The following is a 71772-nucleotide window of genomic DNA, read 5'->3' on the forward strand; positions in this document are numbered from 1 at the left end:
AAAAGAAATTGAAAGAGAGAAAGAGAGAAAGAGAGAGAAAGAAAGAGAGAGAGAAAGAGAGAGAGAGAGAGAGAGAGAGAGAGAGAGAGAAAGAAAGAAAGAAAGAAAGAAAGAAAGAAAGAAGAAAGAAAGAAAGAAAGAAGAAGAAAGAAAAAGAAAGAAAGAAAGAAAGAAAGAAAGAAAGGAAGGAAGGAAGAGGAAGGAAGGAAGGAAGGAAGGAAGGAAGGAAGGAAGGAAGGAAGGAAAGTAAAAAGTAAGAAAGAAAGAACGTAAGAAAGAAAGGAGTAACAGGAGCAAGACAGTAAATCTCCAGGGCAGTTATGCAATTGCCTTCAATAATATGAAAGGTCCGAATGTTGTAGTTACAATTTAACAGCCCAACAGCAAACTGCTAAACTTCCCCATTAATGACGCAGGCCCTCTTGACAAGTACAGGTCTGTTGGGGGCAAGATGAAGAGGCAGAGCACTTTTAATTCACCAGTGGACTATTTTCCAAAAAGCATTAGAAAAGGTACCATCAGAGACAGAAGAGTCCTCCTGCAAATGCAGGATGAAGACATAGGTGTTCTCTGCCGCTTTGGGGATAAAATGTATGAGCTCAACTGGTACTTGTAGTCTCTACAAAAGAGAGAAGACTCATAGCTAAGATCAGGCCTGGCAAGGGTTCCTTCTATACAAAAAAAAAAAAATAATAATCTTGCATGTGCCAAAAGAATGGGCAGGGAAATAGCATCTCGAGTAGCTCAGCTGATGGCCTGCCAAAGTGGGCAATATTTCATGTTCTGTAAAAAAGCTTTGATACCAAGCGCTGGCCAGATACCAGATTCCCACCATGAGTGTAGTTAATCAGTCCTAGCAAACCCACATGAGACTGCCTGGCCTTACTCCAGCCATGCTCACCTCCTTTCCGAGCCCTTAAGAGCCTGTCCCATATGTTCTTTACAACGATCCTGGCTTACAGGCCTGGAATACTGCACATTGTGAAATCAGAGTTAGTTTGGGAACAAGAATTAAGCTACGCCAGTATGCATCTTTGTCCGAGTTTCCTTCTCCACTTCTCCACACCGTTCATGCATACCCGGCATTTTGCAAACACATACAGATTGTACCTGCTGCTTCTACCCACTCAGATTACAGGCTTTCCCTTCTGCTGGAACATTGCCATCTAAGAACTAAGCTACTCCAAGAAGCCCTCTCCTGTGCCTTTTCAAGTCTTTACACTAATGGATTCCTACCTCCATTGCACACAATTTACCTGTGTCTCTAGAGAGCAGCTACTGCAGCACAACCTGGAGATATACCCACCCTAAAATGTTCACATTTGGATTTAGTCAGAGTTGCTCTATGTAATCTGCGATCAACTCACTCCCGAGGTGCTAAACGGTAATACATCATGGCTGGCTTAGGAGTGCAAAGAAAAATATGCAAGAGCTGCCATATTGCCAAGGGTAAGACACAGAAAACCGCTTGAGAAAAGACCTCTTTCCAACGTTTTCCTGAGATGTGCAGTATTCTAAATTTTCCTGATCAGAACTCTGGCAGACAATGGGTAAGTTGTTGTCTCACTTTGGAGTTTCCTAGTCGTTCCACAGAATTCTAGTTTTCCCCCAGGAGACTCCAGTTTTGAGAAAACCAAACCTGTCAGAAACATTTTTGAAAATGTGCCTGACCTCTCAAGAGAAGGTTTGACCCTTGGAAAGAATCATAGCATGTGTGGGGATTTCATTGCTCTTTTGCACGAAAAAGCAAGTTGAAAATATATTGGCTAGAGTAAATCTCTTATTTTATAACTGTTAAAAACCAGACTGTTTAAAAAAATGTTAAATAAAATTTTCTCTGCTTCTTCACAGCATCCACTGTTCAAAATATTGTTACACAGCAACTTGGAAATCCTTATCATCACCATGAGAGGTATCCATATCTCTCACTGCAGCCTGTAGCAATTCAGTTATGCTTTCCTTGTGCTAGCTGAATAATACATATAATTTTACAACGGCTTAACTCTGACAGTTTTTAAGCATTTTTTAAGGATTTTTTTTTCAGCTGATCAGTTCTTCAAACTGGCTGACTGTTCAGTTGAGCAGGCTTTCATGCCAGTACAAGCAGATAGAGAACTTAAATGCTAAAGTGGGGAGATAGTGGGACCTTCCCTTCGAGAATCTATTTAGGCACACAAAAGTTCAAGGTAACCAGAAAACCACAGTTTATCTGTGGAGACCAATACCTAGGAAAGAAAACACTTTGTTGTTACATAACCTTGAAAATCAGACAGTGCCCCTGGGGTTTCTAAATGTAAGCTAAGTTCTTCAGAAAACCACTTCCCTTTTCCTTCCCGTTCCCATCCCTCTAATAAGCATAAAAACATAACAAAGCAAAATATTTTCAACTTGAGTCCTTGACAGATAAATGATGTTACAAGACAAAACTGAATAACACAAATGAGAGCTTTGCATTCACGGTGACTGTGATTCTTGTTTGTGGCTTCATCATGTGGCTGGCATCTGGATGCCAGTGTATCTGGGGACTTTAAAGATAAATGCTTAATCACAGCAAAGAAGCAAAAGTTGCAGCAAGGAAGAGCTGCTAAAAGAGAAAGCTTAGTGGAAGAGATTTTCAGGAGTTAGCATAATTTGGAAAACAAACTCCTAGGCCTCCTGAAAAATATGTATATGTAAGTAGACAATCAATCTGCACTAATGTCTGACAGAGAGTTCCAGGATAAGGCAGCTGGTATTTGCCTGCCTTAGGGAAATAAATTTTACTGGAAATCTTCCTTTGTCCCTTGGCTAATTGCACACTGTGACTCTTTCCTGTATCGTGTTAACATGACTTTGCAATCTGATTCTCCCAAACTCTTATGCAAAAATTTGAATACATGATTACAAGCTTCCTTATTCAGAAGAGCATCTGAGCAGATGTTGTTGGCAGTGGGGCCTGTCTATGTTCCCAGTGAAGAGCTCATGAAGTGCTTTGCTGGATATGGAGAGATTAATGGACTGAGCCTCTAAAGTTGAATACTGATGAGCAATTCTCTGTATTTAAAAAAAAATCCTTCTTTGAAACAAGTATGTGTTCTCTCTCCTAGATTTCACTTACATTCTCTCAGCTTTCGCTTGGGGTCACATCCAGTTTTTGGGTGCAGGAGAAAGTGATCATACATATTGGTGTCTGTCATTGACCTCTTCCCCTTAAATCTCAGCCTAACTTCTCCTGGAATATCAGTACATTTCAGTCCTCCCAGAAAGCTTTATCTGTCATGAAATCCCAGAGCAACTCTCTACAGATCGTTTACTTCTCAGAGATGACAGCTCCCAGTCCATCTACCAACACAAGGTTACAGTATGTTTCTTATTAGAAGAAATACACACAGAAAACATTAGAAATGGCAAAAAGCATTAGCTTCTGGAATGATGTAGACAATACCTGCCAATGCATCTACATATCTTCCTTCACTCTTCATTGCAGATACACTCGTTCTGTATAAGGCCTACACAAGGTTATGTTTTATCACATGGGTATAAACCATGTGGGCTCTGCAGTTTTTGTGGAGATGATTTCCCAGGCTTCACAGTGTAACCATTTTATTTAATATACATGATCTAGACTCTCCATAGAATCACTGAGTTGGAGGGGACCCACAATGATCATCTAGTCCAACTCCTGGTTTCCCAAAGGACCACCAAAACAAAATATCAGACTGCATGTCTGAGAGCATTGTCCAAATGTTTCTTGAATTCCAGCAGGCTCAGTGCTATGGCCATTTCCCTGGGGAGCCTGTCCCAGTGCCCGACCACCCTCTGGGTGCAGAACCTTTCCCTAACACCCAGCCTGACCCTCCCCTGTCCCAGCTCCATGCCATCCCCTCAGGTCCTGTTGCTGTCCCCAGAGAGCAGAGCTCAGCGCCTGCCCCTCCGCTCCCCTCGTGAGGGAGCTGCAGGCCGCCATGAGGCCTCCCCTCAGCCTCCTCTGCTTGGGGCTGAACTAGCTCTTCAGAGCTAGTGAAGAATACCAGGCTTTCATGCACCTTAAAATGTTTCCAGACCCTTCCAGCAGACAGCTTCAGTCACATCCTTTAAGTATGACTTGGCTAATCTGAATTGCTGGTGACACAGAACTCCCCAGATCAATGAAAGTGTCTACCAGCACAATATAGATATCAGTAACTTACTGAGTCCATAGGGCTTTCCCTGAACCAGCCTGAAGACTAGCTCAGCAGTTCAGGGAAAGTTGAGATTCACCAAGAGATTTTTTAACATTATTATAATTAAAATAAATAAATAAATAAACTTGTCCTGAAATTGCCCTCACCATTTCAAATGCTTCTGACTCCATTCAACTGAGTTTTCCTGGTCTGCACTTGTGTACACAAGGGCAGACATAATAACTTTTTCTGTATCTTTAATTGTCAGAATTCCTTTAGGTGTTCTGTAATTTTGTTACCAGAAGCCAACATGCTCTCAATACTTCCAGACAAATGTTGAGAGCAACAATTTCCATACAGTTAAAGGAAATGCAGGTTTTCTACCCAGTGGTCGTGTCCCTTTCTCGAAGAAAACAATCAAAAAATTGTAATATAAGCCACATAATAATAGTCATACTGAATCACACCAAAGGCACATTTAGTCTTAAATCTCAGCAACACCCAGAAACAGATACCTGAGAATGCATGTAAGGTCAAGACAGACCCACAGTGTTACAGAATATTGTCGCAGACATTAACGGTTTTATGGCTCTGGAAACTTCATAAGCCACAAGCAATTTTCTCCATATTAGCCACCCTCCAGATATTTTTTTTCTGTGAATTTGTTCTGTCTCTGTTTGAATCCATGAAAAGTCAGCCCCATAACATTTTGGTGCTAGGAAGCCCACAGCTAAGTTCATATTATGTTAACAGCCTTGTCCTGTCCTTTGTTTTGAACACACTACCTTTTTGTGTCATTTGGAATCCCCCGTTTCTTTTGCTATATGAAACAGTGACTTCCTTATTTACCTTCTCCATTCTCCTCAGGACAGACCTCTCTCCTATTTGCCTCAGTCATCTCTATTTCAGCCTAGAGCATCCTCATCTCTTTAGGTATTTCTGCATTGCTCCGCAACCTCAACATCTATGGATTATGTAGATACAAAGAAACAGAGACCTCTGGTACCAGCTGGAGGTGCTAAAAACTACTGTAGCACAAGTATTAACAGAAAAGCGCAAAACCATTTTTGTATTTCAGCCAGGCTTGTTTTCATAGAAATATGTGAGCACGGCTGCAAATCAGAAAAGCCACTATTGTTTTGCCTCTTTATTCAAAAATTCTGGTCATGTGGCAAAAAAAACCTATCCTTGTGCAGCTGAACATCAGTACAACTCACTATCTGAAGCTTTAACTGTCCCACTCTTCCTTCTGGAAAACCATGACTGTGACATTTGAAACACCTTGGAACAAGCCAAAAAAAAAAAGTCATTAATCAGAAAATCCTCTCAATAACTGGACTGACAGCTACTATGAGAAATGTCAGCCTTGACTGATACAGACACAGAGAAGAAGCTTGTAATGGAAAAGCTACCTCACCTGTAACTAGAACACCATGAATTAGAGACGGTAATTGCACCTACAAGCAGAGAGTAATGTCATCATTATTCTTACTGGTTGTCACTTTAAATCTTGGTATTAGATGATGGCTCTAAGGCGTTCACTGATAAAAAAAATCTGGCTTCTGTCTATGTGAAGACACTATTCCCTGTTTATTTGAAATGGAGGCTCCAAATAGACTCCTCTGTTGACTAATACCTGGACTGCACCTTAAGTGCAAGAAATTGGCTTGCTTTGAATAGGGTCAGTCTTACTCTGAAGGCAACAAGAATTTCTGTGCACTGTGAATTTTCGAGCTTTAAACAGATGATGACCTTCATTTTCCAGTTAGATTTTTATCTACTGAGAATGGGCCGTGTTGACTTGAAGAAAAGAAAATCCGCTACCCACTCATACCAATTTTCTCCATACAAGAGCAGCACTGGAAATTGCTCAGATTATTTAGATGATGAAAGGGAAAGTGAAGAATTGTTTCAATCAGCGTGTGTTGGCACTTCCAGGTTTTCTGGTATGTGAGAGCTCCCCATTCTGTTGCATCTGACCTGCTCCAGTCCCCCTAAACTGCAAAAAATATCACATCCAAGTTGCAACTTCTTAAAGGGAAGAAGATAGGCACTGGAACGGGAATGATATGACATAGAGTCAATGCTGTGGCATGAAAGAACATCGTGTTTCTAATAGTGATTTTCTCATTTCATTATCAGACGCAGATGTGATACAGGAACTCACGGTGTCTGTTTACACTAGAATTCATATCTCACAATCATACATTTCCTCTTGCCTTGAACTCCACACTCTGATTTGTTGCAGCAAAAACTTCACTGTTGGTAGCTAACACCAGAAAATGTCTACTTTTGACATACACACAGGGCAAACAGTAAGACCTCCAGAATCAGCATCCCTTGCTTCCCCAGAAAATGCTATAAACTATTGATAATAACCAAAAATTTGACATCAGAAGTCACACAAATGTTGGTCCCTCATACAACGTTGGACTTGGAGCTGACGTCATCCTCACTGTGAAACAAACATTTCTAAACTGTCTGTGCATGTCTCTAAAATTAGTGTAGTTTTTCTTTGGTGGAGGCCTTCTTTACACTGGGTCTGGACAACCCGTTCAAATACAATTGTTATTCTTGAGAAGAATCAACAAGCACAGACAGTGACAGGATACATCTGGATTTGTCTGCAAAAAGCTATAATGTAAGTTAACAGTGGAATCTGACCAGGACAGCTGAGAGGTAATAGAGGGTACACTGCATGTGGTCAGGACGCAGATATCACTTAGTAAATGTTTGCTGTGATGCTTTAATAAAACCCTTAGTTGTCCAATGGGTATCAACTCTTTATCTCTTCCCTTCTCACCATCTCTTGTTCAGCCTGGCCCAAATGACTTCGAATCTGGGTTGCTGTCAGTGCTTTCATTTTTGTTTGCTTGGTTGGTTTTGGGTTTTTTTCCTAAGCCTTTTTCTGCCTTGCAGGTTGGAGCACCTTGGAAATAGACATTATCTCTTACCAAGTGGGGTATGCCTGTGATCTGCCTTAGACATCCAATGTCAGTGATCTGAATCACAGTGTTTTCCCTGGAAGCTCTAGGTATAGAGGAGGTAGCGTGCACCAAACTTCTTTCTCTGAAACACCTACAGGAAATTCACAGCATGAATTTTCTTTCCACAATGATGGGGAACATTTTCACACTCTCTAGCCTTATCATATTGCTGATAATAAATTACTGTAATACTGTCTTTCACACTCATCAGATAGTGTAAGTCCTCTTTCCTGCCAGGCAGTCATGCCCATTTTCACCTAATGGACTATTTCTTGTCAATCTACACCCTTAAGTACAGCCGAGGTTTTCCTATCTCCTAAACTAAGCCACACAGGACCTGTCTGCAAATTGAGTGTTGCCTTTTTGAACAGTGGAGCAGCTGAAATCCAGGCAGGTCTGTACATAAAGAACTAAGAAGGTACTACTAAAGCTGGTGAGGGGATTTAAAAGCCGTCAGTGTCACAGTTACCAAAGAATGATTTCCTTTACTATCCAACTGTATCACATGAAAGATGGACAATCAAAACTGCATTTGTCAAACCTCCTAGGTTTTTTATTTTAATGCTTTTCCTTGCAGAATTAAAAGGGAGAGAGGGAGAGAGAGAGAGACCTAATGTGACAAAATGTAATTAATCACAAGTACTAGTTCAAAGTCCAGAGAGATACATTTAAAAATACCAAAGAAGAACAGAGAATTCTGACTAGCATTAAATTCAATTTCATTAAAATCAAAGCACAACAGAGCTGTTTTACACTGTGCAAGAGACATCATTTCCAAGAATGACCCTGTGCTAGCCAACAACCAACCCAGTTAATGGTTTTTTGCAGGAAGAAAGAGAAAATGTCATTGGCCAAGCAGAGTAGTTAAAGCAATATTACAGGGGACAGTGACAGGACTGGCAACGTTATGGTACTTTAGCCTGTTCTCAATTTTGACTTGTCTCCGACACCTTGCAAATGAGTGGCTTAAATCCACAACACATTTTGAAACTGATAACTTGAGAAGATATGTTTGAGATTGCAATAATTTGTTTACTAGGCTTTGAAATAAAGCACACTGAGAGATGATAGAGAGTTGTAAATTGGGATTGAGGAAAGCTACTTGATCTAAGAGCGGGTATAATTCCTCTTTTTAAGCAACAAGTTGGGCTGGTGTGTAGTCCTAGAAAACAGACAAAAAGATGTTAAGAAATTAAAATTTTGATTGTGTTTCATTGTATTTGAACAGTCTCTAAATTGCATCAGATTATCTAAATTAAGTCTCCAATTGCACAGTATTTCTTACACTCTAGGATAATTTGTCATATTATAAGAAGGTGGGAGCTGGAGAAACCAATTCCCTTAGGTTCCTTTGGAAGCCAGGACTGTCAAACCTAAACACTGAAGAAAGTCCTTGGTATCTGCATAATTAAAAGGATCATCTCTCTCGTTTCTGTGTGCCTTGGAATTGAACACTGCATAAATGTGAACTAGCAAAATAAATTAATTTCCCAGATTAAAAGACATTCTTCAAATACCTTACTGGAAGTGCCTTTTGCAACCAAAGTATAAAGATGATTTGAATCAGAGAATGAGACAGAGCTGGGAGGTCCAGTCCCTAAAAATACAGCCTATAAAATAAGAAACTAAGGGAAATGCCTAATACAAACCTGTCTCAGTATCCTAATAAAATAGTGCACCTGGAGACAAATTGTTCATGAGGGTTTTGGGCATGATATGAGAAAATTGGAACAGAGACTCACCCCATGAGTTAAATGTAGCCATGGACAGATGGACTGTCCTAGTTCAACATCAGAGTGTTTCTCCTCTGTAACCTCTTGGTGCCTGTTTTTCTCACCTAGAAATGTCCCTCCTTGGGTGAGAAGCCAGGAGGTAGAGGAGATGCCTGTTATAATGACTATCTTTACATTGTCCTGCTTTGCTGCTGAAACTGAAAACAACTGAGGAGTTTCTGCTGTGATGCCATCTTTCAGCAAGTGCTATGGGAAACCTGATCATAGACACCACAGAGACCTGAAGAAGAGAGTTTCTTTTCCAGAATTCCTGAAAAGACATACATGTTACTGTCACCAAGATGTCTACTCTTCTATTTAGCTTTCCCTTCAGGCTTCCATCTCTTTATGAGTTGTGAGCCTTTTAAAGACCCTTCAGAGTCTGCTTTTGCGCCAATGTTCAACTCATGGAGTACCTTTGAAACCCTAGCAGCCTCTCAGAGTCTTGCAGAATTCAGTGAAGCAGGGTTAATAAGGGTTATTAAAACTGGGTCTAATGATGAGAACATTTATCCCCTCTGCAATAATTAACATATATATAACCACCACATTGTTCTTCTCAGCTCTCCCAAGCTGTCCCTTCTGCTGAAATGCCTCCCCAGCTAAGCTGCAGGGATACCACAACAGTGTCTGTCATGCTAGTCACTGCTGTCTCCTTGTGTGTGGTCTTCTATCCCCGTCTGTCTGTCTACTTGTGTCTAGCAGTCTAATTTGATGTCCTCTGGAGATAGGGACAGTCTTTATGTTGTATTCTGGACTTACCGTAGAAAACCACATAGTAGTACATGGGCAAGGTTCTTTAACACAACATCAGGAACTGTATAACAACAGCTCTTAATTTCAAATGCTGTTAGTGGTAGGTCTGATTCCCTTCAGTCCCGAGATCCTGTGTACCAGAAGGGATCTGGAGAAAGGGACCTCAAATTTGCACACACACAGAGGATCCTATATACTGATGACATGTTGAGGGGAGCTAGATAAAGCCCCTATAAAAGTGCTGTGGATCTCTTTCCTTTCTCAAACTTCCATAATCCAGTGCAGCCTCTGGATGTTTGTTGCTAATCCAGCCCTCCCTTTCTCCCTTCCTCCCCTGTGAGTTTGGCGTTTGCTCAACCATGGTGCCCAAAGGCTGCCAGAGCACTTGTCTGCTTCCAGCCAAAGTGTGGGCAGCAGCCACAGCTTGCCAGGGGCAGCACGCCCTGTTTTCTCATCCCTCACCCTACAGCGGAGCACACAGCCAACTGTTTGCAAGGAGAGACATGGCAGCAGGTGAAGAAGTGAGCTGTGGTCCATTCCTGTGCAGGATAAATGTGGCAGAGAAAAGGATATTCTGCAGGCCATGACTTTTCATTGTTTTTTAAGCACAAATCTCCAAGACCAGGCACCCCATGGAAGTTTCATGTGACCAGTAATAAGGAGGACAGGTCTGTGGTTTCAAAGTGTTTGCCAACATGGATGAGGACTCGGTGGAGGCAAAACAAGCCCCTCATGATGGCCAAGTCTTCCTGTTCTTGGGAATCACAATGTAAACTTCACCCAGGCTCCCCTGGGATTTTTAAAAATGCCCTCTTAACTGGCCTTTCCGCTTCTGGAGACAAAAGGGCATGGAGGAGTCTAAATCAGATGCATGTGACACATTGGAACAATTTAAACAGTCACTTGGGAAGCAACTGAGACATACTGGTTAGATTTTTCTAACTTGGACAAAACAACCACCAGCCTAACATTGATATTTGACAGGCTGTGAAAAAGAATCATACTCTCTGAAGTTCTGGGAAAAGTTGGAGCTAGTTAATATGTGCTCACAAGTGTCTCGATTTGCAGGTTGATTTGTGATCGTTTGCCTTTTTTTTTTTTTCTGTAACTGATTCTGTTTGTTGCATGGATGAAGAGAGTGGCATGCCCTGCTTGCTCTGCAGAATCAGACATTGTCTTACTTCTGTGGCAAGAGATGCCCATATCAAGGTATCTAGTGAGCCTGCCTTATGCAGCACTGTTGTCTTCGGAAAAGTTCCTTGCATCTATTGCAGTTACAGTTTTAACAACAGGTTCTGACTTCTTTCCAGAAATGTAATTGAGTTCCCACTCTTGATTAAGACTTCTGAAGCTCTGGCAGAGCCATTTTTTAATGTCAAAAAAGTATAAGAACTGTATCAATTACCAAAAATTGAAGGACAAAATAGGCACACAAGTTCACTTGAAGAAAATACTTCTGGCTATGCAAAGGCTGTATTTAAAAGATCAAAGATTTAAATTTAACAAATAGTTTTCAGAAGTTGTTTAGGAATAACTGAGCAGTTGCATGAAAGAAATCATACTATTCCTTGAAATAGAGAGAAATGATAAATATGTATTTTTCCACATTTATCTTATTGATCAAGCAACAGTTATTTTCTGGCCTCATTGATATTGTTTATTTCTCATAATTAAACAGATATTTTCTTAGCACTATCAGGACAGTGTTGCAGTAGCAAAGAGTTTCTTAGTGACATCCTCATATGGTGTTTACTGAGAATGTTTTTATTATCAGAGTGATTTATTTGATGCGTACAGGGACAGTATGATATATTCAGCATCAGAAACACATGTAGGAAGGAGCTTTTGGGCTTTTTTCATATAGTCTTTTACAGACCTGGCTTTAGTTTTAGATTATCTTGGCCTACTGTCTTGGCCTGTAGAGCTGGTGACACATGAGTTGTTAAACCAGTATCAGATGCCCTTCTGCATGTTGCAATGTAGTTGTTAGGGATGGAGTACTGCTTAAAAAAAAAAAAAAAAAAGTAGATAAAGTAGGGATACCTGCTTTTCTGCAACTTTGTTGTGTTCTTTGCATTATTCATTACTCTTCCATAGGGGTAGTAAACACCCAAATCTCCTTCCCAGGGATCTAATTATGGTGTGGTAGTTAATGTATGTGCTAAATCTGTGCTGACCAGAACCATGACACCAGGTTCCAAACATGTTATACAGGGTTAACAGCATTCTATGGAGGAGCAGATAAGACAATCCTTTTTCCTGGGTGATAAAAAACAAATTTTTCCCATTGAAGCTAGAATAACTGTAGGAGTCTGCTCAATGTTATTATTTAGGATGCACTTTTCAGAAAAAAAAAAAAAAAAGATTTCTGGTTGTTTGCTCTTTTTTGGTTGGTTGGTTGGTTGTTGTTGTTTTGTGGGTGGTTATTTTTTGGTTGGGTTTGTTTTTTGTTGTGGTTTTTTTTTTTTTGGTCCTGTTTTTAATTTACATGACCTCAACTTTTTTTTCTGAGAGACACATAGGAAAGCCTCTTCCCACGAAGCAGCATGATGGAATGAGTATTAAAAATCACATCTCACAGCTGAAAATGTGAGGGCACAGACCTTCAAGTGATTTGCTCTGGGTCACAGAGACAGTCTAAGGAAACAGAAGCCAAGTCTCCTAAAGCATTGAGCTGGTTGCTACCCTGCTTTCTGAACCCTTTTTTCATTGTTCACCTCATAGTCCGCTTTCTGAGGTGGACTGTTTCTGTAAATTGCATCAGAAAACCAGACTAGATGGGGCAAGATCCGCACTACCCTAACATCTTGCCTTAACACACAGATTACTTATCACAGCTTAACTCTCCAAGCCATAACACATAAGAGACATAAGGTCTGCACTAACCTTTTGAGGCCTTTATGTTTAACAAAGCAGCTAGCATGCAGACAGACTGTTGTGGTTTTCATATTGATTACTGTTTTACTTGCCTTGAAAAGGTATCTAAATGCTCTTTCATAAACACTTAGAAAGGTCATTTGGATCATGAGGATGTCTGCAGCTTTTGTCCACTGACTGTCTTAACCTCTTCAAGCCATTTTCTTCCATAAATTGTTGCATATATAAAAACCTGGGAGGATAGTAGTTGATATATCCTCCCATGTTGATATACATACGTGTGTGTGTGTCTGTGTGTATATGCATATCAGACAGATATATCATAGTTTGTTATTATAAGACACTCCTGAAAATTTTCATTAAATTTCTTGTAGAGTGTCACATTTATGATTTATTCAACACCTTCTGAGCATGCATTAAAAATTGTCAGAATGTGATCTGCATCCCGCTGCAGTTAAGTTCTTTGACTTTAGACCTTTACCCTGAGCAAGTTTATGTACTTAGGTTGCATCTGAGCCAATTTGCCCAAAATCTCTGACTGTGGGTATCTCTGTGCTACTCTTCCATGGGGATTTAGCCTGGATACAGAGGGCTGTTTGCCTTTACTAGTGTAGGCATTTGCTTCGTGTGACTCTCTCTCCTTATGTGTAAAATGACAGCAGCAATTCTACACCCCTGTTTTTTGAGGAAATCTCATTCCCACAGGATGAAAAACACCAGATGAATGCAAGGGGACATTGTGCTTAAACCCAGCAATAAAGAAGGCCAAAGCATGGCGTGGAAATTTCAGATGACAGTTCAGTGGGAGCTATATGCCCGTCTCCTCTGGACTCTTTTGAAGAGCCCAGCCTAAAGAGTTATATGTAAAGCAGTTTGTTCTAACATAAAATCCTTCTGAGAATCTCGTCTTTCCAGCTAAGCATTTACTATCCTCTTTCCCAGTGCAAGTGAACTAGTCCTTTCTGCCTGCGTAAGTGTTTACTTTGGATGTTATACAACTTAACCCTGTGGCTTTTCCCATTGAGATTTCTGAACAGTTATTGCTGAGACAAGAAAAGTTAATTCTTCACAGCTGGTGCATTAGGCTATGTGCCTTCACAGTGTTCCTGTTGTGATCAGAGTCCCAGGTTAAAGAAGCAAACAAAGTTGAGTCTAATACACACAGTCTTGAAGCCTTTCCATAATGCTGCATACTTCTTCAAAAAGAAAAGACTGCATTAATCAGAAAATATGGAAGAAAAAAAAAAAGAAAAAAAAAGCACTTACAAAACTGAGTTCCTCTAGAGAAATATTGGGGGACACAATGAATTCATATGAATAAAATCTGTTCATACTAGTTACCTTCTCTGTGAACTTGACTGCAGCCTAATCCTTTTGCTGTGCCTTGATTTCCTTTTCTCTTTCTTGCATTGGTGGTGGGCCCTGCAGGAGAGGGATACATAGCTTCTCATGATCACAGTGAGTTTTCTCTGAGTAGTTGCAATAATAGTAAGTAACTTCTTTTCTAGTGGATGCATTGTGTTAAACTGTTTGGATTAAGCTAAAAGTTCTGGGTTTATCTCTTTTGCCATTGATATTCCTTGGAAAGTCCTATTGTTGTTTTTTTATGGTTTTTATTTTTTATGTTTTGTTTTTCCAAGTTGCAGACTTTGTTTGCTTCTTTGACTTGTATATGTGCTGTGGATTTCATTAGCGGATTTATCCCACTGTCAGTCTACACCTTCAAAGAGAACAGAGCCCTGGCTGTAACAGAGCATGGAAGATGTGTAGATTGTTATTTTATTCCTCTAGAGGGAACTCTTACTGTGTTTTAAATCTCTCCATGCATTTCTCTATAAATGCTACAGACATGCCAAGATGAGGGAAGAGCTACAAATTATTTTGCCAGAATGAAATCTGGAAGAATCCCACTTGCTGGAAGCTAGCAGTAGTTGTCTTCAGGTGGCAATGACTTCCAGTTTTGTCAGAGCCCCTCTCTTAAGTGGAGCCTGGTCTGGCGTTTCCACCTCTAAGAAATGTGCAAGACACAGTGGTTAAGCAGACCCAGAGATCTAGATTTGGACCTGATGCTGCCTGTTCTACACCAGGTCTCCAAGCCGGCAGCTGAAGCTTGAATTCTTCTGCTTGTATATTGGCATCAGAACATTGGCGTCGAGAGAAAACTTTGTCCTGAGGGTTTAATGCAAGAGATTGCCTTGGGGGTGGGAGGGGTGGGCTGGGGAGTAGTGAGGAGAATAGCAACCATGCTGCAAAATTTCTAACCCACACTGCCCCTCCATTAAGTCACCTCGTTAGCTGCAAAAGCCAAGAGCCCTTTTCCCTGCAGATCCCCCATTAATTCCCATAAACCTGCCTGCGATGGGAACTGTTACTTAACTCAGAAGTGTCACATTCAGGTCTAATGTTTTAGGGTCTATGGGTGGCAAATAGGGAGGACTGGAATTTGCCATGGGAGGGCCAACTTCTGCAATTCAAAGGAATGTGGAGAGGAACTGTCGTGGATATCACGGGGCCTCTGGTTTGGGCTGCGCTGGTCACAGAGGGTGGGCGTACTTCTGTCACAGGACCTCAGGGGAACGAACGCTTCCCTCAGGGGAAGGGCAGGCTCCTTCCCACTCCCCTCTCCAGTTCTGTTATGAAGACCAATGCCAATCTGCCAGCTCCTCCGATTGCCCTTATATGGAAAAGCAATAAATCACCACTTCTGCTCATGCTGCTTTGGTGCAGTGCCAGCCTTCCTACACACCACAGATGTCTTTACAGGGAACATGCCATGGCAGGGTGCAGATGCAAAACCAGTGGTGCAACCTTTGACTAGCTCGCTACTGGGAGAAGGGGCAAACACTAGTGTTGAAGAACTCTGGCTTGAGTCAACATCCTAATAAAGAGCAGGCCAAATGTGATAATAAATACGGAGAAAAAGTGGATAGCTAAGTCTGTTGATATTGTGCACCTTGTCCGCATTTCACAGAACTCTCCAGTCCACCAGTTTGGCCATCTGGTGTGAACTGCTTCCAGAATCCTTCAAGATGCAATGGACATTCCTGCTTATAACCAAAGTTATGAAGAGTCTGGAGGCACCCTGCTCAGCTGGATAGGTCAGGTGTTGCAGAAGGCCTACGTGTGCAGGAACCAGAAAGAAGAGCCACAGCTTTTCCTTCTGAAAGCTTTTAGAGCTGAGCACAGATTTGTTATAGGCAGGGATTTCTGGTTTACTAGCTGTACCCTGTGAGGGAAAAGCATCAAAACAAATCACCAGAAAAGAAAAATAGGACAGATCTAAGAGATATTACCCATGTTGCTTGTTCGTAGACAGCTGTATGGGAGGACTGCCTCATTTTGGGGCTGCCAGAGAGCCTAAGTGTGTCATGGATTCAATTGTAACAACAAAAGTAATCACAGAAATTAGCCTGACTCCAGAACCCCTTCAAATGGATACCATGAGTGACCAAGCAGCAAGTATGGACTATACTAAGTTGTGTTCATACCTTGCCTAAAAATCCAATCTCCTTTTCAAAGAAAAAGAAAAAGAAAAAGAAAAAGAAAAAGAAAAAGAAAAAGAAAAAGAAAAAGAAAAAGAAAAAGAAAAAGAAAAAGAAAAAGAAAAAGAAAAAGAAAAAGAAAAAGAAAAAGAAAAAGAAAAAGAAAAAGAAAAAGAAAAAGAAAAAGAAAAAGAAAAAGAAAAAGAAAAAAAAAGAAAAAGAAAAAGAAAAAGAAAAAGAAAAAGAAAAAGAAAAAGAAAAAGAAAAAGAAAAAGAAAAAAAAAAGAAAAAGAAAAAGGAAAAGGAAAAGAAAAAGGAAAAGAAAAAGGAAAAGAAAAAGGAAAAGAAAAAGAAAAAAAAGAAAAAGAAAAGAAAAGAAAAAGAAGAAGAAGAAAAAAGAAGGAAGGAAGGAAGGAAGGAAGGAAGGAAGGAAGGAAGGAAGGAAGGAAGGAAGGAAGGAAGGAAGGAAGGAAGGAAGGAAGGAAGGAAGGAAGGAAGGAAGGAAGGAAGGAAAGAAAAAGAAAGAAAGAAAGAAAGAAAGAAAGAAAGAAAGAAAGAAAGAAAGAAAGAAAGAAAGAAAGAAAGAAAGAAAGAAAGAGAAAGAAAGAAAGAAAGAAAGAGAGAGAGAGAGAGAAAGAAAGAAAGAAAGAAAGAAAGAAAGAAAGAAAGAAAGAAAGAGAAAGAAAGAAAGATAGAAAGAAAGAAAGAAAGAAAGAAAGAAAGAAAGAAAGAAAGAAAGAAAGAAAGAAAGAAAGAAAGAAAGAAAGAAAGAAAGGAAGGAAGGAAGGAAGGAAGGAAGGAAGGAAGGAAGGAAGGAGGAAGGAAGGAAGGAAGGAAGGAAGGAAGGAAGGAAGGAAGGAAGGAAGGAAGGAAGGAAGGAAGGAAGGAAGGAAGGAAGGAAGGAAGGAAGGAAGGAAGGAAGGAAGGAAGGAAGGAAGGAAGGAAGGAAGGAAGGAAGGAAGGAAGGAAGGAAGGAAGGAAAGAAAGAGAAAGAAAGAGCCCACCTTCAGCCCTTTTCTAGGTATAATGGGCAGAAAAATCCTTACACGCTTATAGTTGTGCTTAATAAACTCTTTAAGGCAACCCTAAGAACCAAGACATTTAAATAAACCTTGTTGAAGGGTACTTTTATCACTGTAATTTGGAAGAAGAATAACTGTTAAACAGGACTATCGGCTAAAATATATATGAGGACAGATGGACCAGGTTATAGTTTGTCCAGCTGGAAATCCTCCTCTGACAGTGGCAGATACCTGCAGAACAGTGCAGCCATAGACATATTTCTACAAGATGCTTTCCCAGCCTTCGGTGTTTTGATGCCATGAGATTTCCAGCACCACATGCACTGTTGTAGTGCATGACAGCCCTGAATGGACTTTTCTTCTGTGAACATGACTAATCACTTCTGAACCACATGACATTTCTGCATCTTAAATTCCTGTGTCAAAGCATCCCACCTTTACACTGTGTTATGTGAAATACATCCTTTATTCCATCGTGAGATTTTGGATGCATCAGAGACATATTACTGTCACCACCTGGAGATGTAAGGAGGAAAAGTTGCCCCAAGTGTCCTCAGTAAACCAAAGAACATGTGAGGCTGCTGTTTAAGGTTTGGTGGCTCAGGAAGAAGGGATTTTGTGTATTGTTAGCCATCAAGAAAGATGAGAATAATAAATTTCCCTTTCTTGAGCAGGCCTTGAAAGATTTTTCATGCAAGAAGAGCATCTCACAAAGCAGCATCATGTCTGGGAAAGTCAGTCCGTGCAAATGCAGTAAGTACACAGAGTGCCTCCAGAGCTTTTTCTGGCCCTCAAAGGGCTGCTGTGGCTGTGTAGGGTAAATGGAGTCCATCCTGAGCTGAATGATGCCTGTGGCCACCCTGCCTTGAGGCCTGAGGTCTCACTAATAATAATACAGACCAACAAACTGAACGTTATTGGCCTGTAGCAGTGGGGCCAGGCCTTGGAAGCTAGGGGAAGAAGTCCCACTGTCTAACACTGAAAAAGCTGAAGGACCTGCCTCAACATTAAACCTACGTGTGCCCAGCACACAGACACCTCCTTGCAATGATGGAGTGACGAGGGATCAGGATGTTGGTTGAACCAGGATGTTGCTACATTTCCTCTTCTTTCCGAGAACTCAACTTTCTCTTGAAAGTGGTCCTGAACTAACTAACTTTTTTTCTTTCTTTCTTTCTTTCTTTCTTTCTTTCTTTCTTTCTTTCTTTCTTTCTTTCTTTTTCTTTCTTTTTCTTTCTTTCTCTCTTCCTTTCTTTCTTTCTTTCTTTCTTTCTTTCTTTCTTTCTTTCTTTCTTTCTTTCTTTCTTTCTTTCTTTCTTTCTTTCTTTCTTTCTTTCTTTCTTTCTTTCTTTCTCTTTCTTTCTTTCTTTCTTTCTTCCTTTTTCTCCCTTCCTTCCTTCCTTCCTTCCTTCCTTCCTTCCTTCCTTCCTTCCTTCCTTCCTTCCTTCCTTCCTTCCTTCCTTCCTTCCTTCCTTTTTCTTTCTTTCTTTCTTTCTTTCTTTCTTTCTTTCTTTCTTTCTTTCTTTTTTTCTTTCTTTCTTTCTTTCTTTCTTTCTTTCTTTCTTTCTTTCTTTCTTTCTTTCTTTCTTTCTTTCTTTCTTTCTTTCTTTCTTTCTTTCTTTCTTTCTTTCTTTCTTTCTTTCTTTCTTTCTTTCTTTCTTTCTTTCTTTCTTTCTTTCTTTCTTCTTTCTTTCTTTCCTTCTTCTTTCTTTCTTTCTCTTTCTTTCTTTCTTTCTTTCTTTCTTTCTTTCTTTCTTTCTTTCTTTCTTTCTTTTTCTCTCTCTCTCTCTCTTTCTCTCTTTCTTTATCTCTTTTTTCTTCCTTTTTTTCTTTGTTTTGCCATAATTCTCTTTTGCAGCGATCCTGAGTTTTAACATTCCTGGATCTATGGATACTGCAAAAATCTTTTATACTCTTAATTAGGTTCAAAGTGCCTGGCTGGAAAGAGACTGATGAAAGAATTTTTACGATCCCAGGGAAACTTGCTTTCAATTGCTGAACCCATGCTGATCTATAGTCTCTGCAGGTGAGTCACTTAATTTATCCCGCTATCTCTGTTCTGTATTTTTTAAATAGACTCTAATGAGAATAAAACTCATTAATGATTGTTGGATAGGCAGGCAGTAGGAAGGTGTGAGCCCACAAAAGCCTAGATAACAGAGTGAAAGGAAGAAAAATAGAAAGGAAATATATGCTGGTTCAAACCCATGCTCACTAGCCATGCCTTGGGAAAAAAAAAAAAAAAAAAACAGTGTTGGAACTCTAAGTACAAGATTGCTCTTCAGACTGCCTGCTCTATGTGTCCTTAGCTAAAACAATCCGCTCAGACAAGTTATTTCTAAAGCCAAGTGTCCCAAACAGCCAGGCATCTTCCCTCGGCACCAAACCTTGTGTGCCCCCCTGTACAAGCAGCAGTCACATGCAAATAGCCATCCACCCGCTTCAGCAGGAATTTGTCCGAAAGTAACCTTTCTCCTCTGAGGCAGTGGCATTGTTTAATTCCCTTCTCATGTTAGTCTCATGGTGGGCTGCTTTACCGTGGCTGTCAGGCAGAAGCTATCCAAGTGAAAAGTGAGGCAGGAAAAGGAGCTCAGAGGAGTCAGTATGCAAATACGGATATAATCCTTGTGTAAATACATACATATATAAGTACATGTAGTGATTTTAGAGAGAGATGATGCTGTAGACCGCAGATCTTAAAGAGTTCAAGCCTTGCTTTCCCCTGAAGGCAAAGGAAGTATTAATTTCCATGGTGAAGTTGACTGGCATGGGCTCTTTGTCGTGTATTTGTACATATTCTTCTTTACCCCTCTCTGTTTTCCCCCATGTGCCTCATTCTGGAAAAGCTTCTGCAGAAACTGTATGGTCAGCGTAAAGATGTAAGGGGTCACATTGTGACTCACGAGCCACAAAGGGGAGAGGTCAGAAAAGGGTCTGGAGAGAGCTGTGCCCTTGCACATTCATCTGGAGGGTGGGGGCGGGGGACAAATTATATTTGGGAAGGCAAATAACGTGACAAGGATGCAGTGAGTAACTTCTCACTGCCCACTCATGCCATTTGCATGCCATTTCTTCCTAGTCTATATTGTTTTCAGATTGTTTCCTCTTCTACAGCAACCAGTTCCCCTTTCTGCCTGCTGGTGCTACCTGCTCCATGCCCACCCACACCAGAAGGAGAATGGCACATCCACAGAGGCTGTGGCTCTCTTAGGCTGCATTGGGGTATAGCTCATCAGTGCCACTGCTGAAACGAGCAACAAGCACTGTAGCTCCTTGTAGGGCTCTCAGGCAGCTCTCCGTCCGTCACTTGAGATTCCCCCACTTCTAACTGAGTCTTCTGCTCCTCTTGCCGACTTATCTCCCTACCGAGGGGCCCCTGAAGGAGACAAATGAGTCTCCCAGGAACTGATAACGTGTGAGAGCCATTTTCAACTTGTGGCCAGAAGGAGGCATGAAGCCTACCCACAGCTCTGTGAAAATATTCCTGGCCCAGGGCCTCTTTTCTTCCTGTGAAAAGTGTAAGCATGAGCTATCTTTTAGGGAGAAAGGCTCAAGGGCCTGTCTCTCCAGAAGATGCAGAGGCTCCTGACCCTCTCCATCTGACTGAGCCTTTTACCAGGATAGCAGAGCAGCTCTGCCAGAACTGGAGAAGCAATCCACCAGCTTCTCTGTACACAGCATGAAGAGCTTGTACACTGCTGCTCCATGTTTTCTTTGGCAGAGCTGGCAGGAAAATGAACAGTGTGTGTGCGTGTATGTACCGTATAGTTTTATAGTACATTAAGCATAGAAGTGGTGGACAAGTCTAACAAAGGAGTCTGGCAATCCATTCTTCTCACATCAGCAGGACCTCAAACATCCACAGGGAGGGTACAGTGCCAGACAGCTGGCCTTCCTGCAAGGGTGCCCTGTACACGCATCCCTCACAGCATACTTGGTAGTGTTGAAAAAGGGCATTCTCACCTCCATCTTTATTCTGAGGCATTTTTCAGTCAAAGATGAAGAACCTCTGAGCCTATGAACACTGCCTGTCACTTGTAATTTGTGAGCACAAAAGAGAGGAAAGGATGAGAGTTCTGAGCTTACTGTTATGTCACCTACACCCGTGAGGAAAAGGGGTCGTTCTCACGCTTCCTGGAGAGAGAAGAGGAAGATCTGGGACCACTGACAATCCAAGACATGCCTGGTAAGGGATGCCGTGGGAAGTTGAGGAGATCAGACAGAGCTGTGCTCTGACTGAGTAAGGAGGACCCAGCTAGCTCGCTGCCACAGTTTCACAGGGGTGGGAGGTTGAGCATGCATGGTATCCCAGCACTGCATGGCAGTGACTAGCTTATCTTCAGCGTTCAGTCTTCAGAGTACTGAGTTACTAGGAAAGTTTTTTTCCCCCTCTCCCTCTCTCCCCCTCACTGGTTTTTAACTTTAACAAATGTGAAAGGTACTGATAAATACTGCAAGTGAGTGATACAGTATTTACTCACACGTGCTCCCCCGGTTTGTGGAATTATTTGTCTCAGCATTGTTAAAGAGCAAGCATCTTTTGTATATTACATTGCTTTTCACACAGCAATGACTGAAGTCCAAATATTGACCAGTCCTTTGCATCAAATATTGACTCCTCCTTTGCACCAACCCCTGCAGCTTCCAGCTTCTTGGGGTCTTATGCTGGGACCTTTCTGTCCTTCCGAAAGTTTTCTCAGAATTTCTCCCAAATGATCCTTTTTCCTCTTACCAGCTATTTTCCACATGACGTCTGTAACAGTCTGTATGTGCAACATCTTTGTTGCAAAGGCACTTCTTTCCCTTCCTTTCATACAGAGGCAGCTGATGGCAATTTCAGGAGTCCCCACCTTCATGGGATACTTCTCCAAGTCACTGTACAACACCTTTTGTTCCTGGCTTGTCCAAGGTTACCTGGCTTTTTTGCTTAACAGTTTAGTAGGCATTCTTCAGCACTGCTATGAGATGGCATTTTAGCTTTGTAGGCCCTGAAAGTAACTTTTATTTCTCCTCTCAGAGAGGTAGGAGGGACACAGCTATGTTTTGTGTCAGCCTGCTTGTACGAAAGAGCTGTGATCCTGGCTACACCCATTTATAACACTTCACATCTCTGTTCATGGTACCCATGATTTTGAGAAGTTTTTTTGTTTGTTTTGTTTTGTTTTATAATGGGAGAATATGATGCAGAATCAAATGTTGTCCACTATGAAAATATGTTAATAAAGGCAACAGAAATATCCAACATAAAGTGCCCCATGATGTGTTTTCCTGTAACAGCCCTTAACCAAAAGGTCTGTTTTACTGGTCCTGAATCCAGCCTATCTCTAAGCTTTGCATCCACTAACTCTTTTCTGGCTCAGCTCCTGTCACATTTCAGATCACTTTCCTCAAGTCTGTGTGACACTTCCAAAGTTGCACTCCTTGAAATCTACATCTTAAGTGCTAACAACAGTGATTTAGGTGTTTCCACACATAAAGAAGGTCACTTGCCCACAGATAGGAATACATTTATCAGGTGATAGGAGTTAGGGCTTTTACGATCTCTGCTTTGATGTGAAGGTCCTTCACTGCTTTGATGTAATGACTGAGATTTTGTTAGGCTCAAATGCACCATAGACCAAGCTTGGCCTCTAGGGAGCAGGCTGTTAATTCTCTTCTCCTGCAATCAAACTGTTTTTCATGTAGTTATGGAGCTTCCTCAAACCCCTGTTCCAAATCTTCAAGCATCTCTTCCATAAACAGCTGAATTCCACTCACCATCAGTTTATGTAATATTAGAAAGCCTGGTCTGGCACTGTGCTAGGGGAGACCTGAACTGGCAGTGTAACTCTGCAAACAGCCTTTCCTCCAGCCCACTATAGACTGTGCTATTTAAATCAATGATGAAAATGTTTCTCTAATAGGAAAGGCAAAAGAATGTTGCAGAGACCTTCTTGGAGAAGTAGCTTATCATGGCTTACCTCCTGGCTGGCTGGAAGTAGGTAGTCTAGGTAATCTTGCAAACAGTAACGCACAAATTCACCAGGCTCCTAAGAGGTCAGTACAGGGGGCACAGGGGCTTTGGTGTTGGGGCAGGATGCTGAATTCTTTGAATTTGGTCAAACGAGAAGTGAAAAGGAGAAATGGAGAAAAAGATTCAGCCGCAAGCTAGTGTAAGTTTGGGGAGAGGGTCAAAAAGACTTAGTCATAAGTGCATAAAGTTGCCCTAGCAGGGAAAGGAAATAGGAGACCTCTTCTGTGGTTATGTAATTGGTACTTTCCAGGGCTATTTGGCAACTTGATTGTACTTTGGAAGAAAGTGCTTCTACATAACTGCAGTTATTGTTACTCCTAAGATACCCAAGGAAAAGTCCTGAAGGCAATGGGCCTGTTATATCAACAGTTAACAAGGTGTCACCATGGCGATCCTGCCAGAGAATGGCTGAAAGCAAACAAAACCATGGCCCTTGGCCAGTCACTCAGAAGAGTAACTGAAATGCCTCAGAGAGGGTTACTTAAGTAGGAACGCTGACAAAGTGCCCCAAATAAACTTTGTGTAGAAGGGTCTGGCCCTCATTTGATGCCTCTCCACGCATATTCAAAATGATGCTTTCAAATGCAGAAAAAGACAAAAACAACTTTAAATGCAATTGGTTGCTTAAGCATCCATTAAAAAACATCCAGACACAAAAATACCACTGTTTTTTCACTCCAGATTTAAATCGACACGCATTTATTAGGGGAGTGAAGTTACTGTCAAAAGAATGTTCCTCAGCATTTCCCTGATTTCTCCCCAGGGTTTCTAAATTCACTGATGCTAAAGTAAAAACAAAGAACTACAGCAAGGCACATGAACAAAACTCTATAAAGAAAAGGAGGGGTGGGGGGAGCAAGCATCTTCCAGGTCTTAAATCAGCTATTGTGTGTATTTGCTTAGGGGTGATTTCCTCCATCATTGTTCTGTGCGCCACGTGTGAAGAGAAGACTTCTGCAGAAAGCGGTGTTTCTGTTGCACTGAGCCTGGTCTATGTATCCTGTTTAAGGCCTGGGAAATAAAATCAGAGAGATTAAGATCTATTTTTTACCTTTGTACTGAAAACCCTTCGAAGCAAAGGGCAAAATTTTGCCAAGATAAACAAGAAAATTTGGCTTAATTTTGTGTCTGAGTTATAAATACTTTAAAAAGGGGAAAAAATTAGTCATATATAAATAATAGTTCAATTACATTCAAGAATATGTGGGTGGGTGTTCTGGGTGGAATGATTTGCTAAGGCAGAGCTCTTCTTTACTTTTCCTCTTCCTCTTAATTTATTCCTCTTGCTTAGTAACTAACCAGCTGAATATGTGCTTCTACTTTCCAACCTTTATTTATATCTTGCTCTTTGTTCTGTAATCTGGACAATTTTTTCTGTTATGGATCTTGATACATCATTATCACTTCTCTTTAGGATATGTTTTTATGGACTAAACATTTTTCATAGATATCAACACAGTGTAAAGCACGTAAGTGTATACGTAACCTCAGGTGCACAATTCCATTTTCTTGTCAGGATAAAGTGTATTTAAAATCAAGGGTATGCTTAACAGCTTTACTTTGTTAGTCTTGGCATGGCTGATTTCACTACATTACAGTACTGCACTGCACGATGTGCTGCAACAGCAAAGACTCCTTATTCCCTCTTGCCTCTTGTTAGACATTTCTGCTCTTTTATTTTTTTTCTCTGTTGCTTTTATTTTTCTTTTCTTTTCTGTTTTCTTCTATTTCTCTCAAAATTGACACTGACATGGAAGATAATACTCCAAAATTTAGACTTCAGTCAAGCCACCTGGCAGTTGAATCTCCCTGCTACAGATCAGGAAACCACCTGCTCTAGCTATATCTTTTTACAGCTTTGCAGCAGTGAGGAATCTAAAAATCACAGTGGACTAACTTCAGAGAAAGACTCTGGAAGGGGCATACCCTGAGACACGGGGGTAATGTGCCGCACAGAGCAGTGAGCTGGAGTGACATGACAGCATCCCTGAGATGGCTTCTGTTGCTCATGGGAACATCTGGCCTGCCAGCAAGAAGGTCAAGGCAAACATTACGGTTTGCTAGGGATCTTCTAAGTCTCATATTGTCCTATAAAAGCCCCTAGATGTTAAATGGGCTATTACGTACTAGATTTTTCTCTTTTTTTTTTTTTCATTTTCTTTTTCAATTGGATGCTTCTTACATCATTGCAATTATACTGTTTTTTTCCATCATCCCATAGATAAGCAAGTCTGTACTGAGTCTGACTTCCCAGAGATACTGGGAATATTTGTGGGAAGTCATCCAGAGCAGAGCATGGCCTGACGCTGTAGGTACTCAGTTTGGCAACTATCATGAGAGGACCAAAGGTGGGAAAGCTTGAGCTGTTACTTCATTTTAAAACTGGTGTGTCATGCCAGGCATTAGACAAGCACTCAAGAGCCCACAGTGTCAGGAAAAAAAAAACAAAAAAAAAAAAAACAGACTTTTTCCAGCCTCTGAGGGTTTGGATTTGTCCTCACACTGTGAGCACGGAGTCTGCCTTTTCATCAGAAGCCCAAACCTTGTAGTTCTCTCCTCACATCCAGTGACAGCCATGGAAGAGGGTTTAATCCTAGTAATTAAGGGAGCCTTGTGGCAGCAGTCCCTCAGGCTGCAGGAGGAAACCCCCAAAAGCTCCCAAATGCAACATGCTATGGGAAGGAAGCAAGAGCCACACCAAAGCCTGAGGACCTGCCAGTAGTGACAAGGAAACCTTTCTTTTGAAGACTTTTTTTTTTTTTTAATGCTTCCTTTGAAAAAAGTTGTGGTTATTCTTAGCATTTTTTCAACCTGTTCTAGCACGGAAATCTGTTCTTACTGCTCCTAATTTCCATGTAGCGCTTCTGCATATGAAGAAGGCTGGCACAGGCAGTACTCTCTGTTAGGGAGTGTCCTTGTTTCACTATTTAGAAGATTCCAGGTTTAAAGCTAATTGCGGGTAAAAAAAGCCTTTGGTAGGTGGAGCAATGTGAGACATGTCCTCACTTCCTGGCGCTTTTGAGGACAGACACATGGCCAGCCAGGCTGTCTCACTACTCTCCAAGTGCTTCGACGTGGTGGGGTGATGAAGAGTAACAGAGACTCTCCAGAGTCATTGGTGAGAACCAAGTCTAACGATATCAGGCTACTTCCCACGGGAAGGCCCTACAATGAAGAACGTGGTGTTTATCTGACATGAATGGCTGGGAGATTACATCACTGGACATACACAGCACCCACATGCTCGCACCTGCTACACCCAAAGTGCGGCCCTGCTTAGCATCTGCTTTTCTGATGTGGATGCATTGTTCTGGTGGAGCTAGCTTCAAATGATTTGGGGAAGCATCCTGAGCATTGCTGAGCAGAGATAGCACCACACACGGATGTAAAGGCATTGTTGAGTCAAGCCCTACGTGGGATGTTCTGCCAAATGGTTCCCTTCCCTTCCTCTTCTCATTTCCTTGTTCTCCTTCAGTCACTGGAGAATGCTAATCCCTTTATTTGTGTAAAGTGTAAACTGGTGACTTTCCAGAGCCACTATAAATGACATCTGGCTAGAAGACTTTTCTAGAAAGGATCAGCAAGAGAAGCAGGCAATTTATTTCCTGAAAGATGACTTGGTGGCAGTTCTATTGGTCCCCTTGGACGTGTGGATTACAACCTTGCTGTGTTTAGACTGACAGAGTATGGATTGCCCTGCATTGCCTGCTGCCTTACAGTTAACAAAAAGGAAAATACTGTAGCCTCTTTAATTCTTCCCTTTTATTGAAAATTTGTTTTCGGTGTCTGTTTCTAACCCGCTCTAGAAGCAACACATTTGCAATGTTTTGCTCATCCAAAGCAGCAAGCTTCTGACATTTTGTTCACAACACAGAAAAAAACAGACACACAACCATCTGAAGAGAGAAAAGCATTTTCCATAGTTAGTCACTACAGTTTGTGATGGGAAAAAAAAAAAAAAAAAGATTACATGTAGATCTGTAAAGCAGTTGGATTTATATACGTCTTCATGACTTCAAGGCTCATGGAAATCCTGGACCAACCACCCACTTTATAGATGTGGAAAGAGGAATAGTTTTCTCACTGCTCAATCAGTTGAGTGTTCTTTCATCTTTTATAGAGAAACTCTTCTTGGACTTGATAGGATAAGCTGTTATTCAGGAAGCCTTCACCCCCTGTAATCTATTTTTTAAAGTGTGTGCCCCCTGAGGTGAAACCTGGTGTGAAGTTTCAGACATCTCTGAATAAGGAGGTGCCTCAGCAGGGGAGACACAGCAGCTATCTACCAAGCTGTTAATTGAGTATGGAGACACCTACAGACAGCGCAATCATTTCTGGGTTCCAAAAACTCATCAAAACGAAATATGCAGGAGTAAAATATAGGCAGCAAGTACTTGAGTCAGGGCTTCCTTGCCTTGCAGGTGCATTGGCTGAAATCCTTTTGTTCAGTCTTTCCAGCCAAGAACAACTCTTTGTGCCTGTTCGAAGCATTTACAGGTGAGATGCATTGGGTAGCCACGGGGATCCTATCCTTCCCCCATTACCCCCTCCAGAGGCCACACTGGCTGCCACAGGCGGGAATTACGCCAAGGATCATCACCTTTCCTGATGCCACTGGGCACTGCAGAGCAAAATGCAGGAGTTAAGGGGCCAGAGATGACTGCAGGCTTCCAGGGGGGTCCTGGGTTCTTGTACCTCCACCAAAAGCTATTTCCCTGCTTTACCTCTTAACCTGTTTAGTGTAGTGAGGTTCTTGTGGCTTTAAAACAATAATGTAACGTCATTACTGCAAATGATGCAGTACGTTCTATACATATAAAAATAAGCAGGATGCTTTCAGATGTGGTCATAGGCCTTGTCTTATGAGAGTCCTTCCCATCCCTCAACCCAGCCTCTGACACATGGAAAGCAGCAGTGTCCTTAAAGCACCTGCTGCTGGCATTTCTGTTCATTCCCTTACTGCAGTTTGGATTCCTCCCCACCTCTTCCCTCTCTCATTCACTTCCCGAGGGTATTTCTGATCACCCACTTCTTTCATCCCTCTTCCTCCATTTGTCCTCTGTATTTGTGCCCCATCCTTTTTCCATGTCATACTTTCTCTCTGATTGCACCAGGAGGAGCAAAGCTCTGCTCCTGCCATAGAGCCATCCTAAACCAAGTCAGAGCTGCTCTAAATACTGTCCCTCACACACGTTGCTACAACTTAATTCTAGTGCTCCTCTTCAAACAGCCTTGGTACGGCCTTGCTGTGAATCACAGGGCAAGTCTGGCTGCTGGAGCCCACACAGGTCAAATGCCTGAGCTCAGCTGCGCACGAGTATGGGCCAAAGTGATTTTTCACTGTTACTCCCTTTAGAAAGTGGTGGTAAGGGTTAGGGATCAGTGTTTGCCTCCTGTAACCAAGTGGTCAGAAGTATAATTTGCAGAGAAAGTTTCTATTTTGGTAGAGGAAAGTGCACAAGCACAGTTCTGCTGGGAGGAAAATACAAAGAAAAAAAAAAAGGAAAGGAGACTTTCAAAGGATGGGCTGTTGTAAAAGGGCATGAAACTTAGAAACCACGAACAGCAGACTAGCTGCTTCACTTTTCACTTGTGATCGAGATACTCGCAGGCACATAGAGATTTAGTATCTGGATTTGTGATTTTCACATTTCCCAAAACATCATAAAATGAAAAAAAAAATTACAACTTGCGTTTAAAATAATAAAAAAATCTTACCCCATCTTCTCATCTCAGAATCCAAGTAAAAGGCTGTGGACTTCACATAAGACATATACAGCAGATTGTTTCATCAAAATGAAACTAGTGACTTTGGCATCAGTTTGAGAGTTTTATTAAAACCATAGGTTTCCATTCTGTACAAAACTGAGGAGTTTTTTTTTTAAAAAAAAAAACTTATTAACCACACTGGAAATAATGCAGTGTAAGTGGTTTGTTGATAAAAATCTCTCTGTAAAGCTATATACAGGATTAATACCACACAACTGTATAAATGTAAAGACTCTCAGCAACTTTAGCAATATATACAAACTACCTTTAAACACATAAATATGGTATTTACAGCTAATAAATAACATTCAAAGCTAAATCATGTGTCCCCACGTAAAAGAACCCTCACTATTTTGTATCCAAGTTCCGTATGTGTTTGAGTTAGATATTGGATTAAAAGCACACCTGTTTACACACATTATATTTCCAGAGAACTTTAACTCTAAAGAGAAAATTGCAACAAAATGTGAAGTCTATAGGGAATATAGAATCGTATTTATTTTTAGAGGTCTCATATGCTGTGGCTCAATACTCAGCCCCACCCTCAATGACTCATCCTATCTGTAGTGAGGAAACCAAATGTAAGCAATTTTGGAGTTATTAATATTCCAACATATTGCACTGTTCAAGACTTTTATCCCCATATATACTAGCAGCGATGGCTAGAAAAAAAAACAACTGTGCACATAAATGTATTTATGTTGGTTTTGCTTCAAAGATAGGATGGTCTTGGAGAATCACCACCTCCACACTTTGTCTTGCACATGTGGGAAAAGACTATGAAAACCAGCATCAATACATCAACATTACACTTCTCCAAATGTCTACCTTCAAACCCTTCTACCTCCCCGGTATTTTGTTTATCCTCTAGAAAGCTAAATGAAGGCTATTGAATTTTCCCAAGCACTAGAAAAATTACACATTACTTCAAGAAAGGGAAAGCAGAAAGCCTTCAATATATCTGTTTTTGGCAACTCACAGCACGTCTAATTCAAGTGTTTCTCAGACCATTCATTTTTGTGCATCAAAAAATCAGGCTCTTTTTAAATGTCACAGATCTTGCTCCCTGCTGAATTCCACCTCAAGGCGGAAAACCAAGCAACTCCTAGTATCTGGCATCACATCACAGCCAAGCAACAAATGAAGGCTGGTCACTGGAAGTCACAATTCCAGTACAGGGAAGCAGGGGTATGCTGGTCACCTGTGGATTTAGTTGCACTGCAAACCAGATATAGCTGTCACACAGCTGCATGAATGGCATTTAGTGTCAAACAGCACTGAAACTCTTAGTTTTAGCATCAGGGATGCAAGCAAGTGGTTAAAAAAAAAGTCCATTCCCTGCAGTTTCTGGTAGCTCAACTCCATTGCCGTTCCTTACTCAGCACAGTGTTGGAGGTTTGATGGCTCCATTTTCAGGGGAATGAAAGCACAAATGAAAAGCTGAATGTCTGCATAGGACACTGGTATTGCTGTCTTCTCCTACAACTGCTATTTATTACAGGTTACGCTGCATAGAAGTATATAGTTTAACAGACCATAAGTACTGCTAAGCAGCACTGGCATTTACCCCCAGTAAAGCACATTCATAACCACAAACTAAAAAATTCATCCCCATATTGAGTCAGTCCCTGACATCTTTTGGATACAGCTTTACACACAGCAAAAGTATTTTTTCACATGAGAAGCCTACCTATTTGCTAAACACACACCTGAAGACAATGAACTCTAGCCACTGAACTGTCTGAAAATTCAGATAGCCAAGCAAGGAGGAAATAAAAGTCCAGTTCCAGAAGACTCCAGAAAGAAACCAGGTACAGGTCTCTGCTTCTTTTCAATAAATACTACAAAACTGCTATAGAGGAACTGATGTCAAGAAACTTTGTCACAAGGCACCATGATTAAGCAAAAATCACTTATTCCTTCCTAACACTCAAGCCTTTGGCAATTTGTTGCGGGGATTTCTTTGTTTTAAACAACTATTCGATAATGTATCTTTATGGTTAGTATTTTGTATGCTGAGACTTCCTTACAAGAAGCCTCCTAAGTAGCTAGGAATAGCAGGCAAAAAGGCCAGTGGCGGATAAATATTTCTATATATTTGGTTCTGAACATCCAGTTCATTGGGATGAACAGACTCTCCTCCTCCCCAGTGTGGAAAAAAAATCTTAATTCTTGTCACTTTTAAGCAGATTCCTGTGCAGAATTTTCTTTAGAGGCTTTCTTGGCTCTGTGGGAAGAAAAAAAACAATACAGACAAGGTGAAGAGAAAGACATAAGACACTTGTTCAATTTTTGTCTTGTTTTGAGACTTAAGATCCAAAAACAATACTCAACAGGAAAATAAGTTATGTGGTTGGGCCGTTCCTGGCCGCCACTGAATTTTACAGGTGTGTCAGACAAACACACATGCACACACACACACAGAGCTCCCAAGGCCTCGCCAGGTCATTGCCCTGGAGTGAAGGTCAGCACATGTGCCTTTTTATGCAGAAAAAAAGATCTAAGTCTACAAGTATCCCCATGAGACCTTTCACTGATAGCAACTGCACTAAAATAAATATAACCGCTTCTCCAGCTCAAACTTTAGTGGATAAAGTCCAAGTAAAATTGTCCTCACATTTAAAGTTTACTCTGGGTCAGAAAAGTTACTAATCAGGAAAAAAATATGCATTAAACACGCAGATGTAATCTTGCTATAAATTTGAGGTGCGAATCTCAGGAAGTCACTAATCCAGAGGAAAGTAGTGTGCCAGTGAGAGTACCTCCATGTGCCTGCCCTGTTTCTGTCTATACCAGCCTCCAGACCCACGTCTAGCCTAAGGAAGGGCTCTGGACTGACTCAGCATGGGTGCTTGGATGTCCTTGCATTAAGGGTGAACATAGAACTCCTTCAGACAGAAGAAAGCTTTCCTCTGTGTTAGTGCCCTCTAAAACCAGAGGGTTTGTTAGTAAACCCTCTTTAACAGTAAGATTTATACTTCACCACCACCACAGTGTGAGAGGGACTTGCACTTGCTTTGCAGGTGTGGTAACAACCACATGAGGAGATGGTTAGCAGAGAACAGTCTGGGGCTTTTAAGCTACAAAAGCTCCTACAAGCAAACCTCAAATTAGACTGAGTTGCGATGTTTCTGCATTGTTTAGAATATTAGTGCAGAATCAATCAAATCTCGAAGTTTTATGAAACCCATTCATGTTTCCACAACCTTAAGACAATGGTGCGTGCTCTTACCCTCCCCTTTTCCTGTTGACAGGCTGCTCCAGGCATTTCACAAATATTGCTGCCTCTTCTCCTTTACCAAGACGTGAGGTGCCATCTCGAGAACAGAACACCACCCTGTGAAATAGATGTTGGACATTTAGATGACTGAGCCAGACATCTTCTTTTAACTGCAGGAACAGGATGCTGGGAAGCAGTGTTCACACTGCCACGTGGGGCACTACTGCTTTACCAGCCTGGGAAAATCACTGGCAGAAAATTATTTTAAAAAATATAAAGAAAAAATTCCGTAAGAAAAGAATCACCGTGTAAGAAAAACTGGTAAATGCAGGATGTATGGACCTCAAACTTTTGTTAGCCCTTTGCATAAAACCTTGTTGTGGCTGAGAGAGCAGAGGCTCTACCTCGAAGTCTCTTGGTTCTGTATTTACACTAGTCGTGTGACTTTTCCTTTAGGTTAATGATCTTGGAAGAAAGCCTTGCTCCCTTGAATATTTGCAAACAGAGTAGGTTGCCAATTCCAGCAAACCTGAGTGGTTGCTTTTCTACTTATCAGTACTTTCCCAACCCCTATATTTGTTCAGCTCTGATAACTGTTTTTTTGATAAAGTGACTGCCTTGTTTATTTAAAGGAGGAACATACTATTCACAACACTGTACACAGGACATGCACATTCTCTGTTCCAGACCCATTTTCTGCTAACAGATCTCACGTCTAATGAATCTAAATACTTCAAAAGATTCAGGGGAAAGCAGTACTGCTCAGATTAACTGCTGTTTTAGCATTCATGTATTAGCAACATCTGCAGCATTCATGTGTTTCATTTCCCACCCACCATTAAGATACGTCCTACTCTTCAGAAAATCCAGCTTAACGAAGCAATCATTTCCAGTGTGAATGCATTTTTTGGAAATGTTTCTGAAAAGTTTACTTTTAAGCAGGCTCTTTGCATGAAAACCTGTGCATGTGTCCAGCAAGAGAAAGGAGAAATTGCAAATACAATCAGAGCTTCTCGTTGAGATCCTCTCTTGCATATTATAACCAACCTGAGGCAAATGAGACAGTGGGATGCAAATGAATTCTGTGGGAGTGAAATTACAGATTGCAGATCCCAGTGGAGGCAAACAGCTGAACATGGCTGAAATAAATGCAGGTTTGGTGCTACTGGAGCCCTGACTATCAGTGTTGCACTCATTTACAACTGCTTTCCATGTTTTGTCCCGCCCCGTGAGATACCATGATTAGAGTAACACTGGCAATTAAAACTAAGATACTTTATGACAATGAAAACAAGTTACTTTTTCTGAGTTTCGCCTGACTTCACTCTGACTCTCTGGATGTTGAATGTAAAAGGAGTCCACCAGTCTGACCAGCTGAAGAAGCTGTCTTTTTCCCACTGCAGCTTTAGCATAAGCAGGTCACCAATGTCCACTTCTGTGTAAATCAGGAAAGAGAAGGTCTTGTTTGAGGAGACTTCAGGCCTGTGGGGAGTCAGGAAAGAAAAAAAAAAAGCTGTTGGGAAGGTCTTAAGAGCCAAAAAGACTAATCAGTAGTCCTAAGTGAACTCTGGAAAGATTAGAAGGATAGGGGCTTTCTAACCTAAAGGATAGAAAACTAGAGAAAGAAGGGGAAACAGTGTCAAGATTTTATGTACTTCAAAGAGGGAGAAAGCAAACTGTCCTCCATAGATCTGATGGATGGAACAAGGAGTGAAAAAAATAAAATAATAATAATAATAAAAGCCTTCTGTAGCAAGCTAGTAAAAAGCCTGGGACAGATGGGTGTCTTCTCCATTGCTGGTGGCTCTCAGGGAGGTGTTAGACAAGCACCAGCCAGGAACAGTTTGCATACAGCGTTTCCTTGGAGTAGGAAACACACCTTGGTGCCTTCCAGCCTCATTCCCTTCCAGCCCATGTTCAGGGTGTGTAAGAAGAGATTTATGCTCCTTTCCAGAGCTTTGGAAACATGTCTCCCTCAGCTTCTATGCAGAGGCCTTCAGCCCAATCTGGCAGTTTACGCCAGGTCACATTCAGGTTTGCCATGTTCAGCTGGAACATGGCAAAAAGGGGTTTTGGGGAGTAATGATGACACATTCACAACACAAAAATTCTTCTTAGACGGGGCCATAGGTCAGACTATTTCTATGTTTCAGATCTAATATAAAGAATGTCTCCTATAGATCTTAGATCATTAGCTTTAGCAATGGATGAATGATGCATTCTCTTGATCAAGGACAAGAACTAATTCTGGGACCCTGTAACAGATTTCTGTAGCTGGAGTTAGAACCCCAAGTTTTTCAGATCGGCTCTTTAACAGATTTATGCTAGACTCAACAGTGCATTTCAATTCTTTCTGTAGCTACTCACAATGTGAAAGCAATGTTCTCACTCTCATCTAAAGTGCCATACAGAGAGATCAGGAATGGCTGGTTTGTCTTGGTCATATTTGCCTTTCCAAAGAAATGGATCTTGACCTGGTAATGGAAGACTAGAAGAACACAAAAGAAAAGGCCATTATTAAAAACCTCTCAAGCTCCAAAGAGACTGCTGACGACAAACGCTCAAAAAAAACCCTGCACAAATCCTAGGTTGGAATACAAGAGCATCACTAAATACAGGAGCTATGTGGGTATCCAGGGAACTATTTTTGTGAGGAGGTAACAATTAGGATGCAAGGGTATCACAACCTTAAAAAAAAAAAGCTTTTCAGTCCTTTCTGACAACATAATAACCACAGAATCTGTAGTATTGCCTTCAAATCTGTTTTAAGAGTGCAAGACTTGCAGCCCTTGACATGAAACAAGAATTGTGCCTTCCTCATAGAGGACTGTTTATTTCAGTCCCCTGACACCAGAGATTAAGTGCCAAATGCCAACAAAACACTGTTCTTGCATCTGTTCTAACACTGCAGGAACGTGCCCTCTGATTGCTAGTCCAACACACAATGCACACAGCAATCAATATATCATGTGGCACAGTCAAAACTAGGGAGGAAAAAAAAAATTAAATCCAACTTTGCAGTTATTTTCTTAGCTGAAAGCCATCCAGTTCTTTCTGGCATTGTCCTTTTCAGACCTACCGCTGTGGCAGTGGAAATCAAGAACTGCTGTGAGATTTTAACATGGGATGCAGTGCTCCTCTGGCAAAAGCAGTATGAAAGGCACAAATCTGATGGCTGCACAACTTTAAGCAAGTTACTCATCAGGCTGAGCTCTGCTGATTATTTTCCCAGCAGCAGGAAAAATTCAACTATTTGAAAAAAAAAAATTAAAAAATCTGAAGATTCAGTTGTTCCAAGTGCAGTCATTGTCTGGGCTGCAGAATAAATCCTCTTTTCATTTTGTCCCTTAGGAGTTTATTTCAAAACACCCTCTTTTTTGTATTCTACTCACCACCCCTTTAATAAAATGGCATTGATGCTCTGACCCTGCACTTCAGCTTGTGGGCAACCCAAACGCATGCAGCCTTGCCTACAGGCTCACTGTAGGCACCAAAATAGCAACATTGTCATCTGCAGCATGAGCCCACCCCGATGCACAGCTGAGCAAAACTACCAGCCTTGCTCACCAGTAAGCCAGCAAAACCTACCTTTGTAGGGCATCTGAGCACGGGTCTTCAGGTACATTTTGGTGTTTCTCTTTGTTCTCACTCTGTTGACCTTGTAACCCAAGTTGTTGCAGCGGTTCTTGCGGCAGCTGAGGCAGAGCCCCTTCTCAAAGGCCTCCTTCGTGTTGCAGCGGTAGGCCATGCTGGGCTTTTCTTCGTAGAGGAGGGAGTCGATGAAGAGGTGGATGGATCGTTCGTGAGAGCATTTCACCAGCTGATCCACATCTTCAAAGAAAAATATATATGAAATATGTATACACACATACAAAATGGTGTAAAATCCACTAAGCCATGGCTGGGTTTTTAAGGGACAATATTAAAAGAACCTAAAGGACAAATTCCTGTATCCAGATCTCTGCTTTGGATGATGATCTTCCTTTGGATACAACACTTTGTTTTCAGAGCATCCTCACCTGCAAAGCCTTTTTCAGCAATCAGGCGTAGAGCTTCTCCCAAGTTGCAGCCCGGCTGGAAGCCTCCCCCGTTAGGGTAAATATCGATGTGTCCTACGGGCTTCTGAATGCCGATGCTGCGATCCGGAGAGCCGCGGGTGTAGGTGTGTAGGACATCCACGAAGTCAGCGTCATCCGGGGAGAGGCGTGTGAGGGCATCAGCATACTCAAAGGTGGGACCAGCAGGATCCAGCCCTTTATGGTGCAAACCACAAAGAATAACTGAGATGGTTGTCTGCCGAAACACTGACAGCGATGCAAGTGCCAAGCTCTGGTGCCACACTGGGCTGGAGTATTGCCTATGGCATCACTACAGACATTAAAGTGGGATCATTTAAGTAACATTCATGTATGCAGGAGAATCAAATACACTACTTTGACGTGCTGACACTATCTGACAAATAAGGTGTATGTAAATGTATGTAAAGAAGCACAGATAACTTCCCCACAGCTGTAGTGTTTCCAGTGGATGGGAGAAACAAGTTGTAAATATTTTCTCAATGTTTCCCCTCTTGTCAAGGAACAGAAGAATTGTAAAATTTCTATTTGAAGTGTTTGAAGTGTGGAAAATGTCTTGCTGCTAACTCTTTACTAGGGAAACAAGTGGAAAACATAAATAAGAGCATTGCAGCCTGCATGCTTAAGGGGAGAGGGGTTATTACAGTAAACTGTCAAGCTGCAGCAACATTGACACCACAAACAGCCAGAACCATTCTGCCAGTGAGCAGGAACTCCTGTTCATAAGGCATGCACAAACAGCTCCAGGAGGAAGGGAGCCAGGCTACAGGTTGAATGAGGCTCCCAGGCTCTCTCAGCACCGAAGATGCCACAGATGAGTGATTTTCTTAGCCTTGTTTGCTGATGTTGGCATTTCCTTTGTCATTGAGATCAGTGCTGGGGCAAAGCAGAGCTCAGCTCTCCAGGTGCTGGGCTGTAAACCAGACCAAATGGCCGTACTACAGTGCACCACCTTATCCAGCACACTCTTCAACCTCCCAAAAAATATCACCCTAAGCAGACACCTAAGTATGCATAGGTACAGGGCAAACAAATGTGTATTTCTTTCCTCTTCCCATAACTGTTTAGTTTTACTTTTTTACTTTACTTTACTTTTTGTTTAGTATTACTTTCAGCCTAGAAAATTACTGGAGCCTGTTATGATTTAATTTTTAGTAACCCACAGTGGATTTCTTCAGATTACTTGTCCAATCTCCCCTTGAACCTGTACAGACTTCTTGCATCCAAAGCATACCATGGCAAAGAGCTCTCTCTGCAGGTACTACACCCATGGCAGGAGGATCCACCTCCCACTCCTCTTGGAAATGCTCCCAGCAGCTGCAAGGGATGTCCACCCAGATGGAGACAACTCCCTGCAGCTGTTGTGCTGCAAGAGACACAGAGACCTTCCCCAGGCCATAGATTTGGCCATTTACAATCCCATTCCCCCAAACCAATCTCTTCATGGCTGATAAATCCCTGCCTATTTACTCATCTCTTGTGCAGAAAAATACTGAGGCTTCTCACTCACCACCTTGATTGATCTTTTCTGAACCTTTTCCAGTTCTACTATATAAATACCAGAACCACTGATTTAATGTAGAATGAACACAGCCTAAATACAGCCAACAAGCAACAATTATTCTGGTGATTCTCCAGAGGACAGTAATATTTCAGTATGGAGGAGACAGAACTCTCCACTCTCTACAACTACAGGTTTCCTTACCAGTAATTCTGTTCACCTTCTTCTTGGTCAGGCTCCCAGCAATCCCAGCAGCGTGAGCACCCAGACTGTACCCCAGCAAGTGGACATTGTTGAGAGGGTAGTTGAACTGCTCCTGGAGAAGAGAGCTTCATTTAAAATCTGACATTAAGTGGGACGACATCAGATGACACAGGGGAAGTTATTTTATAAAAAGCAGAATTTCTGCTTGAGCCATGAGTAACAGCAAAAAAATAAATAAATAAATATAATCAGTATAACCTTGCTCCATACAAGCTTGCTTGAGTTAACTTGAGTTTTTTGCTTAACGCAAAAACCAAAGTAGAGGGAAATAAAGAATTAGGGACAAAACACACTCCTGTGTACCATAGATTTTCAGCCATCTTCTGCCCCAGTTTCTGGATCCCCTAAATAAATTCCAAAGGCAAGGCAGACTTCCAACCATTTGCGCCAAAGTGCGACTGCTATATAATATATAGGAACCTGTCTTTCATATCTATCTTTCACAGAGCCTTCAGAAATACTCTGTGGACACAGGAGATTAAATATGTGAGAAATGTGACTTACCTCCATCCAGTCAATAAATGTAGCGACATCCTTTCCCACCAGCTTAGTGTACGCAGCAGACACTGGGTAGTGCTGCTGAGCTCGAATTAGCCAGTCCACCACGATGACGTTTGAATCAGGTTCCCTCTTGTACAGAGCATCCACCAGCTTTGGGACCCAACTTTCATACATGCCTGTCACCTGTTTTGTTGTGGTTTAAAACCAAACAAAACAAACAAACAAAGAGATCAAAGATCTTAATATCATCTGTGGCACAGATCCATGAGCCGAAGCATCTAGCACTATCCACAAGGAGCGCAACCAAAGGGGACATGCCACCCTTCTCATCTTACCGTCCATCCATGGATGACCACAAAGGTTTTACTGGTGTGGTTGAAGTTGCACTGTGCCAGGCTGTCCACCTGCCCGGGAACCAGGTAGCAGACATCCTCATCGGGCTCTGCAGGCGTCCGTAAGGAAAACTTGCTCTCGATTCCCTCAAAATTCATCTCAGCTTCTGCTATACAAGATCACAGAAAACAGAGCTGCCTTTTAGAAGTATTAGAGCAAACAGTTCAGAAGTCACTGGTTATGATGTTGGAGAGAGGTCAAGAACAGTCAAGAAATGGAGAACACTTTTCATTTCCCCCAGTGAGCATGTGGGAGGGAAACCAAAGGTTCATGAAAACTGCTCCCCGTCCATGATACTGCTGAAACAGTGAGAATCTGACCAGCTGTCAGGCAGGTATGAGACACTTTTAGGAGTCATGGTGCATGCAGGAAAGCGGCAAATTCCTATCATAGTACTACATATTTTGGAGGTGCATCTTCCACTTCATCACAAACACGTTACTTGTTTATCAAGGCTCTTCTTAGGATACAGTAACCACAGCCCATTAAAAATATGAGCCACAAAGTCCAAGTTTTATAAGAATGTGGGTATTTTACTTTTTACCAGCAGAGAAAAGCAGTAGGTGAGAATATCAGATACCCACTAAGGAAACCAAGCCAGCAAAGCAGCAGCCTGCATTTTGAAGACAGTATTTTTTTCCACATCATCTAATAAACAACATTTGAGGAAAAAAAAGAAGTCTTCCTCTGCCTGAAGTTATTTTGAAGCTATTTGAAGGAAGAAAAATAAATAGATAAATCATGTACTGGTAGTCAGACAGCATGTGATGGCCCGGAAGGATCACATCTCAGAACTCCCTCCAGCTTCTAGGTTCAAAACATAAGTTTTCTTTTTGTTCCTGTCAAAGCAGAGAAGCTACTTTAATCTTCATGTCCACTTCTTTTGTCTAGGAGGAAGCTTGCCTCATCCTCCTAGGTCTGATTCAACACGTAAACACCTCTATATCCAAAAGATCCTGTAATTAACCATGGACATAAACGCCAATGCTTTCCTGAAACCAGGTCGTATTTTGTCAACTTGCTTTTAGCAAATATTGACTGCCTGTTTTCCAAGTGCAGCTGAACTCAGGCCAACTCCATCCTGCTCAGCGCTGTGTTTCCTGGCATCGCGAGCACCAAGCTTTCACAGACTCCTACACACGCATTAATGAATAGCTCCAAGCCACCACAGGGAACGCACAGGGCTGCGGTCAGGTCCTCATGCTAGGCACAACAGTTTTCCAGCACCCTTCTTTTCCCCTTTGCATGAGTCTTCTATACCTGGCATATATATGTCTCCACAAAGTTGTGCTGCATTATACAGAGGCAAGAATCATTCACTGTTTCTAAAACTTATTTTTCTGGTCTCCCCATTCAAGCCGCATCCTTGGCTGTATTTGACCTTGGTTGCACTTGCCTGGCTAGCTAATCCAGGCTAATTATACTGCGAGCCCCCTTCCTGCCCCCTTCCCCGTCAAGAACAGGTGTTTTTCCTGTGCATCCTTCCCCAAACAAGCAGAAGGATTCACATAACACTGAATATAAAACTTTACCTACTGAAAATGAACAAAATCTACCAAACTAACCACATGCAAGTTTTCTCAGAAGTTTCCCCCCTCTAGTATTTTTTGCACATTCAAAACTTAATTTTCTCACAACCAAGGGAGTGCAAAACCCCTCTCTGAAACAAACCTTTAATCTTATTCTTTTTATTTTTTAGCCAGAAAAAGAAGATACCCAAAGTCTGATTGGTTAAATATCAACTATAACTTCTCATTCAGCAGTGAATCAGTAAAACTTGGAAAGAACCAAGAACAGTTTTCAAGTCTAAGGCACACAGTGCAAAGACTTTCAATTATGTGTATTCTTGTTCCACACAGGAAGGCGAACAAGAATAGTCCACCTGCTCACTAGTTAATAGTGCTTCCTTTCATATTTAGAAATCATTTCCCTTCTGAATCAAACCTATCTGATAATCAACCAAAATGTAAATTAAATTGAAATCCTGCCTTCTGGTGTGTTCTCAATTACAAACACATGCTAGAATTTGCACTTACTGTGACTCTTTTGGAAACAAGCTTTTCAGAAACCAAATTTGCAGTCCCACGTGTAACTCACTCATGAAGAGAGTTTAGAGTACAGGGGCATCTGCCACTGGAGAGGTGGAAAAAGCTTGACAAATATTAGTGTTTCAGCCCTTATACCCTAAATACCACCCAAAGATTTTGAGGCTGTGTCACCCCCAGGAAAGCACCGGCTGCAAAGCCCATGGGTTAGGGAAATAGCTTAATGAGCAGAGTGGCCTTCTGCTATGTTGTGTGAGGAATTAGAGAGTCAGAAATTATCATTAGCATCCTTCATGCTCAAAAAAAAAAAAAAGCATCTTGGTGTCTAATGTCCACACATGTTCATTTCCCAGGAGCAAGACACCCTCTGCGTGAGGGAAATGTGTGTGGTGGCATTTGTTGCTGACTGCTTAATGACATGCTAATCAGAAGCTATCCTCAAGAGCTGCCTGAGTTTGGCTTTGCAAATGCTGTCTGGGTCACAGCACAAGATCAATTTGTACCTCGTGTTGTGCTCCACACATGTTGCAGCACCACCTACTCTCCCACCTTCTGCATATTAAATTTCAGGAAAAAATACAGGGGTATATAACAGCATACATACAAACTCATTTCACATACTGATCTCAATACATACCATGTTTTAGAACTGCAGCTACCGAGCAGCTTGCTTCAGAAAGCAAGTATTTGCCACTTTGACTTTTGTATGTCAAAGTATCTTGGTCTCATTAAAAAAAAGAAAAAAAAAGGTGACTGAGAACTAAACCTTGTCATACATAGACTTTTGTCACGGACCTTTTCCTCATAGATGTAAAGTAAGAAGTCTCCTTGAATCATGTCCGATCTGAGCTGGTCAGACTTTGTGACAGTGGGTTTCATTCCTATAGCCTGACACGATGCCAGAGAAATGCAAAGAAGGTCAATGCACACACACTACCAGCTAGCTAATGATGTGTTTCAACTCGGGTTAGTCAAACCAGGGCAAACCCAGAAATGGGGAGCCTTCAGCATGTTTCTGGAAGGTGGATAGGAATTTAACTGAAGTTGCCATAAGCTTTACATAACGTAGATGGATAGAAATCAGATAAAGAAGTTTATGTGCACCCTGAGACATTGAAATAGTTTTTGGGATAAGACTGCAATTCTATTTCTAAACAAGGCCTTGAAGAAAAACAGACCTGAAGGTTTAAATTTGTAGACAAAACAAATCCATGCTTCTGCTAAAAAAAATCACACTTTCCCAGGCTTAGTGAAGCAGAGGTATAAAGGCACGTTCTCTGTGTTGCAAGAACTTCCAGGTGCACCATGGCAAATATAAGTCCCCATTACAAAATAAAGCTGCATAGGTCACCTCACTAAACTGTAAGCACACAGCAGTGCCCAGAAAGGGATATTTACCTATTTAGAGAACTGGAAAAGAGAGCAGAATTAAGCCATCAATTTCAGACTGGAGCTGTCTCTTCTCACAGCCTACAGGCTGCACTGCCAAACTCCATTTTATCATGCTCCACAAAATTTCTGCCGCCTTTCTGAAACTTTCACTAACATAGTCTCAGTTTTCATCTTCTAAAAAAGCTGTCGTGTACATCACGGTAGAGGGAATATCCTAGAACTTGGACAAGGTGCAGAAAAGTATCTAGTAACTAGGAAAAGTCAGTAATTTCATTTTCCTGTTTAAACCTCGTTACACTGACTTTGACTTGCAGTTTGTGAAATTCCATTCAGTCCATTACTGCTAACAATTTTGAAAGCATCGCACTGACTTTAAGCATTCTGACTCAATATAAATGCACGGTTACACACTAATCAAGAGAATTCATCCTCAAATTTCCTCCGTGAGAAGCCTACAGCAACCTGTCAACTGTTTTGGATGAAGGAAAGTACCATTGGTAAGCTGGGTTGAAAATGTGAGTTTGAAGATATATCAGCATCTGGAATGTGAATCATAAAATAAACTGCCAGCATCAGATGCAGGATGCAAAATATGGTAACAATACACGTGCAAGAATCAGTGCATCTGAACTACATTTTGAACAGGAATCTTTGGTAAACAACAATTTCCTGGTGTTATGTACACAGAAGTGGGACTACTAGCTGGGTGCAAAGATCACTAGAAGGTGTACTGCCAGCCTGAGTAAACTTAAGTCCACGCACACATACAGAGGCAAACATCTGCACACAACAAACATTTACACAACCTGCTGGAGTTAACTGGAACTCATCCTCCACCTGATAACCAGCATCGGGATAGGGCATCCATCAGTCACACCGAGTCCCTAAAAGCGCTCTGAAGCACACTGATGGTCAGCTGTGCTACATCATCAAGTATGATTGTTTAATTGCAGCTACACTATAAACTGAAAGCAGACTACTGCATGTTGCAATCTGACAAAGCCTACCCCGTAAGTCAGGTTACTGTTTAACTTTGCTGTGAAAGAAATTCCATCTCCCATTCTGCAAGTTTCCTCATGGCAGAGCCCTGAGGTTAAGTCCTCCCTCACTTCTCAATGGAAAGAGTGACACCTCTGAAGCCCATCTTGGCCAGAGAGCAGATGCTGAGCATGGCCCTGGCCTGCTCAAGCCCTGCAGCTGGCGGGGTGAGGGCACACTGAGGCTCCCACACTGTGCACACGGGTGCTCACCCCTCTCCGAGGCGCTCCCTGTCAAAGAGGTGCTTACTCAGCTGCAGCTGGCAGGCCTGTAACTCAATCCAGCAGCAGAGATCTTGCCATCCATTAGTCCCTCTGCAACATCTGCAATTAGCCCAAGACAATAAAATGCAATCACCGCCAAGCTTTACAGTAATACAGAGGAAAAGGTGCATAAGAAAGCCACACCATGCAAGTGCTTCCTGCACAGAAGAGGTCCCAGCAGACTTTCTTAGGAGTGCCAGTGCCCATGCTATTCTACAGCACACTTGTGATGTCCAGCAGCCTCCTCCCCAGAAAGGCATTGTTTCTGGAAAGGTCATACCACAGCTGCCCTGGCAGGTCTGTCCAAACACAGCCACAGCAAACACCAGCAGGTCACATCACACAGTGGTGTAAATCTGGTGTAACCCCTGACTCTGGATTTACACTGGTAAAAATAGAGATCAGCATGCATTCCTAGTAGTGTATTATCTTTTCCTGGAACACCAATGTTATCTCCACCTACAATATCTTTTTCTATGTTGTTTATTAAATACTCTGGATTCCTGGAGGGATGGATCATGTATTTTCCATGGCTCCAAAACATCTTTTTACTGTGGTGTGGAAGAAATAGTGCAAGGCTCAAGACTTGGATAATTTTAGGATGATCACACAACCTGTTTACATATAACCTGTTCCTATGGAGAAATAATGCAATCAGTAAGTCTAAGGCAAATCAATTCCTAGAGGGATGAAAGCTCTCTCTGGGAAGATAGTTATTTTACTGTATGAAATTTGGGTACTGTGATGGAAACTGCTTTTGATTGCCTCTGATGGCACAAGATTGGATTCAAAATGAGAATACATTCCTCTGGCTATGCTCTAGCACCCCATGCTCTTAGTTTCGAATACTTCCCTCCAGCTTCCTTACACACAAAGGAAATAACAAACGCATCTGCAGTGGAAGAAAAAAAAAAAAAGATGTAGCATTATACATTTTAGCTTCACCTAGCAGCTGTAGGAGATTCATCTACATTTTCTTCTAAGGATATAGACTTTTAAACAATACGCTAAACTCTCACACAATGTCTGAAAAGTAATGCCATGACAGGGCACCACTAAAAAGTTTAAAGAGTAGTGGTCTATTAAAACCAGTCTCTTTGCTTGTCAAAGCTGCGATCATGTTGTGGCTTAAACAGGAGCACTAGGGAACATCGAGTAGTCAACACACACACGTGTCCTACTTTCCCTACCCTGGAGAGTGCCCACGCACAAATGTAAGTACAATAGGTGTGGTGTAAGTACAATTGTATGTGTATATATAGACACTGTGGGGGTACACTCCTCTGTTAACATTTTTCCTAACAGATTCTGTTACATTAACTGCAGCCCAAATGCATTATTATGACAGTGATGAAATTCCGCCTTGCCTTGGACGAAAGGGACCAAGAACCACATCCAGCTGGGATGCGGGACTCCCACGGGACAGGTGAATGCCCTCAGAAAAGAGGGTTCTCGTCCTGCACGGAGCTGAGGACCCTACCATGATGCTACGGCAGTGCCAACCTGCCTCCAGAAAGGGACTCTTAAGAGACACCTTGCTCCTGGGGGGAAAAAACCCAAGCACATCCCAAGCCTCCGCAGGGCATGCCACCCCTGAGCTGAGACCCTGCCTGAGCTCCGAGCAAGGGAACCGTGCCCGGATCTGTCCTGGCAGGACGCAGGTCCTCCAGCAGCCCTCTCCAGCCCCCATTTCCCCCCGTGCAGCAGCAGTGCCCCCCGCAGCCCCCTCCCCACCGCAGCGGGCATGCCCCGGGGCTCTCCCAGCCCGCCCCGTCCACGCTCCGGGCTCGGTCTAAGGCTCTCCCGCCCCGTGCCCCGCCCAGAGCCCCCTCCCCATGTCGGGACCGGTCGGGACTTACCGGGGTCATCGCCGACAGCGGCGGCCCATGGCAGGCAGAGGCAGAGCGCGGCCAGCAGCGCCTTCCTCCCCATCTCCCCTCCTCTCTGCGTGCGCGCTGCCGCGGCGGAAAAGTTTCTTTCGGCGAGGGAGCAAAACAAAAACAACCGGACGAATAGGAAAAAGAGTTAAGTTTTGCTTTTTTTTTTTTTAAAAAAAAAAAGGGGGGGGAAGAAAGAAAAAAAGCTAAAAGCACGAAGTGTTGATGGGTCACTTGGGGAGAAGCCCGCCGCAGGCACAGCTGCCCCCCTCTGCCGGCGCCGCTCCCTCCCGGCCCCTTATGTCCCCGCCAATATGCAAATATGCAAATGAGGCCCCACGCCCATTGGCGCACGCCGCGGGGCGGGGCCGATGCTGCCGGCCGGGGACGGGCGGCGGGGGGGTGCAGAGCCGCTCCCGCGGGGCCCCGCGACCCCCGCTGCCCCGGTACGGCCCGGTACGGCACGGCATGGCACGGTACAGCTCGGTACGGCACGGCACGGCACGGCCCCCCCGCCCCAGCTCCGTCCCCTCCCCGAGGTCCCGCTCCGCTGTGCCGGCACGCCGGGATGCCCTCGGTTTTCCGTGCCTCCCCCGTCCCTGCTCCCCGTTCCAAAGGGGATGAGGTCTTCCTTCTTACCCGTGCTCCTGCACCGAGAGCCGACTCAACTGCTAATTGTGTTTTCGGTTCGGTGCCTGCAAGGCACCTTTCGCAGTTCCCTTGAAAGACCTCTGCCAAAACCTTGTTTTGCCAGCGCTCAAGGGGATGCAAGCTTGGAGCGTAAATTAATTTGCTGGAGATTGCACCCGTACTCTGGAGAAATGCAAAGTTGCCTTTTCGAGCTTTTCAAGTCTCTCTGCCCTTCTCTCAGCAATGGGGTTTGCAAGCAGTTAGGTTGTCGTCGCCGGCCAAAGATCAGTTATGTGAGGACATTTAACAGAAATATTAAATTAATAACAAGACCTGTTTTTATTTCGCAGCATGTTGTCAAAGGCCCAGCTTCATAAAGGGCTTCTGACGCTTACAGGGAATGAGGACTCCCTGTTTTTTGCAATGTGAAGCAAATGTCATTCTCTTTGAGGGCAGCAGCTTCTTCTCAGACCAGGCACTTTAGGAGACTAAAATATACCTGGTTCATATTAGCGAGGCTATTCAGTAAGCGGTCGCTCAAGTGTAGCAGAACTGGGTCGCCTTTGCAGACGTAGATTTCATATAAAGTCCAGTGAGATCTAAATGTGAGAGCACATCTTCCCCGGGGCACAACTTGAAGTTCCTTCGCTCCCAGCCCCTATTTATACCCAAAAGGCATCTCAGAAGAATCTAACGAGGGTGCAACTGATTGTGCTGGGACTTTCTTTCCAGTTGAGACAACTGAGGCGGTGGGGTCAGGGGGGTGAAGCAGTATGTAAGCCGGTGGGAGTCAGAGGCAGGGCACAGGAGGTAGGGAGGCTGAGGGTAAGGAGAGAGACAGGAGAGACACTGGAGGACGGAAGTGGTGTGAGCAGGGAAAAACATGGCTTGCACTCACTGCAGCTTGCTCTTGATAAGTATCAAGCATATCCTCTGTGTCCCTCTCATCAAAACAATAGCAAGAATTTTCTCATGTCTTTTTTTTTCTTTTTTTTTTTTCAAGTGTGGACTAAACAATACGTTTTCTCTGGATCTAATTTAGTTGAACCTCAATAGTGTAATTTCCCCCCTACAAACTAACCTGACTCTGTCTAGGTGCAGACATCCTTCCTAGAAAATTCCAGTCCCTGTAGCCAACATATGGCAAACTAAAAGAACAAACAATTTAAAGCAAGCTGCCGTAACAGGGACTGTCAGGCTACCTTACTCACAGGTGATGCTACTGACCCAGTCAGAGCAAAAGAGGGCATGAAGGGTGTCTCTCTCCTGTTTTGCACAGCTACATCCATGGCTACTGCACCAAAAACTTATGTTAGAATATGACTGTTGGAAGACGACTAATGTAATTTTAGCATCTGGTGGATCAAGTACAAAAGAGCAGTCGCAATGCCTGGCAGGCTAGCCCTGGGCAGACTGCTGGCCCCACTAACCTCTGCTAATCCACAGGCTGTAATCAGAATTTCAGTTCATTCCCAGTACAGATCGTGGAACCTGTGAACAGCAAGGGCTGGCAGCGGATTTGAAGTCTATTTGGAATAAGATCTACTTTGCTACACTGAAAATGCTCGTTTGCATAATTTTTGGTGCCTTCTCATGCCCATGCAGCACTTGAAGACATAATCTGAGAGAGTTGTGCAAAGTTTCCACCTAAAAAAAAAAAAAAAAAAGGAAAAATTGCAAACAAAGCACTAAAAGAAAACTTTCATGTGATCAAAGAGAAGTTGTGGGGCAAGGGGAGGGGGGGAAGGCAAGTAATTCTGTTTTCTCAGATCTTGAACAAGTTGCCTCAGTCTGTGATCTGTGTATACCCAGCTGCAAAATAGTCTGAAATACATGGCCCTTCCTGAAGGCAGAACGTGTCCCTGACCACTAAGCAATGTGCAGTTCCACTACCCTGACACAGAACATCTTCTAGCACTTAAAATTGCTCTTCCCCTTGCAGGTAATCATGATCAGGCTGCGAAGAAGCTTCACGGCATCAACTCAACATGCTTCAGCGCAGTCATTAACCAGATTTAAGTTTCGCTTCCTCCGTAAAATACATAATCCTATAGGGGAAAGCAAAACTCCATCTGCAAAATGGAGCCTGATTTAATGTAGTCAGGGGTTCCAAACTGGGTGGAAGGTAACAGAGTGAGAGCTAAAACTCATTATTTCCAACAGGGAAGGGTGGGGAGTCTGGAGGAACGGAGACAGGGGTTGCGTAACTGGGCTGGTACTTGCACCCACAGACCATGTGCAAGGTTAAAGTCAAAGCAAGCCCACGAGTGTCCCCAGCACAACGTGGGCAGTGCTGGTCTGTGTGGTGCAGCTGTGTTAAACCCCGAGCAGATTCATTGGCCTCACACAACGGCAGGCAAGAGGAAGTCAACCCCAACATTTTATTTCCACTGCAATACTCCAAAGGGAGCTTGAAACACAGCACAGAAATGTGTTTGTGTGTGTGCGTAAGAGAGAAAGAGCTAACCCTGTAACTTTGAAAATTCCTGTGCTGCTTTCATTCTCCTCATACAGGACGTTAGATAGCTGAAGACAAGAGGGCTTCCACCAAAAAAAAATGTATATATTCTTAGATACAAGAAAAAAAAAACTGTTCTGCTTTCCTCCTGGCTAGAAGATGCAAATAAGCAAGAAGTCTTTGTTTTTGCCCTATGGATATTTAAATTTTTGTTGGAAGAGAAAAGGGGAAATTAAATTTAAAAAGTCAGAGTGAGCTTCCACGTGATTTCTCCTCTATTAAATCCAAACAAACAAACAAATAGAATACTTTTCTCCTGCGTTAAGTTTGTTCAAAGGTTGCAAAAGAGGTATTTTTGAAAACTGGCTGGCAGCAGGGACAGCCCGGTGACAGGCAGGCACGTGCTGCAGGTGGGAGCAAGGGGGAAGCCTGAACGTTGTGGCTCTCCCAAACCCCCTAAGTGTGCAGCAGTGGGAAAGGTGATGGCAGGAACTACGGGAGTGTCTGTTTGGCGACGCAGTCCTGGTGGCTGGAAGAGCTCATCTGTAGGCACAGAGCTACAGGGAGCTGTGCAGTGTTTGCAGCTCTGGCTGCAACAGACAGGGCACCTGTTCTTCCTGCGACTCTCTGTCCTGCAGGGAGGTTCCTTCAGTCCCCAGCACCGCACATGCGACAGGAGATGGGAGTCCTCCCTGTGCGAGACACCCTTTAGTAGCCTTCACTTGCTTACCCTCTCTGCTACTGTGGTACAACTTGCTGCTCCATTCCCAGGTTGCCTTATCTTGCAGACGAGGTCCTTGCTCACTGATTAGTGCAAGGATCCGTTCCTCTCCATCCCGCTCTCTTATTTTCGGAGCAAAATGCAGGCTGCCCACCCCCTCACACGAAGAGGTGTGGGCCCCAGCAAGATGCCACGCTCTGCCACAGAGCTGCGGGCCTGGCTGCGGGGTAAGCTTGCGCTGCGATTTTCTCAACTGTGCTTTAATTAATTACCACGCTGCCGGCGGTGCCTGCCAAAGTCAGCTTGCTGTCTCGCCAGACACATCTTTCAAAATGCAATGCCAGGGGAGAGACATTCCTGCAGCCCTTTCGGGGTGGCGGGCAGGGGAGTGTAGGCCAGCTCCCCACTCATTGGCCGTGGGGCTGGTGTGCTGACCACGTGCAGCCCCCCTCGCTGCCCCTCACGTGGCTCCCGAGCCCTGCCTGCAGTAGGTTAAAGATGACGTTGTCTGAAACTTTTGCAAGGTTACGAAAATGTGCAAGGGCAGGGGGGAGAAGGAGAGGGAAGAGATCTTGTCTGGGGGTAGTGCTCAGTCCCAGTGGTGCTTGGGTGCCCGTAGGGATATGAGCAAGCCCACAGGTCTTGCCAGCAAGGTGCCTGTTGTTCCTCTCACGCTATTTCCTAAACCAGTCTCTTTAACCATGAGAACAGAGCCCTCTTGCTCAGGTGCCAGCACAGCAGTCTGCATCCCTGGCTCGCCACAGGGAGAGTGAGTAGGATGAAAGGGAATGCACGGCGTGGCTAGTGGGGGTAAATGCGTGTGTCATGTCTGTCTCAAGAAGTGTAGCAGGGAAGAGAAGCCACTTCTCTGGCCTCTGGGCTCCCCAGCAAGGGAGAGGATAATTGCACACTTTCTGCTCTTCCTTTAGTTTGCTCTGCAACGCTGACAGATGGTGTGTGGTGCAGCCAAGGCTGGATTCCAGCTTGTATCTCCTTCGGTCGCTTGCAACTTACTCAGAACATATTCCTCCTTGGGCTGACATTTCCATCTCATCCCAAAGGGGATTTGTTTTAAATTTTCATTTCAAGTTTAGGCTGAGCTAGCATTGCTGCTCTGGGATTTCGCAAGCGGTAAGTACAAACTCCCTCCTGGCCCAACACCCCTGATGTGGACATCCAGCCCAAGCGCTTGTGGAGAGACGGGTGTGCTCCCACGGGACAGGTCAGCCTGCCTGTGGTCACAGCACACTTGTGCAGTGCCTCTGGGGACTACAGAGGGATCTTTCAGTGTTTTTCTGCTCCCAGGTTTTATTTGCCTCAGTTCCAAGCCCAAAGTTACAGGGTTTTATTCCTCCTTGCGTGCACGTGTGGACACTTATGTTCATGCATGTGCTCTCCCCATTTTTCTGTGCCTGCAGGGTTTGCATATAACTAGCTCTAACTTGGTGTGGGCTTAGGGCTCTGATGTTGGCTCCCAGTTCCTCTGCTCAGTATCAGACTGTCAACAACAATATGCCAAATGAAGAGGGGGAGTTAAACATGAAAACTTTTGAAAATCTCCTCGGGATTGTAGTGCAAAGCAGAGGAGAAAAGTGGCTGAGCACGTAGTTCTCCAGCTCCCCTCCAATTAGGTGAAATCAGGATTTAGCTCAGGGAAGCTTGGAGCTAAAACAGATACTGAGACAAATTTTTAGGCCTTATGGAAATTTAAATGATTGCAAGCAAAGCTTAAACTCGGTGGGCTGTCTTCAAACTATTAGCAGGAAGCAAGCCAAGTTTGTATACGCAAAATTCCCTTGTCAGGTCTATTCTGTTTGTCACATGTAAGTAGCCAATAAATAGTATTTATTGCCACCCACTTCTTTATTCGCATTACTTCACTGTCGCAAGCATGCTGACACTCTGTAGGAACGCATACCAATCCCCGTACCAGAGGTATTCCTGCCAAAAGCCAGACATGGGAACAAAGAGGAGATACAAACAAGCCAGGGAAGGGGAGAGGAAGGGCAGGGGCTGCGATATCAAGATCCCACCACACTTCAGGTGACCCCAGACTCCACGCAGACTATGGGAGGAACATGAGAAACAGCAAACCTGGTTCCATTATCATGGAGGGTTTCAGACCCTGCAGACAGGTTCTCCAAGCTGGAAAGGGATATTTTCCCTAGGGACACTTCATTACGCGAGAACCTGTGAGAGAAGTATATCATCGTTGCCTTCAGGGCACCAGATGATGCCAGCATTACCGTGTGCTGAAGGCAGCCACTAATCCAGGGGACCTCTGTCTGTTTTTAAAGCCCCAAGGGGCTCAGTCTGTCACTTTTTATGTGGAAGTCCTGTGCGTGTCACTGAAGGCACTGCCAGCTGGCACGCCAGAGAGGAGGCATGTTCCAGCTCCTGCTAGGGCCTGGGTCCTGAGGGCAGCCCCCAGAGCGGAAAACACAGCCAGGCCTCATCAAGGTGCTCTTCACCAGCCAGGTGAAGGACTCCTCACCAGCCAGCCACACAAAGCAGATGGAAATTTGGCTCTTTGAGGGTCTCCAACACTGTCTCCCTCCTGACTCAATCCTTTTGCATCCCAGTGCTGAGGCTTGTAGGAGACACCAGTGAGACCCAGTTGCTGCTGCAGTGGAAACCACTGTCAGTGACCCCACCATCTGGGCAACCCTTGTCCTCTGCAGCTCCTGAGGCCATGTGTGGCCTCACATCTCCCAGGGCATCCGTGAGGTCTGTGGGGGGATTTCTGTTTTCAAGATCCAGTGTTAAAGAAAGTAGCCTTGTGTGTGTGTTTATACACAAGTTTGCAGTTGGGAGGCTGGAAGGATGCCAAAAAAAAATGGCTATTCTTACAAACCTTCCTGTTTACTTAGTATGGCAGCTACCTCAGTAAATGTCCCTGTGTTTAAAGCTATAAAGAGGCCATTCAAAGAACCACTAAAAGGCTTGGAAATCTCTGAGGATCAGTCTCCAGGCATGAATGAGGTAATAGTGGTATTAGCATAGCCTGTTTCTCCAGGCAGCTGATAACATTGTAACTAACCAAACTATGACATAAATTTGCCCCAGGAAACAGGCAAAATAGCTTTGTGGGTTGTTTCAAATTACTTATCCTGCAGGAATCTTAAGAATTCCTGTTAAATAATTAGGGACATGTGAATTTGATTTCCAATAGTCCTGATGCTATGAGAACTCTGGGGGAAGGTGGCTTTTTTAAGGAATATCGGCTTCTTTGTTGTTAGGTGAACTTCTTCCTCAAATTTTGTGGGGTTGTGATGTTTAAACTCATTTACATCCTTAAGGATTATTTTGTGTTACAGTAAGAACTAAGGGCTACAGGCCTTCCTGTGTAGGAACATAACTAGAAGGCTTTTGACCAAAAATCTTGGGAAAATAAAATCAGCCAGAGAAGTTCCTAGCACATAAACCGTTCTCAACTCACACAGACAAGGCAGGGATACGGATACAGTGAAAATTCCTTCTGGCAAGAGTAAAGGTCCCAGGAAGGTGTTTCCCTGGCTGGCAGCAGTGGGTCCCCATGCCAGCCAGCCATCCGACTGTCCCCTGGCCATGGGACAGGCTGAGCTTCCTCTGGGCAGAGCTCACCATCAGCACGTCCATGCTGCACCAGGGCTCCAGGGAAAACAAATTATTAACGCTCCACAGCTGTTCTATATTTTCCTCAAGCACTGAGACTTTCCACAGGCCATTTTGATGACAAAAGCTGTTTTGGACAGCTGTTTTTTCCCACGCAGCACGGAAGGGCCTCAGTCTTGTGAGAGCTCAGCCTTGCCACCCAGCTCCTCCTGGCTGCACTACCTGCCTCCAGCTCAGGACCAAACAGCACTTTTCCACCAAGCAGCTGTAGCACAGGCATGCAAAAGGCAGTTTCCATCTCTTCTGCATGCTCAGACTACTGGCAGAGATGCCTTTTCCCAAGGACATCTGCATTTACCAGTCATGGGCTGCTTCTGGACATGCTTGGCTGCATGGTGCTTAGGCACTCTGGAGGACAAAATGCAGGACTGTCTGTGGCAGCAGCCTTGAGCTTGGTGTGATCTTGGATTTAGATCTTAGAAAAGGCACCTAAACCTGTTGTAAGTGCCACTGTAGAAAGTATGAGGAGATGCTGTTGCTGCAGAGCGCGGTCATCCAATTGCATAGATATTTTTTAACCTTGTGGTTTTCTACAAACGATGTGGTTGAGGTACAGGGCTGAGGAGACAGCAGAAGCTGAGAAAGTACATGCAGCAGAAAAATGAACGCTGCTCAGCCTAGCTTAAAAAAATGCTCGGCTTTCTTTGTTTTGTTTCAAAAGACAAATGGTGAGGTATTTTTTATTTGCCTTCTGGTTTTTGAGGTTTAACATTCTCGTCCTCAAACTCTTCTCCGTGGCCATGAAGGCTAAACATTTACTCTTCTGTAATGCAAGCTGTGAGTCCTAGGCAATTGCAGGACTGGAGGGGGATCTTACATAAACTACCTGCTTCCACAAGGCTTGCCATCACTCCTGAGAGCTTCCAACCCTTTTGGGATTAGTTAACAAACTGTCCCTGGTTTTCTCTTGCTTGTTAATCTATAATCAGATTTACTGAATAATTCTTTTATCATTATTTATTTATCTTTGTCAACAAACTGATGAAAAGGCACTCTCCCATCTCCTTCAACAGCTCATATCTGAATGTTGAGGTTTGTCATCTCAGCCAAGCAAGGGTTTTGTTGTTGTTGTTTTGGCCTGTGTATTTCTTTTCCTTAATATCCTGAAGAGAAGAAAACTTTGTAAAGGAGAGAATCAGGCTCAAAGGAAGTTCCACCTGTGGACATGGAAAAAACAGCTCCTACTTAAAAATTTCCCTCACAGAGGGGAGAGCTAAACAGATTTTTCCCTTGTGTTTTCAGGACTCTGATCAGAGGGGAGAACCACCCTGTGAGCTGCTTTGCAGGCAATCGAAGAGGACAGTCTCTGCCCTGTTTGGTGCTAGGCTGTCACCTTTACTCTCTCCCAAGATAAAGCAGAGACAGACAACAGAGCAAACAAAGCTAATGGGATAAGGCAAATTTGGGGCTGATTAGGCATGCTAAAGGAAGGAGTCAGTGCTCCATGGATAATTCACTAGGAAACAGCTGCAGGCTTCTCTTTCGAGGCAGAAGTAGAGCTCAGCAAAGTATTTCCAACCTAAGTAATTCTTGGCTTTGAAAACTTATGTTATGACTCAGTCACAATATTTTGCAGCTTTGTGCTGAATTAAACAAATTGCTGAAGATTAAAAAATAATGTCACCCAAACTTTCTGTTTTGACATTTTTAAAGCAAAACACTGCCTTTTAAAACTTTTGGGGTTGACACCTTTCAAATTTGTTTTAAAAATTAAAAAAGGAAAACAACCACCCATCTCTTGAAAACAAATTTGAATATTGATCCTGGTTTCAGTGAGCAGTTGTGTTTGCCTCGGACAGGTATTTCATCTGCAAGTTTTTTGGTTTCTCTGTCTCCTCCTGCATGCCGCTACTTTCCTTCCAAATATCCCATGTAAATCCGCAAGGACAGACTCGGCTGTTTTGTACCCACTTGAGTGCCAGTTTCAGAGGTGCTAAGCAGCTATAAACTGTCCAGCTGGCAGGGCCAGAAATATAACATCTCTTTTGCTTCTGCTGGAACTACACTAGCCAGAGGAGTACACTACACACATGCCAGCTCGACTGACCCTGGCAGAAAAGTATAACTCAGTGACAACCCACTTCCATATTTCTTGGTCTGTGTTTTGGGGATCTCTGCAAAAGTTCAGTTGTGCTTGTGCAGGGAAGCTCAGAATCACAACCATCATAAATCAGACATGATACCTGGGACCTGCTGCAGGCAGGACATGGCAGAGCTGCTGCTGTTGGACTTGCCCCCACTGGCAGGTCTGGGTACAGATCTGTGCGTGTAGGTGTGTGATTCGTACTCTGAACAAATGCAGGACCAACCCTCCTGATTTGCCTTGCAATACACTAGAACAAAAAGTAGTCAGTTGTCCACTTTCCTATCAAGTGAGGCTAGAATGGATCTGTAAGAATATGATATATTTAGTCTTAAATTTACCCAGACATATTAAATATCTGCTTCTGAGCTTACAATTTCCTTTCCATTTCCAATTTCAATTTTTTTTCTGGAGGAAAAAGACTTAACATTTTAAAATGATATTTTTTGTTCTAAATGAAACAATTCCACCCCCCAAAAAAAAGTAATTTTCAAAGCTTTGTAATTACAGCATAAATCTAAAAATCTGGAAACCGAATCTGAAAACATATGAAAAATACAGATGACTTTTTTGTAATTTGACATCTGTATAATTGTTGGATTTGCTCTGGCTGGAAAGGTATTTTCTTCTGGAATAGCAGACTAGATGCTGTAAATAATCTCAAAGCAGCTACTAGAAACTTTGCAATAGCTGGCTGTCAAATGTAAGGTTTCCTTATAGTGAAACAAGACCTATTAGATGGCCAGATGACCCTCCTGTGATGCAGGGTTTATGTATGTGGGAACAAAACCTGGTACCTCTTCAAGGAGCAGAGCCACTGTGTATCCCAGCGGGGTTTGGGAAGGAACTGGCTCATTCTTGCCAGCACAACCCTGCTGGCAGATCTCGGTCCCATTGAGGCACAGGGCTGGGAGCACTGATTGACTTGAGCAGGGGACAGTATTATTTTCCTTCCAGGGAGCAGCTGAAGTATGTCGGCGTGTGTATCTGTGCTTAGTTACTCCTGCTGCTGTGCTCCCTGTCGCTCGGTGAGAAATCCCCTTCCCCAAGCTTTTTGCCATGGTTGGACGCCAGCATGGAGAGAGAGCTTTACAGCGAATATATATTACCTTGCCACCTGTCATCTGATGATTGCGGTGTGCATTGCAAAAGAGTTTCCAAACCCTCTGCAGGCTGGCTCACCCCAGGCAGGGGGGCAAGGGAACAAGTTAGTAGGTTGGAGGAAGAGGAGTCTTGTAACCCAAAACTGCATATGAAGTTTGCATGGACAGACCTTGAGGAAGCCAAAGCATCAGGGAACAGTGTGCAGTGCCTAGCAGCTGATGAGTGCAGTAGGCAATGGCTGGATGCAGGTATTTCTCAGTGTCAGCTGGCTAACTGGCTTTAGTCATATGGACTGGTGTATCTGTCAGCCTTCCCTTAAGCACCTATTGCTGAGGCAAAATCTGGAGCCAGAAGGACAGTGGTCTGGCCTGGTGCAGCCACTGGTGCACAATGCCTGTAGCACGGCTGTAAGATCCAACAAAAATTTCATCTAAAGGATGAAAGCCCTTATGAAAAGAGCTCTGAAAAGAGACTCTGAAGTTCCAGTAACTCTAGAGCCCCAGCAACTCAGCAAAAATGCTCCAGGTTCATACACAAGTTTGCTATTTTCCATGTCAGGTAATACTTGCAGCTTCTGGATAGCATGAAGGAGGCCTCCCATTTACCTGATGTTAATGCAAGCAAAATCAGTCGACTAGCTTCTTGTGTGACTGCTTCTGGCCTTTCAAAACATTTAAGATCCATGGTAAAGCAACAAGATGGAGTGTTTTCATGAAAATAAACTCTTTCTTACTGAAATCCAAAATCCTGCTGAGAATAAAAGCCTGTAAAATGCAATTTTCAGCTATTAATTTCTTTTTCTGACCAGTTCTTATTTTTATTCCTGCTCTTTGTTCTCGCACCACTACCCACCTACCAAACACATTGGCAAACTGTAGAGCTGAAGTAGATTCAGCTAGTGCTTTTCTACTGGTAAGGTTTCATGTGACAATTCCCTTCTTTCAGCTCCCCTCATACAGCTCTGCATTGCATGAATACACCCTTTTTCTAAATATTTTTCCTGTGTTGATCAGTTGTCTGTCTTGTTCTCACTTGAGGACGTAGCTTTCTCTTTCACTGCACCAAAATCGAACCTGAGCCCAAGGGTCCTTCTTGCACTTGGGTAAACCATCTCAATAAATCAATACCTAACAACCCAAGAGGAGAACCAGGCCTATTCCCCTCTAGCCTCAAACTTGCTTAAACCCCAGCCTGATGTTTTGTTCCAAGACCTTACACCATCCTTTCTCTCTCTACACCCACATGAACCCATTGGAAAATTAACCTCTTCCCCAAGGATAGAGAAGGGCAATCTAAGTCCCATGAGAGTCCAGCCATGACCTTTTTAAAACTTAGAGGCCCTTCCTGTCTGACACAATCCCCTGGAGGGAGTACACAGCTGAAATTGCATGAACTGAGCTTGCTTTCAAACTGCCCTAGCCAAGTGATTGCTAAATGCAACTCAACATCCACAGCTGATGGCTATCTACAACCTGCAAACACCATCTCTTTGCAGTGAATCTAGGGGTTCGTGCAGCTTTAGGGATAGTGCTTGATGCAAGGCTGCTGTGCACTGAGAACTGGAAACCCTCCTTGAATGCCAAATGTGTGGTGTCTTCACCTTCTAGACTTCACATTCATTACTTGGGTTTGTGTGTTTTGGTTTGCATCAGGTCCACATATCTCGCTACCCATATGAAAATATAAATGAAAGAGGGTGTTATGGTGAAAACTAATTTGATTGAGGGCGATGAAGATGGTGAAGGGCCTAGAGGGGAAGACGTATGAGGAGCGGCTGAGGTCACTGGGCCTGTTCGGCCTGGAAAAGAGGAGGCTGAGGGGGGACCTCATCACAGTCTACAACTTCCTCACGAGGGGTAGTGGAAAGGCAGGTGACCTATTCTCCGTAATCACCAGTGATAGGACCCATGGGAATGGTGTCAAGCTGAGGCAGGGGAGGTTTAGGCTGGACATCAGGAAGAGGTTCTTCACTGAGAGGGTGGTCACACACTGGAACGGGCTCCCCAGGGAAGTAGTCACTGCACCAAGCCTGTCTGAATTTAAGAAGCGATTGGACTGTGCACTTAGTGACATGGTCTAAACTTTTGGGTAGACCTGTGTGGTGCCAGGGGTTGGACTTGATGATCCTTATGGGTCCCTTCCAACTCGGAATATTCTATGATTCTATGATTCCATGGTTATCTGATACCTTCACTGTGAAACCTTATCATGGATTTCAAGCAGGGCCTCCAAGGTGCATTAAGCTCTTACATGGAAATGCCCTGATGCAGCATACAGTTCTCACAGTGAAGCATTTAGCTGCATGCCAACTGCAAACTCATCACACTTGTAAGTAAGACTTCAGTTGACTAAAAACCCAGCACATAGTGAGGTCTGAGAGAAACAAGAAGGAAAAGAGAGTCTGAGGATCGCATCTTGTGTGGTTGCATGGTTCATTGTCCCCCTGGTAAAGGAGCAGTACTCACCACTTTAATTCCCCTCAGGCCCCAGAGAGTGCCATGGCAGACAGCCAGCTTTCCAGCCCTTCCCACTCACATGTTTAGCACTGTAAACCCCAAGGGAGTCAAATGGAACAACTCTCTGGGACAAAGATGATACTGTTGCTATTCCTCCACCCACTCAAGTCCATACCACCAACTTGTGGCCATCACTTATTACATTTCCCTTGCTCCTTATCCCTTGAGAATACAATTCAGCCTCCAGAAAGACAAACACAGGCTCTAAGAACTGTTCAGTTAATTCTGTCAGAGGAAAGTTCCAGTTATTTCTCTTGGATGACACATGACATTCAATGAACAAGAAAACAAAGCAATTTCAGGGCCCAATCCAACTCAGAGAGTGCTCCTGCTGCATGAACAAGGGTGTCAAGACACAGATCTCATGCCATGGCCAAGAGATTTCAATTTTTCTTAGAGGGTCTGAACACTTAACATCCATTTATTGCAAAACTGTCCACCTAAATATGGTAACCATTCTGGAAGAACTCAGCGTTAGTAGACAATATCAGAAGCAGGCAACTACTCATTAAAGAAGGGAACTGTCAGCAGAAAAAGTATTCGAGTCCCTTCACGTTTCAGGTTGGGTCTAAAGACATATGAGTTAAAAATACACACAGCTCTGGGGGATCTATTACTGATTTTCCACGCCCTCAACAAAGAGCCCAAGGATATTTCTGGTACATCAGGTGAAGTTGGGGGAAATGCTTAAAAAGGAAAAAGAATCTGCAGCTCCAACACACATAACATTTGATATGAAAGATAAAGGAGCAAGCCTCTTGGTTGCTACTGACAGGAAAGAGAAAGTCAAAATTAAGGAACTGGTGTTATTCCTGTAAGTCCCTATCGCAAGCAGTGATGTGCAAAAAAGGAAGAAAAATCTCCAAGCAGAAGACCATCATTGTTCTGCAGAAGTCTCCAAACTCATGAAAAATCAGGAAAGAACAGCATGAATTGGTTAATTATGCAATAGAACATAAATTTCTACCATTCATCCCTAGTGTACAGTTAGGAAAAAGACAATATTACGCAAATTATGAAACATATTGCTATTCCTGAGCTATTTTAAATTTTCTTCATTATTTGCTGAAATTAATGCAAGCTAAGAAGTTCTGAAATATTTCTTAATATGCTTTTGCCTCAGAAAAGGTCACTTGCTGCAGGAGAGTTTATTCCAATGGGGACAATCAATACTTTTAACCTGTACCTCTCCCTCAGCCACCAAGATCTCATCATCAGCAAACTAACTACAGACAGCTTATTACACTGGAGACAAAACACAGCTTAAGTCTTAAAAATACCTGAAGAAAGAAATCCCTGTCTTAAAACGAGTAACCCCCATTCCTACCTTTAGCTCAGACACCACATTCAATATTGAGATTGCAAACCTATCTGGAATAACTTTGTTTTATTTCTTTTCTCGGACACTTGCCGTGCAGGCCTCAGGAATGGGCACATCAGGTCTGCAGGTCTGTGAGTTAATAGCTATTTGTGGTGAGCTGTTAAAGAAATGGTCACCCCCAAATCTGAAATACAATTATGCAGTCCTAAATCGGTGCTATAAGGGTTATACGATGTGACCCCTGGAAGAAGAAAGGAAAGCAGGGGACAGACCCCAATTTCAAACTTCATCCAGAAGACGTCAGTCACTCAAAACTCTGGTGCACTGAGGTCAGCTAGTATTTGTTATGGACAAAATATCGTGTAAGAGTTTCTCCTGTTCTGGTACTCTAAACACCCTTTTAAAAGCCTAAACAGTTTGCTATGCTTCAGTTTCATCCCTTGGGTCTTTCATCTGCCAAACACTGTAGAAGACACATTTTGGTCTGCAGCACTGCACAGCTGAGGCTCTTGGCCAATTGTTTTTTCTAGGAGAGCTATCTCAGGGATATAATATGTGCACTCTCACACACCCCTGAAAGCACTCAGCTCCTTGAAAAAGAGTGATGGCTACCCCTAACCAGTAACTAACATGGTCTTGGAAAGACTCGCTCCTGAATTGAAGGAGAAAGCCCTGAAGCCCAATTTAAACTCATTCAAGGAATGGTTTGATAGGAAGCTGGGTGGCTGGTTTTGTGCCCAGGGAACACTGGGCTTCGTGCAGGCTGCAGAAGCCCTTCACTACGTGCTGGGAACGTACCTAGAAAGCAGGACCCCAGCCTCAGACGGCGCCTCCAGGTTCCAGCCCCACACAGCGAGCAGCATCCGGCACACCTCAGGCTGACGCCAGTGCTCGCTCACAAGATATAAATAGAAGAGCTCTGGGATTCATTGACTAGACCTGCAAGGAAACACACGGCCACTCTCTCTGTGGCGTGTTCCGACCAGCTTATTACTCTGTCTCCTCGTTAATGAAGAGATATCCGCTGGCTGCTAATCCAATTGTCGCGCAGCGTTTCAGGGATGTGTGCAGAACATCTCAGAACAATTTGTCATTTTATGCCCTCTTGTGCTCCTGGGTTGATTTTTTTTTTTTTTTCACTGTCAGGTACCAAGCACAGTCCTAAGGTCCTGTATATCCTCAGTTCTTCCTCCTGCTCCTGGTGGTGCTTTGCAGGCAGCACAGACAGTTGGAAACAAATAAAGAGCCTGAAACTTGCTTACACGCCTTCTCTCTCCTCATGGCAGGAAAGATGCTCAAGCCACAGCAAAGCACCAACAAGCCTCTCCAGCACTGCCATCCTTCAGAGGCTTTGCATTGCCAGTTCTTCCTCTGTGGCCTTCTTTTTCATGAAAGTAACATGCTACAACCACATCTGAGACACAATCCAAAATCTCCCAAAGCTTGTGGACAGGTGACTGGGTTCTCCGCATGCAGCAGCAGCTCAGCACTACGGCACCTGAACTCTTCTCAGCTCCTCACTACTTCAGGGCTAATATTGTCCCAGCAAGTGTACATCACACCAGCAAAGACATACCCTGCAAGACTAAAAGCTGAGTTGAGAAAGGGCTGCCAACAGCAGAGCAGGGCCCTAGACATGTCCAAGAAGGAGGCGCCATGTGTTTTGTGCCTCCACAGCTGGTCTGTGCTCCCTGGAGGATGCTCTCAGTCAGAGGAACTGGCCAGCCAGGGTCAGTCTGACCTGTGAAATTTGCAGCCAAAGCCATCATGGCCACAGGTGGAGGAGTGGAATTTCTTAATTGCAGGGGAGGGAGGGAGAAGGGGGGGAGGAAGGGATGGAGGGGAGAAAGGAGAGGCAGAAAAGGAGAGAGGGAAGAATGCAGAGGTATCTTTTGGAAAAAAAAAAAAAAAAAAGTTCTGCTGAAGCATGGTCTGCCATTTACTTGGCTGTCAGCTCCTTGATTGCACAAGTGAAACAGAGGTTTATGTTATTTCTTATTGTCAAAGCAGGCAACATGTACATTCATTGATTTATTTAAACCTTTTTTTTTTTTTTTTTTTTTACCATACAAGCCTTTCTTGTTCTCCGTTCTTCTTCTTATGCAAGTCCATCCTGGCTGAGATGCTGTTGGCATGACATTGAGTAAGCAAGTGATGAGCTGACAATTAGCCCAAGGGACTAATTTCCACTAAGCCCTTCCAGTATTAGAGAACAACCCTGACACATGAATATGCAAGAAATAATCTGTATTGCATTGCAGAGGAGCCAGCTACTAAAGCCATGCCTTGCAGTCAATAACTCATGAACCCTGTGGACCTACAGGTGCCGTACTAGACTTACCTGTTCTGGATAGAGGGTTTGAACACCCCAGACTATCTAAAATGGTGTTTAAGAACCTGAATCATCCTCAAATTTTCCATAAGATACTGCAACCAAAAATGGTAAAGCCGCTACGTGAGAAGACAACCTGACGCCCTCTGTGAGAACATCTCACATCTAGTCATACGTCACTTTCCAAGAAGAATAGGTTCCAGGGCTTTGCAGCAATTTAAAAATAAATCATGAAAGAGTAATCCAAGTAGGCTCTATAGAATTAATATACAATGGAATTGAAAGTCTTTTAATTCACACTGAGCATTGTCTGATGCTAATTATATTCTTCATTCAGGAGTCTTCTGTCTGGGACAAAGGGATATTATGATACAAACTGAAAGGTATTTTAGCAGAGGTCATCTGATCAGGAAATGTATTCTCCAGGCCTTGCTCTTGTTGCATAGCTGGTGTTCAGAGGCCAACATCTCCAGCTCCAGTCAGCAGCATGAGGGATGAGGTAGAACAGAAGACCTTTCAGATGTGGGTATTGAGAGAAGTGGCCTAGAGTCACTGTCTGTGCCCTACGGTTTTGGCGATGGGGTGCTTTCCATGTGGCTCAGCCTCCTGCACCAGACAAACTCCACTCCTATGCCATCAAGGCCTAGGGTGGCCTCTCTTTGCTCCACCTATACAGGAGGGACCATACAGGCTTTGGTCCATTACGTCTGTTCCAACTCCTGAAACAGTAGACCCTCCAACTAGTCTCTTCTAATCGGAAGATGGCTACAACACATGGTGGGAGAGGGAGATCACTACAGAACCAAGAGCAGCCTGTTTGCTTTGCCATGGCTAGCTTGTATGAGGCATCAAATGCATCCCATATTTGTGTCAGATGCCATGCATAGCTGAGAAAATAGTGGTCTGCCTGCCATGCAAAGAAAGGCAGAGTCATCTTGGTTACTGGAGCCAGATCAATGGTACGTGCAGTACATCATCCTGACAGCAAGAAGCAGAGAGCATTAACAGATAGCAAAACGTTGGGCTTTGACCAGCTTGTCAAACTTTTCCCATGCCCCATGATTGTGCTGTTCTCCAGGGCTGACTTGAGCTTGGTTCCCCTTCTGCTACAGGCTGTTCTCTGCCCAGAGAGTCCCCTCAGAGCAAGCCAGTGAACTGCACAATCTCTCATCAGCACATTCAAGGTACACACCAGATGTTGCAATGGGACACCTTATCCTGTTCATCTGGGTGATGATACAGACACAGTTGGTTAAAAAGTTGTGCTTTGACCTTCGCTTCTCTGCGTCAGGATGAGAGACACAACAGTTAGCCCCTTGTTTCAGAGATGGGTGTCCAGGGCAATCTCAGGCATTACATTTAATGTATTCAGTCAACTTCAGTAGGCCCCTCATGGGTAGGCTGAGGATACATCTTCTACTCATAAATCTAATCCAATGGTGCTGGCTGCCAGTAAAGTCCTCCGGGATACTCCCTGCCAGCAAAGAGTCAGGAGACCCTGAAGCTTTCCCTGGAATAATGTATATGTCTGAGTGTTTTTTTCCTGGATGTGGGACAATAGTTGGAAATTTCACCACTCCGACTTCCAATTGCCTTTGTGCTGCTTGCCTTTCTCCTCATATGCCCCTTCTCTCCCAACAGCCTGTACACACTCGTCTCCTGCGATGGCACCATCGCCATCCCTGCCCTGCCAAGTTCCCTTTCCTGGAGTGCTGATTCTCAGCAAAGTTGCGTTCGCAGTGTCAAAACCAGGAACTTTCAACATCCACTTGGAAACCTCCCCCTAGTCTATTTATGATAGAGAAATGGTGTCCCATGTACTTTATTTCCAGGACAGGAAATGGCTGTCCATTGGGAAGAGAGATGGCACAGTCACATCTTTGGCAGTCTGTGCCATGGAGTAACACAGGACAGGATTGCAACCACAATTGCAGCCCAGCACAGGACAGCGCTGTAATTGCTGGCACCCAGCTCCATTGAGCAGACTGCCTTCATTCTTAGTGAGCCACCGTAGAAGTGACAAGGTCGTGGACTGCAGCTCTTTAACAACACAAGTAACCACACCATGCCACCCAAGTTCATAAGTTTACCTACGGCATAAAACTACCTAGTTTTTCTGCCCCTGTAATTCCAGCAGGAAGGTGCTCACGGGACTTCTTTCCTGGTGGCTAGAAACCAACCTGACATCCAGCTTGACTTCAGACATAGGGTTCCGATGCTGTTGCAGTGTTGGGAACGGCTGTATGACTTCCCAGCAAGGTACCTGCGAAGGGGAGGCCGAAAGTTTGCTAAACTTTTAGGCGTTTAAGAGAGTAAGCAATGCCACCTACTGGCACGGAAATGGAAGGCGTATCTGCTCCACTGGATTGGCGCGTTGGAAAGGTCATAAAGGAGATATCATAAGCGAGACACTGTCAGTGTTCTTCAGATGGACTTTTGTGGCTTCAGAAGAAAGTGAGATAGAGACAAACAGGCGCTTTTGTCCTCACAGGTGTTACTTGGCTGAGCTCTGTAGGAAACCCTGAGCAGCTAACTCACCACTGGAGAGTGAACAGCAAGGAAAGCAGCAGCTAGACCTGGTGTTGATGTGCTATGTGCCAGGGTAGCACCTGAACTTCCCAGAAGGTGAATGTGCAGTGATGAGGTGAAACTAACACCCTTGCCCAGAAATATTTGTGGGTGCAAACTGCCTCTGAGAAAGGGAAGAGGATCAGACCTTCATTTCAGAACGAGCAGTCACCAACGGGGCTTACGGCTATGCCTCCAACACTGAACGGCTTGGTGGATGGGCAGCTGGGTGATTCCGCCTTCGTAATAACACATGGATGTGGAAACATTTGCAAATAATAGGCTTAAAGCACATAAAAGGAAATAACAAAGCCTGTAACCAAACTAAGGAAGTCCCTAGAACAGGATATTCTTGAGGCGACCGCCACTGTTTGTTTGGGTTCCCTTATCCCGTTTCCAAAGGTGGAGCGCACGCTGAGGTAAGTGCTTACACAAAAGGTAATGCATCAGCCGAGAGCTTTTCCAGGGTGTTGGTCATTTATTTCCCAGCCCTGCTCCCTCAGCCGGTGAGTTTGCTCACCAGCCATTTCCAGCAGAGGGAATGCAGGGTGCTGCCCTTCAGCGCTGTCAGAGGGTGAGGCTTTCACGAGGTGGATTGAAAGAAGGGATATTTGTGCTTTCCAGCAATAACCCTGACTGTGCCCCGTGCTCCAGCAGTGGCAGGCAGCAGTCTGCAGCTTCCAAACACTTAAAACAGACAGAAAGAGAGATGGAGACCCCCAGAGCCACGACCCTGCTGTAGTGGAGGTGGCCACAGACACTGAGCAGCACCCTCCAGCTCCCAGCAAGACCAGCCTGCCGGATGCATTTGTGAGCCTTCTCCTTCCCAACAGTGGTCACCATCTTCCAGCCCCTTCTATTACCATCACCAGGAGGGTACCAGAGCCATGGGAACCCAAGGCAGCTGCTGAGAGGCAATGCAGTGTTATATCCCTGGTAGTTTTCACTCAGGACTCACAGACTTACCAAGATTTCCTCCACTTTTGGTCCCCACTGTTCCTATGCTCATGATGGAGGCTTTTTCTAAGGCAATGTGGCAATAACTCTGGGAAAGGTCTTAGGTGACAAGACTCCCTTGCAGCTGTGAGCACCTTTCTCATGTGCTTTCCATCAGTATCTACAAGTAGCAATCAGATGGGAGAGAAGATAAAAGTCCTGTGCCCTTTTACAGTCAGCACTTCTAGAGGGTGGACAAAAGTTCTTCATATACGTTAAACACTGCTTCTTCTGCTTTGAGCCCAGGACAAAGAAGGTGGTGGAAAGGACCACAAAGGTTAATATACGTCAGCAAAGTGCATTGGCAGTGAGAAATCTGTGTCCCAGTAAACATCATCAGGGATGTCTAAAACGAGTGGACTAAGGCAGCAACCAACAACGGTGTACTACCACCAAGAGTGGGGTCTCACTCCCTAAACATTTTCCACATGGTGAGCACTGAAAGCCCACGGACTGAATGCCAGGGCTGGTGAAACATATGAATCACGTATCTTTCAGGTCTGCTCCATCTTTTAGATTACCTCCCCCACATACCCTCCTTGCCCCATTTTCATGGGTACTCAATAGTGCAGATAAAAAAATCAATAAAGGTGCTGCTAGGTCCTTGGAAAATTCTTCCCGTTACATTTAGGACATCTGTATAGAAGCACCAGCCCAGCAGCACCTTGAATGGTTGCTGGCATCCATATGTAGCAGGAAAAAAACAGAGTTAATTGCAAGAAGAAAGACCAGAAATGCCCAAAGAAAGGTGCTGAGCAGTGGTGAAGAGGTAGTACCATGCAGGCAGAGCAGAGCAGAGCAGCACGTGGCGCATGAGACCTTACCAGGTGCTGTTAGTCCTTGTATCCAGTGCGTACATCTGACTGCCTGTGTCTCTTCTGAGCCCTGTCCTGCAAACCTAAGGACAGAATTAGACCCTGCTGGTTCACAGTTACATGTCTTCCTCCTCCAGGGCCCTGACTGGATCCTGCCCTGTGCTTCTCCACGTTTTTCTGCATGCCACTAGCACAAGAAATCAATACCTCAAACCTGCGCTGTGAAGTGAAAATGGTCCCAAAGAACAAAAGGGAAGTACAGAGAGTCCCCAGTGACAATAAAGCCAGAGTAAAATAGGTGAGGTCACATCAGTTTACATAGCAGAGTGTGTTCAAATTGTACTACCACTACAATCTAATAAGATGAATCAGCTGGGAGAGAAGTTCAATTAAATGCATACAGATAGACTGTTGCCAATGAATTCCCTGTCCAGCTCTTATTAATATTTTGTGATACCAGACCCTGTACAAGTTAATAAATTAGGAGAGATTACAACTAATTGCTGCTTAAATGACTGAGATAGAACATGTCTCTACAGATGTATTCACCCTCTCACCTACCACCTGTTCTTGGAATAATTAGCTGGACGGGAAGAAAAAAAAATAACAAAAAAACAAAACCATAACATCTGAAAGAGTAAAAGTCAGAGCTTTGCTAAGATTTTTATATTTTATACTGGTCTCAGAATACATCCAGGCATAGGCTCCATAACTGTTTTTGCTTTGGCCAGTGCTAAAATTGCTTTGGAGCCAACGAAACTGAAATCACTCAAAATCAGTGCAGCTGACGCACTGTAATGAAATATTTTCTCTAAGATAGAAAGTGGATCTAGGCAGTGATTTGGAAGAGACCGGTTCATTTTCCTTCTCTGCCAAGTACTTCCTGCATGATCTAACACTCCAGGACGTAATAAGGTGTGTACCTCATAGCCTGGTTGATTTAATGCAGCTTCAGGTGCATCAGTGGTGCAAGCTGAACTGTGAATGCTCCGGTGAAATACGGATGTGCTGCGTCATTTCAAGTGTGGCAACCCCTCATCAAGAGACAGGACAGGCAGCTGACTTCAGTGGTATCTTAAGTCAGGTAAACAAACCACATCGTATCATACAGAGATCACGGGATAGCAAGGTGTTTGCATACTGCCACAATGAGGACTGAGCTAGTACTGTACAGTAAGATCCTCAGACCGAGACCTCAGTGAGCGATAGAGACAGCACTGCACCTGAGAGGGAGCAGAAGCTCTTCCTGGACACAGGTGGGAGAGGAGCAGGATGACCCCCATTTTCACTCCTCACATTGCAGCCTAGAGGGGCTGCTGCTCACCTAAGCTACACCAAAGCCCTCCCAGCCACCAGCCAGCACCCAGCATGATTTACACGTGGTGCACCTGTCCCAGCACAGGGACTGAATCTTACCTGCATTTAGACACAAGCTGCAGACATGTGTGTGCTGTCTGCTTCATTAGAGCACCACGTGGATGAAAACCCAGGGTATTACCTCTGCGCAGCTGTCGCACTCAACAGCTTACTGCTCCCTGCTCACCGGTGAGACTTTCCAATAGATCACCTTGTTATGGGTACGTTGTGCTGCTGCACTCTGAGCACAACGCCTACGGTGATCGCCCACGGTCCTGCCCAGCTTAGGATCTTGCTGTAGATGTGTCAACCCCTAATTACTTCCAGGAGGGCGATGGTGTTAACTGCAAACTATCAAGGGTACACTGCCCACAGAGAGACTAAAAACCATGCATGTAGAGAACTCTCCAGGCACAGCTGGCAAGGTGTGCTCCAGCGTGGCAGTGTTGTGGCTGGATGCGAGCAGCCTGTAGTGGTGCCGAGGGCAGTCAAAACTGATCATTTGATCACCAACTTGTTGAGCTCGCTGCTCCTTTCTGGGCTTTCTCCTGTCTGTTTTGTCTTGTTTTCCAAAACAGCACGCATCTCCCACAATACAATACAGTGTGGATGCTGGGAGCCCTGATTTTGGCCAGGGTCATTATGCTCTGCTATTAGGCAGATAATAAATGACACAGAGCCACTCGTCCAGCTTTTACAAACAGCCAAGTGTAGGCTCATACTGATTGTTTCACCACCGTGTATTTTTCATGGGTTTGGGAGAAGGTTTTGGCTATGATGCAAGAACCAGGTCTTCCTACAAGAACCAGACCTTCCACAGTGCTCGGGTGGCCAGCAGTGAACAACTTATTTCAACTTGGTGCCAGCAGAAATAACACAACCCCTTATCTTCATAGCCTGTGGTGAAAAGAAGCTCAGGGAACTCAAAGTCCATCAGGCCATCCGTCCTTGGGGGTGTGGAGCCCACAAGAAGTGCAATCCTCTGTTCTGGCTGTGAAGGAAACCAAAGGTATAATACTGCATCTGAGCTCACAGTCCTGTAAAGGTGATTGCAATGTCCCTGAGCAGGGACGCTGAGAGAACTAGAAGGGACTTTTGATGCCAGGATCAGAGCAGACGCCCAGCACTGAGAGAAGTGGAGAGCTCAATCTGTGTAGCTGTTCAAGAAGGAACTAAAGAGGCCATGACTGCTGTGTAAAGCTGCCTCTCAGGGAGAGAAAACTCTGGATCCTGAAGGGCTGCTTAATCAAGCAGAGGAAGGTACAATGGGAACCAACGGCTATAAATTGAAGTCAGACATTTACACCGAGATTAGAAAGATTTGTAAAATTAAAGGAGAATTAGCCATTTGGTTGGAGGTTCAACAGCAGCATCTTGAGATTCCTTCTGGGAGGGCAAAGCCTGGCTCTATCCACTGTGCTGACATGAACACTCCTGGGGCAGCACTGGGGAGCTTCCAGACGTAATGCAAAGCTAAATGGTATAACAGCACCTCCTGACACTGTGGATGGAGGTGAGTGAGACTGTTCAGTACCACCGCTACCAGCAAGCCTTTGTCGGGCCACTCAGCCTGGTAGAAGACTTTTCAGTTATACCATGTTGTCTCCTGGGGGAAATTTTTGTTTCTACTTTCTCTCCTTTTTTCTTTTTTTTTTAAACAAACAAAAAACAAACCAAACCAAACCAAAACCAAACCAACCAAACAAACAAAAAAAACAACACATCCTGAAAGCACCGGAATCTTAGACTTCTTTTTTCCTCACGGCTCTTACTATGCTCTCCACACTTCTGCCCTTTGGAGATCAAACTTTCATTCCCAATTCAGCCCTGCAACATGAGAGAAGGACACCTTCAGCTAATTTACATCTAAGTGAGCATTTGTCAGAGTAAAGAATAAAGGTCTTACTGTGCAAAATGGCTCCCGTGGCAGTACTAATCAATACTTGTTTGATGGATTGCCTGCCAGGAGTCTTTCAGGCACATCATTTCAGCTGCTAGACTTTCTGCTTGCTCACTGCTTAACAAAATAAATAGAGATGAATCACGGTATTTAACATAAAACTCCAGCTCAGAATCAAAGCTGTTTAAAATGCACAGTGGTTTGCCCTGCTCCATCATTCCTCTCCCTTTGCTCAGAATGCATGCTAAGTCCTGGCTCTTCTGGAGCAGGCACAAGGCTTGAATGATAACCACTCCACCAAGGACTGCCCTTTCCTCTGCAATCAGTGATTGCAGTCCCGGCACAGGGCTTCATTCCTCATAGCTCCCTGAAGCGGGAGCTGGCTTGGAAAGAAAGAATCGAGATGTATTCCCGCGTGGCTGACGGGAGGGTGATATTTCACAGATGCCTTTCTTAGTTGCTGTGATGCAATGCACAAACTGTTCCCTCTGCTCCTGCGCCTATTGTGCTACTAATCCATGTGAAAGCTCCCACCACTGAACCGTCCCCACCTGCAACTGCATCAGACTCAGAACTACAAGCAGTAACAAAGAGGCAGGTTTTCAGAAGTACTTGGTTTCTCAGTAATAATAAATACATGTTTAGCTCTCCAAAAATTTACATTTCTATTCAGAAGCATAGCTAGTTCCTGATTTCTTTATCTGGCTTGAAAACGGATGATGCTTTCCTTGAAGCCCTATATGCCTACAAGCCACTAATAGCCTGGGAAAGGGTGAATAATCCTAGCCACAACTTTTTTGGCCGAAGAGGAACACCAAGCTTCATCTAGCAGGTTCTGTGCCCTCTCATATTTTGCCAATGCCATCACCACACTGCAGCAAAACTCAGTCAACCACGTGAGGAGCCTGAAGGGGTGGATGCAGGAGCTCTGCTATGGTGTGTTTTGCCACTGCTCCCTCGTGGCTGCTGTGCCAGACGGGTGGTGCAGACGCCCAGATGGGACCTTAGCTGCCCCCTGCCTCTGGGTCATAACCTGGGGACTGGTATCTGGAGAAACAAGGAGGATGCACCCCAGTAATCCGGGCTCAGATGGGAGCAGGCAACCTCTTGTCAAGGGAGCATTGCAGAGATACACCATCAGAGAGTCCCAGCAGCCAGGAAAGCCAGGAGGCAAATGGCGAGGAGTGTGCCAGCAAGGAGAAGCTGCACTTTGTGCTCTCAGAGCAGTTAGAGGACTGGGGTGCCATGGGATAGGAGGAGCACACAGGGCCTGGGGCTTCTTGGGGGCAAGGGTGCACAAAGCCAGGGCCAGGGGCATTTGGGGAGGAGTCAGAGAGGGTGCTTGACTTGGAGCAGCTGGTGGGTTTCAGATTTAGTGTAGCTGCAAGGAGGAGCAAGGGGAGCTTCGAGCTTGAAGGCTCTTCCTTTGCAGCCCCATCCCATTGTCCTCTTCATCCTATGTGAGCTCTGGTACTCTTTGTGACAACGGTACAATGGCACACTTTTTCCAAGCAAAAAGCAGTTTATTGAGGCACGAAGTGGAACCCTTCAGATCTTTCCATTGGGGCTTTCCTACCTCGAAGTTGTGGGAACCACAGGGTGACATTTTTGGGATCACCCTTGTATGAAGGCTGGGACGCACTGCATTAAAGCACAGGGAGGTCAGGCAGCTCACCTGGTGCAAGGACAGCCTCGTGCCAGTAATAACAACCCCACCCAGGGCTTTGCAGACTGTCTCTAGCAAATTATCAACAAGGTCCTTTCTGGCCTTAAAGTCAGGGACTAGTTCTTGTTTTCATTATCCAAGGAAAAATCTTCACTCAAAATATTTTGTTACAGTTTTGGTAACTTCTTCAGTTTTCAGTATGCTTCTCCCTCCTCCCTAGCTTTCTCATAATCTGACATATCCATAGTTAATAATTTCTGCA

At 43.8% G+C, this 71772-nt stretch overlaps 1 protein-coding gene across 2 annotated transcripts; it reads right to left on the reverse strand.

Annotated features, from left to right (window-relative positions):
- Positions 1 to 28868: 28868 nt before the first annotated feature.
- On the reverse strand, positions 28869 to 45671 carry LPL (lipoprotein lipase). Of its 2 annotated transcripts, none has more exons than XM_048051490.2 (10): positions 45373 to 45671; positions 38718 to 38881; positions 38386 to 38565; positions 37822 to 37933; positions 36060 to 36293; positions 35629 to 35871; positions 34408 to 34528; positions 33340 to 33522; positions 32053 to 32157; positions 28869 to 31047 (listed from the first exon to the last, which is right to left on the reverse strand). In XM_048051490.2, exons 1-10 carry the CDS (start codon positions 45443 to 45445, stop codon positions 31002 to 31004), a joined length of 1461 nt encoding a protein of 486 aa, XP_047907447.1. In that variant the 5' UTR covers positions 45446 to 45671; the 3' UTR covers positions 28869 to 31001. The 2 variants fall into 2 exon arrangements, with proteins under 2 accessions (XP_047907447.1, XP_047907446.1); XM_048051489.2 differs by having other exon boundaries at positions 38718 to 38884.
- Between the last annotated feature and the right edge of the window lie 26101 nt (positions 45672 to 71772).

The sequence above is a fragment of the Anser cygnoides genome, chromosome Z (genome assembly GCF_040182565.1).
Source record: "Anser cygnoides isolate HZ-2024a breed goose chromosome Z, Taihu_goose_T2T_genome, whole genome shotgun sequence".
In the NCBI taxonomy this organism is placed as follows: domain Eukaryota; kingdom Metazoa; phylum Chordata; class Aves; order Anseriformes; family Anatidae; genus Anser; species Anser cygnoides.

Bases quoted from the DNA above. Each gene is read 5' to 3' on its own strand.
- LPL (XM_048051489.2), bottom strand. From the start codon at position 45,445: ATGGGGAGGAAGGCGCTGCTGGCCGCGCTCTGCCTCTGCCTGCCATGG. The intron at 33,523-34,407 runs GTGAGTAGCTAC...GACTCCCCACAG, and splicing joins GAGAACATTGCTTTCACATT to GCCTGAAGTCTCCTCAAACA. The intron at 32,158-33,339 runs GTAACTTGTTTT...TCTATTTCACAG, and splicing joins TCAGGCGAAACTCAGAAAAA to GGTGGTGTTCTGTTCTCGAG.